Consider the following 72,089-nt stretch of genomic DNA (forward strand, 5'->3'; position numbering starts at 1 on the left):
TATCACATTGTTACTACAGCCGTTAAGTTGAATTATAAACAACTTTTCTTTTAAACTGTGTATGCAATTGTGTAATTCCGTGTTCCATTGTTCATGGGTGTGATCTGAAATACGATCTTATGGTGTCTTTACAAAACTGTATTTTGACACAATAACAAACTGGTAAACTACTGGTTAGTCGATGATACAGAACGATTCCATTTGTTGTACTTATATGTGCAAAAATCTTGTAAGAAATTACACCACGAAAATCGTGATTATTATGAATATATTTAAACAGCAGTAATCTTTGACATCACACTGTGTTAACTTTCTTCGCAATTTGACATACTTACGTTACTTCGAAATTGTTACGTAGAAAACGTAGCGAAAAGTGAACCTTCACGGCAGGGTACGGCCTTCTCAATGATTGACATCTCTGCTCACAAATGGAAGCTGCACATTTTGAATGGCGGACCAATCATTCTTTTCTAGGGATGAGTCGGCGGAGTTCCGGAAATGGCGGTCGGGTCTAATGTGGGGCTTCTCCGCAGAAAATCAATGGAGTCAAGCAGTTAACGAAAAGAACACGGAAGGTACGTTGACAGGGAAGCTGTGTTTTAGAAATGTTAGTTTTTACTTATGCTTAAGTTTTGAAATTCCATATTCATTCACCGTGCCTATAAAACAGAACTGTTTAATGATTTTTAGATTTTTTGCATGTGCGTGAAAGGATGGCAACTGACTCGAATCATGTGTACTCTTTGCTGTGTTTTTAGTTAGTTTTTTCTTTTTAATTAGCAACGTTAAAAGTGAATTTTAAAGTGCAGTGAAAGTATATCCTGATTGCCCATTATATTAAATCCTAGTATTCAAATAGAGGGTCATAAATTCGTTTAGAATGTGTTCAGTGCTGGACAGCACATATTCAATGCACTCATTTTCAGGTCCTGTTGTTCAGGACTCAAGACCGTTTACCAAGACTATTTCAGTTGTTTCATCTACAATATTTTAGGTCATTTTTATTATAATGCGTATGTTAGGGACTTTATTATTATTCTTCGTTTTCATATTCTATGGAATGAAGGTGCCATTTATGAAAATCTGAAAGTCGTGCAGCAGAGTTCTCAGTTCGTTGCCATTATTACTGTGCCTTGGGCAGGATAACTGGCATTTCCGTTTATTTTTGTGTGGTACTCTTCGTGGAGTGCAGGTGCCGAGAACTGTGACAAGTACTCCGTTAAATGGCATTGTACAGACTACTAAATAAAGAATTCATTCACATGAAGGCACAGATTTATTAAAGCACACAGAAAACAAAGTGGAAACTGATTAACATACATGGAAACCAGAAATATCCGGCTTTACTTATTTGTCTAGCTATGCCAGTTGACAGTGAAGAAGAGGAAAAAGTCATCATCAGTCAGCAGCATTGATGGAGAAAACAAATACCTGGGGGTCTACGGTCAGTCGTAAGTGAGAAAATCAAAGGAAAAAGTCTGAAACAGACTTGTCCAGTCCTGTAGACCTCAGCAAACTAGCTCATAACTTTATTTTTAACAGTAAAATATGAGCCCATAAAATGGCTAGCATCAGCTTTTTATTATTCCCTTCATCAGTGTAAATGCTTCTCTTATGTCTTCTCTAAGCCTTGCTTGCTAAGACTGAAAATATGTACCTTGGTCAGTCTATCCGCAGTCCCAGAATAAGACTACCACCTCTCCTGTGGATTTTATGTCTTCCTTATAATCAAACGGGTCCCGGTATTCAGCATATGACCTCATAATTACATCACACAGCTTTAAGTACAAACGGATTCATTTTGTATTCCACAGATTAGGGATGCTCAGATTTCCACCAAAAGAAGACTCGGTCAGCACAAAGGCCGATCACAAAAAATGATATTTTTCTCTCCCAACTTTTCTAAGCTTTACGGTAATTTAGCTGTTGTGCTCCTTCATGCAAGGTATTACGGTAGTTGAGCCATAATTGAGCTTATGGATTGAATCTAATTTCTTAAAAAATGATTTGTTTATATATATGAGAATGATTTGAAAGAGAAAAAGAAGCTTGGGAAGGATAGTCATCTTAACAATGTTGATCTTAACTGCTAATGTGAGAAGGAGGGTGTTTAGTTTTCTCCATGCAGACAGCAAAATTTTGTTGGAAATGAGCTTTATATTTACTTGTGATATTTACCCCATGATATTTAAACTGATCTGTTATGATAGATGGGAAGGTGTCCAGTCTAGCATTGTGTGCTAAAGAGTTCACTGAAACTCACTGGCACCATTTTATTCAAATTAATTTTGAGTCCAGATATCTTCCGAAAATCTGTTAGTGCTGTTAGGACTGCAGGCACAGTATTTTGTGGGTCAGATATATACAGTAACATATCATCTGCATATAGTGATATTTTTCTGTTCAAGTTCTTCTCTGAAAATCCTCGTCATCTCTGATGTATTTTGAAAATAAACAGTGAATGGCTCAATGGCAATTGCAAAAGCAGTGGTGACAAGGGGTATCCTTGTCGAGTACCGTGTTCTTGTTTGAAGTAGTCTGAAAAAGTGTAAATACAAACTTGAGAGTGTTGGACTAGTGTACAGTAGTTTGATCCATGCAGAAATGTTCATTCCGAACCCAAATTTGTGCAATATGGTGAATAGGTAGACCCATTCATCCATATCAAATGTTTTTTATTCATCTAAAGATAATAAGATCTCTGGGATATTAGATTTAATGGGTGTATATATTATATTAAGCAAATGTCGAAGATTAGAAGTTAAGTGTCTGCCTTTAATAAATCCGGTTACGTCTTGTGATATTACAGAAGGCAGTACTTTCTCAATCCTTCTAGCTAGAACTTCGGAGAGTCCCTTAACATCATTATTCAAAAGTGAGATTGGTCTGTATGATGTACTAAGTCTTTATTTGTCTTAGGAAAGATGGAAATTAAAGCCTGGCACAAAGTTTGAGGTAGAACTTTGTTGTCTTTAGCTTCTGTAAATGTTGCTAATAATAATGGAGGTATCTTATGTGGAATTTTTTTTTAGACACTTCCACTGGGTAGCTATCAGGGCTGACTGCTTTCCCACTTTGAAGTGAGTTTATAGCGTCTAGTAATTCTGAGAGTGTCCGAGGTTTAACCAGGTCCACGGCACAAAGAGTATCTAGCTGTGGTATCTGCAATGAGTCCAAGAACTCATTAAATTGAGCCTTCTCATCTTTAGACTAAATAGAATAGAAGGACTTATAGTACTCTCTAAATGTGTGGGTTATGATTTTTATGATCAATGATTTTATCTTCGTCTGTGTCGGTCATTACTGTTATTGCATTGTGGACTCCCTGCTTGTGGATTTGTTGGACTAAAATCTTATTGGCCTTCTACCGGTGCTCATAATAATGAAGTTGTGATTTAAAGATGAGCTGTTCCATTTTAGTAGCCAACAGGTTAAATGTTATGTGCAATAACTGTCTTTTCCTATAAAGTGCCTCATTTGGAGACCTGGCATATTCTAGATCTGTTCTGGTAATTTCATTCATTAACTCAGATGCCTTCTTGGTTTCCATTTTATTTTTGTGAGAAAGTTATGAAATAATCTGCCCTCTTAAACATACCTTCAGAGTTTCCCGGAGTATTCCTGCAGAGACCCCTGGGGATGCATTTCTCTCCAGAAAATAATCAGTTTGCTTGGAGATGAATTCTGTACAATGCTTATCGGCCAACAAGAGGGGGTTAAGGCGCCAGCTACAAGATGAGAGTGTAAGGCACTGCGCTCCAAGATCAGAGGGGCATGGTCAGAGATAACAATAGTATCGTACTTACAAGATTTGATAGTAAGCAACAGATTATTGTCTATGAAGAAATAATTAATTCTTGAGTAACAACGACGAACTTGTGAGAAGGAGGAGTATGCTCTTAGGTTAGGATTTAAAAACCTCTGTGCGTCTGACAAACTGTAATTATTTTTGCAGGATTAGATGTTATCACTGGCAAGAAAGACTACTACACGAAATTCAGACCTTTATTTTGTCCTTTAAATTAAAATGGACACCACTTGAGTTTGGACGGGGAGTTTGTTTAAAATTCAGGAGCTTGCACTTTTAATTGGGGGAAAAAAGATAGATTTGAAATTGCTGCTTAGTAAACAAAAAAAAAAAAAAAAACTTATAAGATTTGTACTTTGTTTATTTTTTGTTCCTGTGTGTCATACAACATTTTGGTAAGAACCAAGTACTACATAATTAAAGTGGTAATCCATATTTTATAAAGTGCCCGAATGAGGCATCTTGTCTGCATTGTGTCAGAGTGTCAGTTACGGCACTACGGCCAAGTGATGTGATTCCCCGAGGGTGATCCGGCTCACAGGGTTCTCATTGTTGGGGGACCAGACCAAGGGGACTCCTGCGTAACACCTGGCTGCAGCAGATAGAGGGTCTTTTCCAGAGGGTGGGACTGGACTGTGTGTCTGTCTGGGGGGTCGCCAACCGGGATCTTGAGCTGTTTCGTTGTGAGGTGGGTGCGGCAACACGCTGTACCAGTGCATGATCCCTGACCTGACCTGACCATATTTTATAATTACACCTCAAGAATTGTGAATGTCTAGTTGATACACTGAAGGAAAAAAAACACACCTGTGTAAATATAGAAAATGTGTATTTTAGTGCAATTAATGATTTAAAACAATGAAAACATATAAGTGCATGTATATTTACATTTAACCAGCGTTTAATTGGCAGTATCAATTAATTGATTGTGTCAGAAAAAAAAAAATTTTTATTTATTGTAGTATTTTATGCTCATTGAACAATTAGCCTATAGAATTTCATTTTGTTAATAAAAAAATGAACATTTAACACCTGTGGTCTCAATTATATCAATGCACTTTAATTTTCTTCTTTCGGCTGCTCCCGTTAGGGGTTGCCACAGCGGATCATCTTCTTCCATATCTTTCTGTCCTCTGCATCTTGCTCTGTTACACACTTCACCTGCATGTCCTCTCTCACCACATCCATAAACCTTCACTTAGGCCTTCCTCTTTTCCTCTTCCCTGGCAGCTCTATCCTTAGCATCCTTCTCCCAATATACCCAGCATCTCTCCTCTGCGCATGTCCAAACCAACACAATCTCGCCTCTCTGACTTTGTCTCCCAACCGTCCAACTTGCGGATACCCTTTAATATAGGACATAAAACTTCTATATGACTGATTATGCAGGAGATTAGCAAAACTTTTTTTTTAAAGGTGTAAAGTTAAAAAAACGGAATCGGTATCGGAATCAGCTGATGAAGTAACATGAAATCCGTATCGGCCTTAAAAAAATCCAGATCAGAGCATCCCTACCACAGATCATGCAGTGCTGACGAAGCCTAATTTTTCATCCACCTTTTTAATTTAATTTATTATAAAATATCATTCAGGTGTTTAACTGTGTCTTTGTCTGTCTTAAGCAGTTTGGTCAAAGGTTATAAGTTGAATATCCAGATGGGCCAATGTTAACTCTGCTTTCCATTACTGCAGCATCTGAAGTGTTTCAATTCCCCATAACTGCAGTTAAATGTAGTAATTTATCATTCTTTGTCTCACACAACAGGATATTTAATGAATTCTGAAAGCATTGTTACGTATCCATGCGTTTATTATTAGTAGTCTAATCACTGCTTATGACTTCTTAACAGTGCACTCCCCAAACATTTTATTGGCTGCTAATTAATGAATAGTACATTTTTATATGTAAAGTATACAGTCTTTATTTTTTTTTTATAATGCCCTTTAAGAGTAATGATAGCTTTCTGAAACTCTTTTCCATTATATCTGTTTCTTGTACTTATTCCAGTTGAGAATTCTCAAATCTTCTATGCCGAAGCTGTGGTTTGCTTTTTGTTAGACTTTAGACTGGAATGCAGAGAGCATTTCACTCACTTTCCTCTCCCTGTGTCTTATTTTTTATCAGTTGTGTTGTATTTTTTTTAACCTTCAATAATATAAATAAGTCCCGTTTTGAGAGATTAGGTTTTTTTACAGTGTGAGTCACTGTCATGTCCCATTGAACTTTATCTCTGATTTGTCAGTAACAAATTGCTAAACCCTACAAGTTGTAATAGAGATTAAAAAAAAAAAAAAACAACTTTTGAAATGTAATAAAAAAAAATTCTTTTCCTTGGCAGATCTTACTTGCTTTGTGCCATTACCAAGATGGCAGACCGTGAGGAACGCAAGTTTGCTGAGTTACCCAGAGATTCCATCAAGGTAATGGCAGAGGCCATTGGGGTGGATCTGAGTGATGATATTGCAGCTGTGCTGGCAGAAGATGTTTGCTATCGACTAAGGGAAGCCACCCAGGTAAGATATAAGATATACAGTGGAACATCTTGGTACACGTACAAATCGGTTTACGACCAAAAAGTTCTCCAAATTTTTGCCTCGGTTCACGACCACACACTCAGTATACGAACAAGCCAGTTTCCCTTTCGGTTTGTGCGTGCCGATGATTTCCGCATGTGTTGCATTGTTCTCGGTCAGGCGTGCGTGCTTTCGCTGTGAACTCTTTGTGCTCTATTTCATTTCTCTTCCGGTTCGTACGCGCCGATTACTGTATTTAAGCACGTGTTCAGCCTCTCCCTGTTCATTGTTCTCAGTCAGACGTGCGTGCTTTACCTGTGAACTCTTTGTGCTGCACAGTATTTTGTGTGCTTTTGCAGTTAACCATGGCTTCTAAGCACTGTAACCTCCTCTCCACCCAGTTCCTCCTCACTTCATGCCAGAACTCGACTCATGCAAGGTTAGTTTTCTTGGTGGTTTATGGTTAGTTTTTGTATTACGAATTTTTCAAATGTTCATTTTTCAGTTCGGAGCGTAAATTGTTGCAATGTTACTTTTCTTGGTTGTTTATTAAGTTATGGATTTTTCAAATGTTCATTTTTTTTCCCCTGCGATCGGATTGTAAGGCTATTAGCGCGAACTGCTGCAATGTTAGTTTTCTCTGTTGTTCAAGGTTTTCTCAGTGTTATTCAGTGTTTTTACATTTAGTTTACCATTACGATGTGCATTCTATGGTGTAATTAACTATATTTGTGCTTAAAAATCTTTAAAAAAATATATTTACATACAGTTCGTACCATCTGGAATGGATTAATTGTATTTACATACAATCCTGTGGGGGAAATTGCTTCGGTTTACGCCCAGAGTTTTGGAACGAATTATGGTCATGAACCGAGGTTCCACTGTGTGTGTGTGTAATATATATATATACTGTATATACAGTAGAGTCTCGCTTATCCAACCTTCGCTTATTCAACATTCTGTATTATCCGACGTCCCACTGCAAAAAAAAAAAAACAAAAAAAAAATGCATCAATCGGCAACAAGAACTGCAAGTTGCGAGCGTGAGCATAGTCTATTTTTTGTTGCTAAGTTCATTTTTTCAGTTAAATTTTTCTGTTGTTTTGTTGTAAAACATGATTACAGTGGATTATGTGGCTGGCCCTCTCTGGCGTGCGTGTCTCGTGTGTGTGTGTGTGTGTGTGTGTGTGTGTCTCTCTCTCTTTCTGTTGTGTGTGTGTCTGTCTCTCTCTCGTGCATGTGCCTCTCTCGCGTGTGTGTGTGTGTGCATGTGTCTCTCTCTCTCTCTTGCGCGTGCATGTGTCTGTCTGTGTCTCTCTCTCACGCTCTCTCTCTAATACTGCACAGGGAGAGACTGAACACGTGCGGAAATCATCGGCGCACACAAACCGAAAGGGAAACTGGCTTGTTCCTATACCAAGTGTGTGGTCGTACACAGAGGCAAAAGTTTGGCGAACTTTTTGGTCATAACCTGATTTGTACGTGTTCAGAGATGTTTGTGAACTGAGGTTCCACTGTATTAGGCTTGTAATGTGTAAAATTATAACATAGTTTGATGTTTAATAGGCTTTTTCTTAGCACCTCCCATTATCCGACATATTCGCTTATCCGACGTTCTGCTGGCCCGTTTATGTCGGATAAGTGAGACTCTACTGTGTGTGTGTATATATAATATATATATATATAATATATATATATATATATATATATATATATATATATATATATAATCGCACACACACTAGGGGGCTGTGCCCCCTACTTGCTTCGCTCGCCCATCCCACAACCCCCACCCCCGGGGGCACAATTCACGCTAGCCACTTTGCGTCTCTACTGCTCGTGTTGTGAAGGTGGGAGCTGAAGGCACACTAAGGAGATGTGGATGGATCAGCTGCTGGCTAGCTGCTACCGAGCTGCATGATCTGCATGTCGTGCTGTGCGTCGATCATTTAAAAGCCTGTACAGCAGCTGTCCTTTTGTCTCACTTCCTTGTCTCGTGGGATGTTAGTGTCTCCAAGAAATTGTTTGTAAGTAGGGCGTGACGTGCAAGAAGTCTTGCGGGACTTCAAAGGGTCTCTCTGAGATGATCACGTCTCGACCCAAGATTTTTTTATATAATAGATATATATCTTCAGCATGCATCATTATCATACATACTGGAAAAGTATAACTTTAGTATTACTTGTACACAGATTCTAAATTTTATTGACACATGGACCCTTTGCAGTTTGCATCTTTTTTCCAGATATGATAATTCGGTAAAATAAGATCATTCCTGTAGAATTACTGCAGGGAAATACAAATGATTTTTGCTCCAAACATGAAAATGATACATTATAAAGCCACATAACATTGAATCTGCTAACTCAGACCTTCAGTTTATTTTGAGATACCCTGACGTCTGTGGGCTGTTGTGTTTTGTGCCGTAGGTACTGTAGATATTGATAGTGCACCAGTAACATACAGGATGGTTCAGAAGTGACATTCTGTGTTATAGAAATGTGCTACCCCGGTATGCCTAATGGTTTTTATTACTAATGACCCTTCAGATTTGCCTTTTCCAACAATTACTCAATAGTCAAAGATAGCTCATTGCTAATACATTTTAGATGTTATACGGCTAAACCTGCACTGGTAGACAGGTAAGTATCTCACTGCAGCGACCCCTACCTTTATTTATGTACAATCTAACTTACTGGCCTTTATGTATTTATTTATTTATTTTGATAGCAAAATTTGAACATTGCATTGATAAAATATGATGAGCAGGTATATAAAGAATGCATGTTTAACCCCGTACACCCCTCACATGGACTTTCCACACTTCTGCCATCAAAGAGAAGATACTGCAGCATCAAAGCCAGATCTGCCAGGCTGCAGGATAGTTTTTACCCCCAAGTTGTCAGACTCCTTAACACCATGCTGCCCTCTGGGATCTTCCACACTGCCTCAACCACCTCTAAAAACAGAACTTTTATACATGCAAGCCGCTTTCCTGTAAAGATGAGTGTGCATGTAGAAAAGAACTGAAAATCTCATACTGACCTTTAAGGAATTTGCACACTGCACTTTGACATTCTTTGATATCCTTCTGTTGTGAAACATTCTGACCTGTCATTGTTTACACATGTCTTAAACAACTATTATCATACCCTGATAATTCTGTGTATTATCTATATCTATCATTTATTTATTATATTACATATTTATTGACTATGTATGTACAGTAGATTGCATAATACCATACATTACATCAATGTTCATATTGTTTACTACACGTCAATATTGCTGCTACTTTGTCTTGTCTTTGCACAATATCTTGTCTTATTTGTGTTTAAATTTTCAATTTTAATTCTATTTTTAATTTAATTAAATTTTTTTATTTGCACTTCATGTTGTTACACTGTGGACCCTGAGCTTCACAATTTCATCTGTCTGTATACCTGTATATGGTTGAGATGCCATTAAAGGTCACTTTGACTTTAATGAGCAATACAACAACAAGCAGCTCGTAGGCCTCACCAGTCAGGACCAATGAAGTTGTGCCTGTGCCTCACACACTTTCTAAAAGTCCAGAAATTTCTGAAAGATGACTGGACAAATTCTGCTCTTTCTTATAGTTACTCTGTTTTTGGCACAGTATTAAAACGCAGTGACACTGACGATAAATATCATTTTAAAGGCAAATATAAGTTCTGCAGTTTGGATTCACTTTGGTTTCAAACCAAACTATAAAGGAGAGCTAGAAATGTTAACGATAGCTGCTTGCTTCAAATAGTAGTTGATAATTAGTAAATACGAGCAATTTACAGACACACTTAAAACACAAGCTGCTCAATGCTTTTGCTCAGTTGATGCCCTCAGCTTCTTTGTGATGTTGTCGGGGAAATTTTTAAAATATCTAATTGTACTTTTGTTATGTTTTATTTTTATAAGTAGATGTAGCTTGTAGCTTTTTTATTTATTGATTATTTATAGACCACCATTTGCGAAGAAGTGTTTGTTTAAACTTGCACAGTTCGTTTAAATATAAAAATCCCATCCTTTGTTTAAATGGAAATTTCTGAAACTACTGTGGGTAATGAAGTAATTTACAATGTTTAAGTAAAATCACTGTTCCTTCTAATAAAAATATATTTGTACTGTTTGTATAAATGAAAAATGGTAGCATAACCATCTACTGTTGGTATTTTTTTGTTCGTTTTTTGTATAAGATAAATGAGTTACTGGTGTACCACTCTATACAGTACATCCTACTGACCTCTAAATTCAGATTTTTTTATCCATTTAAACTGCACTACATTTAATTAATAAATCTAATAAATTATATTTTGAGGTTTAATATTACTATTGTTATTCAAAGAGTGAGAATTGTCATTATTGACCATTGTTAACAGTTGTTTCAGAATTTACTAAGCTTTGCCAGAACATTATTTTTAACAACATAACCATTCCTTATTGTAATAAATCCTTGATGTTTTGACTGAGTTTCAAAGGAAGTTATGCTCTATGCTCAATAAAAAAATAGTTATAAACACTATCTAGTCAGTCACAGGTGATAATGCAGAGGGCCTCTCTTCCTTTATGTTCCTAAGTAATTGTTTTGAATACTATATTATAAAAAGTCTTTTTTTCACCAAAAATGATCTGTCAAATTGAAAGAACCTCATTTTATAAGCAAATTGAAATATGCAAGTCTGTAGAAGCCAAATATTTCATTGATGTCCAGATATATATTTGTTCAAGTCTGGTTGCAGACAGTTACTTTGAATGAAACTGTGAGTGACTAAAGTACTGTAATAGATGTAAGAGCTACAGCCCAAACAATAACGAAAAAGCACCAATTAGAAGTACAGTTTTCATCCATCCATCCATCCATCCATCCTCTTCCGCTTATCCGAGATCAGGTCGCAGGGGCAGCAGCTTGAGCAGAGATGCCCAGACTTCCCTCTCCCTGGCCACTACTTCTAGCTGTTCCGGGGGAATTCCGAGGCGTTCCCAGGCCAGCTGAGAGACATAGTTCCTCCAACGTGTCCTTGGTCTTCCCCGGGGCCTCCTCCTGGTTAGACATGCCCGGAACACCTCACCAGGGAGGCGTCCAGGAGGCATCCTGATCAGATGCCCGAGCCACCTCATCTGACTCCTCTCGATGCGGGGGAGTTATTACAGTTTTAAACTTTATATTCCATGACATGTTGTGTTCCAATAAAGTGTGTGTGCATTAGGTATTGATTTATTGTGTCTGGTTGTTCAGTTATTAGTGTATGTTTTAGAGCTAATCTGACCGCATGATTTTGGTTGATTATTGATATAAAATGCTAGAAGTGAAACAATAGTAAAATTATGCCATTGTTTTTTAAATCCAATTTTACCAGACTCGGGGCTATCAAAATACTAAAACAGAAAATCAAAGTGGTAGAATGCTTGTCATGCATCAGTATTTTATTTGTTTAATATATTTTTTATTATTATCATTTGGTTTTAAATCTGAACCATTTCTATTTTCTTTTTCTACAGAACAGCTCGCAGTTCATGAGACATGCCAAGCGTCGCAAGTTAACAGTGGAGGATTTCAATAGAGCCTTACGTTGGAGTAATGTTGAGGTGAACTGCTTTTTCCAAACATTTGTTGTAACGATTGGTAAGCTGTCTTTCAGCTTTATAGAGACAACTCTCTAGAAAACTTTCTTTGTTAAATCCATTCAGCCACAGCATTGAAATCCTCACCGATTCTAAAGCATAGCATTATTTGATTTATGAAATTTACTGCACTAATTGTAATTTGTTTTTTGTGAATTTAAAATTGTGTTAATTTCCTCCTGCCAGGTGGTTTGTGGGTATGGTTCCCAGGACAATCTCCCTTTCCGTTCCTTCAAGGATGGAGAGCTGTTTTTTGTCGAAGATCGAGAGATTAATCTTGTTGATCTTGCGCTAGCCACAAATATTCCCAAAGGCTGCGCTGAGACTATGGTTCGAGGTAACTTTACTTTGTCTCCTGACATCGATTTGTTTCTTAAATTTTACGTCATGCTGTAACTGAAGTAGTGCACTTAGTTGTAATAGTTTTCAAATTGTCATTGAAATCTAAAATATATGATATATATACACAGTGTGTATGTATGTATATATATATATATATATATATAAAAAATTTTTATTTTTATTTATTTATTTTTTTTTTCCAAATAGAAAATTATTTTGTATTTAAGAAAATTTTCCTTGTAAAATTGCTTGTGTATGCTTTTTACTTTGCAGTTCAGATTTCATACTTGGATGGAAAAGGAAATCTGGAACCTCAAGGCACAGGTATTGGAACTACTGCACTGCGTTATTTTATATATTAGTGTGGACCGGAGAGAAAAAATTTGTTGTGTAGGCAGGAAGTTCCATGATGTGGAAAAATAAGTTAGAATGAATTTGACATGCTTGGGGAGAAATGATCAATGACTGATAAAAAGGAAAGGAAAGAGGCTGAAAAAGATGTGAATAGTAGTGATGGGAGACATGAGGAAAATGAATCTTAACTCGAATGATAACCAAGATCAATTGTTGTGTTTCTTCTTGTATATACACTAGCATTTTAACTTAACATAGAGCCACAAGCTTCCAGAAAGTATTTAAAAATTCTACTACAGCTAAGAGACTAATTTTGTGTCTTTTTTTTAAAGTAAGATTTAAGAAGCTGTTTTCTAGTCATTTGGTAATCGTGTACAACTTAGTTGGTGTTCACTGTTTGAACTGTAATGATTTTCAGGAGTAATGAAATCAGAGGTTCACTTGCTATGGCACATGATGTCATTTATATTTACTTGTACAGTTAGAATCAATATATGGAACACTGTGAACAAGGTCAGTGGGTAAGCAGTTTATTCCATTTTCAGCATCAAAAAAGAAAGATCTCTACAGTCATCATTCTGCAAAATGCTCCTACAAGTAGATCAAAGCTGATATCTGAAGTGTAAGAACTGTGGCAGTGAAAGAGGATCTGTAATAAAAAATGTTAATTAACTTTAACAGAGGCGCCCAAAGGACTTGAACTTACTTGGATGAACAGAATGTAAATGGCGAAAAATGCATATTTTTACTGTGTAAAATTTGGATACATAAGCACATAGAATGGAAATGTGTCAGCTCAAGAATCATGTCAGCCTTGTCTAAAAAAAATTTGAGGGAAAAAATGATTCCACATAGACACAGACATAACAAGCACGCAGCGCCTCCACAGAAAGCAGCAGGCACTCCAGATTCTTGAGGCAGCACTGCAACAACATTGTCTCTGTGATGGCTAGCAGAACAAAACAAAAGAATTCAAAAAACCTGGAAATGTCCGAGGTGCTGATTTCACTGGTACTTGTTACTTAGTTTTGCAGCCCATTATTTTTTTTTTTACTGTAGCAGGTGTATTTTTGTGAAAGAAAACAACTATTTTACTAATTCCATTTTGTTTTGTTAACTTGTAGTTCCGGCAGCTGTCCAGTCCCTGACTGAAGACCTCCTCAAGTATTACCAGCAGGTTACAAGGGCTATTCTAGGAGAGGACCAGCATCTTATGAAGGTGCATATAAATATAATTTCATAGCTCCAAAAATATATATTTAATTTAATATTGAATAGATGACTTTTCTAAGTAAACAGGTATTTTTAAAATCTTTTTTTTGTGTTGATTTTTTTTAAAACTCCTATTTTCAGCTTGCTCAGATTTACTGGGCTGTGTCTTTCCAAAGTACGTATGAAACAAAAGCTGTACAGTAAATAGTTCACAAATAGCTTAGCTTTTTCTATGCCATTAGTTATAGTGATGCAACTATAATATTTTTATGTAATCTTTTTCTTTCATGTTTCACATGATAAAGTGTCACTTCTTTTTCAGGTTGCATTACAAGATCTTCAGACTAATTCAAAGATAGCAGCGTTGCTCCCTTATTTTGTATATGTTGTCAGTGGGGTATGTTGGATTCAATTATTTTTCTATAAAAATGTAGTTTTATATTTGGCATTACTAAAATATTACTAATGATTTATGTCATTTTCAGGAGTTTAAATTCTATTTTGGTAACAACTTTAATCTGGTAATAAACTTACTGACAATTACATTTCATTGACATGTACTATTTGATTTTCAATTTTTGTTAAATGTTGTATAGCACTGTAATACAGGTAACTTATTTGGATAATAATTGTGGTTATAAGTTTAGTTAATAATTTAAATCCAGAAAGTTTGCAAATTAAATTCATTGTTAATAAACCAAAAATAAAAGATGAGATTGTGTCTCCTATTGAAAAGTTGATGATAGTTGAGAGAATGTTATGTGCTGGTGACTGACGAATGATAAGTTTTGCGTATTTTGTACAACTGTAGTAGCATTAGTTGTAATTCTAAAGGAGCGTATAGTATATGTGACGGACTGTGCGTAACCATTTAGTGTTTAAATATTAGATGATATGACAAAGTAGAGGGAGAGAGAATAAGAATGCATAATATGTTGAAGCAATAAACCGTCCAGCACTTACTGAAGATCATCTACAACGGGTTTCTTTAAGTGTCCACTAATAAGTAGCAATACCTTATCACAGTTGTGAAACCAGTGCCACAATAAATTTCTGTTGCAATTTAATTCACCATGTGTTTGGTTCATTGGATCTCAAAATTTATGAGTCTGGTACATTGGATGCCAAAATATTTTCATCTAAATTTACCAAAACGTTTGAGAATGACATATTTTTTCTGACAAGTGCAAAATTTTTACTACCCTGTAGAGATGCAGTTACCTACTGTACAGATGTTCTGTTTAACATTTTAACAAAAATTAACTTCTTTCTTTTTCATCTGTCCTGATTTTTTAATTTCAGTGTTTATGAGAAAATTAAGAAAAAATCTATTCTTTTTTTGTCAGATTAACAGGGTTAATTGCTGTCTTAACCTAAATATAATTATAGAGGATCTTTGAGAAAATTACTATATTGGAAAATAAGTGGTTCACGTGGGTGTACCTTCTTAAAGCATTTGCTATGTGAATGCAACAAAATAGTATATTGTACGTTGATGCAAAGCGCAATCTTGTTAACAGATGTGAATGCGATCCTGATACGTTTACTTTAAAGGACCCATAGTATTAATTTAAGCAGATATGAAACTGTGCTGATGCTTCAGGTACAGCACTAGAGACAGTCTGCTGTTTTCTGAGATACTAATGTAAGGTTGAAATCTACTAAGTTTTATAATGTGAACATTTTATAAACAGTGGTACTGTCGTTTCATAGAGATGTTGTATGTTTGTTCTAGGTGAAATCTGTGAGCCATGACCTGGAGCAGCTAAACCGCCTATTGCATATCGTGAAAAGCTTGATTCAGAATCCTTACCTTTACCTGGGGTCCTACATTAAGAGTCTGGTGTCCAGTGTCATGTATTGCATCCTGGAGCCCCTTGCAGCCTCTATCAACCCTTTTAATGATCACTGGACCCTGCGGGATTATGCTGCCATGCTACTCAGTGACATACTCTGGTAAAGAGAAAACAATTACAACCAATGTCTTGAGAATGGATTTACACCTTTCCTTTTTCTCCTAGATCATTTTAGAACAGAACCCATGTTTTCTGCAGTTTTTAAGAGCTTTTTAAGATGTCTGAATGCACATTCTTAAGTTGTTAATACAGTTTTTACACTGCTCGGAGACTTGTATGTATGTAGTACTAGGGTGTTGTACCATGTTAGCCATTATGAGTGTAGTGAGAAGTCAAGTAAAATGATGGACATCTTAGCTGAAGGACAGGCCTGAGTTTTCTCAAAAGCTTGCATTTTGTGATCTGTTCAGTTAGCCAATCAAAGGTGTCATTTTGCTTAACTTCTGACTTCTAGGAGAGAAATGTAAACCTGAATTGCATTTATTAAGTGCATGAAATATACTTTCAGAGACCTTGATTTCATTTTTTTATTATAACAAACCGTTAAAAGAGAATATAACAGCCCACTTTTCCTCTTTATTAACAATATATCTGTTTTTTTCTGTTGAATGTATGGGCAACTAGATAGGACGAAGTTGGAGAATGCTACAGTTTTTATAGGTTTAATCTTTTTTTACCCTCAGTTTATACTTTTTTCCTTTTTTAATTCTGCCTTTTATGTATACACTAGCTGTACCCCGTGGCTGCGCCCACATAGTAATGAGACAGGACAAACTTTTAAAATCAATAGACGTTCACACTATATCTGATCGTATTCAGCTTTGACAGGAGAGCGTTCCCCGTCTTGGGAGAAAAGCACATGGCTGTGATATCTCCGGCAATCAGCAGCTATCCTCTAAAACACATGGAGCTCTGATCTCTCTCTCAAAAACATCAAACGTTACTCCTTAACAATCTCTAGATGATAATGTCTGTTGAACAAACAGGTATCGCTAGCTAAGCGGAGGTAAGGTGCACTCCAACACGTGGCGAGATGTAGACCAACTCGAACAGAGGCTGGCGAGTGAATGAGGAAGGCCCCGCACCCCCTGCTGTCGGCCCACAGCCACTCTGTTGGATTTGCATAAATACATCAGTACCGCAAGCGAACTATGGGTCTTACTGCGATGAGAGAAGTCGCAAAATCAATTGGAAAGTTCAAGCAGATTATAGAAAACAATTGGATCTAAATCCGTTAAGTAATTCTCTCGTGAAAGCAGACAGACATACAGACAGAACACGCTTGAATCACAAAATTTTTTAAACCGTTTCTTAGCAAACACCTATGGGTCAAGGGTAAATACATTTCAGATTTCAAGTCCCAAGTCCTCATGGTTTGGGAGATTTCGTGATGAGTGAGTCCGTGGTATTTGGCTTTTATTTATGGAATAAGGTGATTTTAAATAGCATTACCATAAAACATGAAGTATACCAAGAAACAAAGACACTTTGAGCAGCAATGCTAAAAACTAAATATAAAGCAGTTTCATGATTTAAAAAAAAAAAAAAATACCAACTCATGGTGCCATAATAGCTTGACATTATCAAATGCTGCATTAATGCAGTCACTTAGTGCCGTGGAGTTCACCTGTTCTCCCCATGTTTTTGTGGGGGTTTCTCCACATTCTTTGGTTTCCTTCTCATATCCCAATGACAAGTGAGTGTTTTATCTTAAACTTTGGCTCTTTTCACTTGACTGATGGATTTGGAGGGCTCAGTAAATGGGGACATGGCCGTATATACTTTCATAATCGGAAGACAGTTAAAAAGGTTAAATCAAGAAGTGATGAAATTAAATGCAAAATGCATATTATAAATGGCAGATCAGCCTTTGGCACTTTGAACCAAAGTTGCACATGGATGTATTTGTTTGAAATTCAGGGAACTGGTCATAGGCCATCATTCTTTGAACATCTGCAGTCACTGCAAATCTTTGAGATCCTACTAGCATTTATCTACTTGTTCTAAAAGCTCAGATAAATGTGCAAAGTGCTTTCTGATATGTCATATTTCTTTTTTGTTGTGTTTATAGGGCTCATGGAGACTTGGTGAGTGGTCTTTACCATCAGATATTGCTGTCACTCCAGAAGGTTCTGGCCGACCCAGTTCGTCCTCTTTGTTCACATTATGGAGCTGTAGTGGGACTGCATGCTCTTGGATGGAAGGTAATATGCACCTGTAAAGTAAGTGAAGCAGTGATAGAGACCTTCACTTTCAATGCATGTGTTTTAAATGTCACTTGATATGATGCCATTTTGTACACTTTCTGTCCGCATTTTGTAGTTTATTGTTGGAAGGAGGAGAGGAGTCTTATCACTTGTTTGTTAATCCAATGGAATATTCAAATGTAACTGACATATTTGCCTGTAGCTAGTTGAGGTGCACTGAGGCACAATGTTTCTGTTTGACTTCAATTATTTATTTCTGATGTTGTTGGAAACCGGCATAAGACTACAAGCACCATTCATCCAGTTCTAGAAACTGGTAAGTGCAGATTACATGTGATTATCAATTTATTTAAAATGTCTCATTTTTTTTCTTTTTTGTGTATTTCACTGCAGGCAGTTGAACGGATATTGTATCCTCACCTCTCTGCCTATTGGTCCAATTTGCAAGCTGTTCTTGATGACTATTCTGTTTCCAACGCTCAAGTCAAAGCTGATGGACACAAAGTATATGGAGCTATCCTGGTAGGTGTGGTGGAGAAGCCGTAGTTTAAACAGTTCTACCGTTAGTACCGTATATTACTGCTTTGCCAGTTGATTATATTTACCGTACAGGTAAGGAGTGTAAAAAGGAAGATCATTTGAAACTTTGGAGATACTCAGAAGGTAACTTGAGTTGAAAATATTAAGAGAGCTGTGTGAAATTCTTAATTTACAGTAGTCTGTAGATACCTCAGTTAACTCCATACATTACTGAAGGGAACATGCCATCCTACTGCTCAGTTTGTTATGTAAATTAACTCGGAAACATTAAGTGTATAACATAACATGTCATAACCACATTGTCCTGAATTGTTTTTTCTGCCTTCTGTCTTTTGTTCTTTTTTGGTGTCCTCATATTATTACTATTCTTTCATGTTATATTAGGAACCTAAAATGAAAACACACAAATTTAGGGTTAGTTATGGTTCCTTAATAGGGTTAGCCCATTCAGCCTAGCATTTTTATTTTACCATGTTGAGTGCAAATTGTTTTTTATAGATTACACCAGTAATGGCGCATTCCACAATAATGTGCAGTGAATACACGTGACTTGAGCATTCCTAGTTTTCATCCTCTTTCTCTGTACATTTAGCATTTGTTTCCTCAGAGGTTGATGCGCTTGCTGCTTCCTGGGCAGCTCTTCTTTTCTCCACCCTAGCGGCCCACGTCTTCTCAAGTCAGAGTTTGTGTTGCAATTACTTAGTATGTTTTCCTTAATTTTTCACTTAAGCTGGCACTTAAGTCTTCAATCTGCCTCATGAATATGAAGAGGTAGGGGAAGTGATGGTAAAGGTGGTAGGGATGAGAAAGGCACCCGTACACATGGCCACATTGTTGGCCGCTGCCGAAAGTTGATTCTACAATAAAAATAATATAAAAAGAGGAATGACCTTGGAGGTCAATCATCACCCCGAAAGCAGATAGTAGACGTCATATAGTATATGTGTACCAAATTTCAGGTCAAATGGTTTGCGAGCTACAGGTGATTTAAAATCCTGGACAGACAAACGGACAGCCACGGTAGTGTATTATATAAAAAAAATCATTGCCTGCTCACTCCATGTTACATTTATTGCAATACAAAGGTATTGTTGATTTGTCATGTTACAAAAATTATTATATTGCTGTATCTTGAGGGACTCCTGACCCTTGGGTTAGTTGCATGGAGGGCTCCGCTAATTGAGGTCCTTGTCCCCTTTGTGTGACATGCCCTGTTTAGACAAGTGTCTTGTTTTCTGGAACAAATAACTTGTTCGTAATATGTATTTTTCTAATAAGTGAGAGCAATCAGTCATTGTTGTCCTGTCATTGGAAAAACATTCAACTATAACTTGAGAAAGTCGTCTCAAAACAACAAAAAAAGTTCACTTTAGTAGCTGTTATCTCACTTAATTTTGTTTTCCTGGATTCTCCCATATTTCTATCTTTTGATTGTTATCAATGCATTTTTGGACAGATTTCATCATGGCTTGTGTTTTTTTCCCTCTCTTTATGTATCAATCTTGTTCTGCCAGTCTTTGTTAAGAATCAGTAAACCTTGGACATCTCACAGAAGTAATGTTTTGTTTTATATAATATATATATATGCATTTGCAGCTGGAGAAAATGAATCACGTATCATAAAGTAGTTTTTATTCCTGAGCTTTTAGCCCCTGCTAGGGGCCTTCATCAGAGGATAATGCTTAGACTTACAAGAATCAAAAGCAATATATAGCAAAACATTACGTGGAGGGGGGGGGGGTTTAGGTCCGTGTGTATGGGTTGGGTGGGATTGGGGTATTGGTTGTAAAGTTTTATTTATTATGAACATGTTCTTCTTAAGTTTGCATATGCTGGGTTTAAGTCCAAATGTCTGTTAATGCCATTCTCATTTGATAGCCAAGATTCGGCCAGCTCTCTGGCACTTTTAGTACTCGCCTTAAATCTTACTTGTACATTGTCCCAGTTAAATGTATGTCCTGTTGATTTTGTATGCATATAGATCAGTGATCGTGAGTCCTTCCTTGACCTAGCCCCCCCAACCCCCACCTAATTATTGCTATATATTGCTTTTGATTCTTGCAAGTCTAAGCATTATCCTCTGATGAAGGCCCCTGCCAGGGGCTAAAAGCTCAGGAATAAAAACTACTTTACGATACGTGATTCATTTTCTCCAGCTGCAAATAAATAAATTATTTATATATATATAAAACATTATTTCTGTGAGATGTCCAAGGTTTACTGATTCTTAACAAAGAGACTGGCAGAACAGGATTGATACATAAAACTTTATTTTCAAGGTAAATGACCATGAGTGTTTTGGATTTATTCTTTAGTTTTAGAAGATTATTATTTTTGTTTTTTAATTTTAAATGTGCCATACTGCCATCTTACAATCAGCATTTTGTTAATGAGTTACTAGAATGCATTTCACCGCTAAGGAAAGCCTCCCAAGAAGCACTAGGCATCATATCACTCAGCTGTCTGTCTAAGATTACAGATTTAAAACTTGAGCAGTGTTAGTCTTGAGCTGATAGTGTCAAGTATTCTAGCTTCCCACCTCTCAGTCTGGTTCATTGCTATCCTGTGCTCCTATTCTTCTTGGAAGCTGTTGATTCAGCTTTCACAGACAGATCAGCTTTCTATGCCGTTTAGATGACCTGACACCCAGGAAACCCCTGGGTGCTCTCTTCCTTGGCACTTGCTGTATGATGGTTCATGGGAGTTTCTGCTTTTGGACAGTTCTTCTATTATCAGTATTGACTCCTGATATTTTAGGCCATTCCCTTGCCTTTTTCATTTGGGATCAGTACATGAACCACCTGGAAGCATATGTTGTTCCAAAAAATTTTACTCTCTTTTATTAGGTCATGGCTTACACTGAGTTATTTAAAATCCCATAATTTAGTAGTAAAATGTTAATGAATCAAAGAGCTGTCACTGGAAATAAAGGTGGTTTATTATTCTTATCTGTTGCAGGTAGCAGTGGAGAAACTCCTGAAGATGAAAGCACAGTCCCATGCTCTGCCAGCCGAGTGCAGTGCTAGTGAAGGCAGAGCTGAAAGGGAGGTCTCACCTGGGCTAAGCCCATTACAGGAGCCTCTGTCAGAACTTGGTTTTGGGTTTGCCAGTCACATACTACAGGGGGGGCCAGGAGTGCCCTCTGAGAAGCCAGTGCCTGTCCCTTTGCCAACAATGTACAATGAATTATATGACTTCTTTGGGGACAGCCTTGCAGTGCGCTTTAGCACTGGACCTGGCATCAGACATCCAGATGGCAGAGTGACCATCAGTGATCGATTTTTCCATCCTTCAGATATTAAGAAAGAAGGCTGTGGAGCTGGGAGTGGAAATAGTAATGTAGAGACAACTCGCAAAATGCCTCAATTGACTGCTAGCTTGTCCATTAGCCCCCGGGATGATGGTAGTCCTAAACTAGATCCGACACCACAATCCTGCTCTTCTAATTCCATCTCTGCGAGGTAATTTAATTAAATTTATAATGCCTAAATGAAATATAATTATCACTACCATAGCAATAAGACATAACATGCTGAATGTGAAACATTTATTTATTTATAGTGATATCTGCCACCTATAAAAAAGTAAATATTGTTTCATTTGTATTGTGCTACATGCAAGAGTTTTATTATGTTGCTGTAATATTTTTAATCTGACAGTTTAATTTTTTTATGTTAAGGATGATTGTTGATGGTTCTCTCTCATATATGTTACATTAATTGTAACATAATTCTTCTTTCTTTAGCAGCTAGTGGTTCAGCATCAATACTTCTATTGAAATATATGCAGTCATGTGCCGACTTGGCACCGGTATGCCAGTCAAACAGTGTTACAGGTCTTTTCAGTTGAGGCCTTGTGGATGTGGTATGCGTCACCGGTATGCATACTTAGACTGCTGGTTAGCACAAACCGATATCTGAGCCTCTGCAGCATATTTTCCGGGTGTGGCACAGCACTTTTGAACTGCCACTCAGCTATTATCATGACGTTCACTTCACCCCGGTTTGAAAGTGTGGCTCAGCTGTGCTTCTGAAACTCCACAGGGGACCACTCTCATCATTCATATGTCGGTGCTTCAAAGCAATCACTCAATACTTCATGGGGGACCTGCAACCTGCTTGTTGTTCATGTGTTGGTGCTTTGTGGTGTTGGTTACTTCATGGGGAAAATGTCTTCATTTGTTTGTGCTTCAGGGCGATCGATTAATATTACATGGGGGAAACATAGTGTGGTGGGATTGAAGAAATCGGTCATAAAATTAAAGTACCAAGTCATCTAATATTCACACCCGCTCCTCAGTAAAATAATTAGTGGGAACATTGGCTGTAAATCATCTCATGACTGTATTAATTTGTTCCAGTGTTTGCATGTACAGTCATGGCCAAAATTTTTGAGAATGACACAAATATTAATTTTCGCAAAGTTTGCTGCCTCAGTTTTTATGATGGCAATTTTCATATACTCCAGAATGTCATGAAGAGTGATCAGATGAATTGCAATTAATTGCAAAGTCCCTCTTTGCCATGAAAATTAACTTAAACCCCAAAAAAACATTTCCACTGCATTTCAGCCCTGCCATAAAAGGACCATCATTGCTTTGCACAAAAAGGGCTTCACAGGCAAAGATATTGCTGCTAGTAAGACTGCACCTAAATCAACTATTTATCGAATCATTTAGAACTTCAAGGAGAGAGGTTCAATTGTTGTGAAGAAGGCTTCAGGGCACCCAAGAAGGCCCAGCAAGCAACAGGACTGTCTCCTAAAGTTGATTCAGCTGCAGGATCAGGGTACCACCAGTGCTGAGCTTGTTCAGGAAGGGCAGCAGGCAGGTGTGAGTGCATCTGCACGCATAGTGAATCAAACAATTTTGGAGGATGGTTTGGTGTCAAGAAGGGGCAGCAAAGAAACCACTTCTCTCCAAGAAAAACATCAGGGACAGGCTGATATTCTGTAAAAGGTACAGGGATTGGACTGCAGAGTACTGGGGTAAAATCCATCCCCTTTCCGATTGTTTGGGCCATCTGGAAAAAAGATTGTCCAGAGAAGAAAAAGTGAGCGCTACCATCAGTCCTGTGTCAAGCCGACAGTAAAGCATCCTGAAACCATTCATGGGTGGGGTTGCTTCTCAGTGGGAGTGGGCTCACACAATTTTGCCTAAGAACACAGCCATAAATAAAGAATTGTACCAAAACATCCTCCGAGAGCAACTTCTTCCAACCATTCAAGAACAGTTTGGTGATGAACAGTGCCTTTTCCAGCATGATGGAGCACCGTGCCATAAGACAAAAGTGATAACTAAGTGGCACAGCGAACAAAACATCGAACTTTTGGGTCCATGGCCAGGAAACTCCCCAGAACTTGTGGTCAATGCTCAAGAGGCGGGTGGACAAACAAAAATCCACAAATTCTGACAAACTCCAAGCATTGATTATGCAAGAATGGGCTTCCATCAGTCAGGATTTGGCCCAGAAGTTGATTGACAGCATGCCAGGGCGAATTGCAGAAGTCTTGAAAAAGAAGGGCCAACACTGCAAATATTGATTCTTTGCATAAACTTAATGTAATTGTCAATAAAAGCCTTTAAAAGAAATGAAATGCTTGTAATTATACTTCAGTATACCATAGAAACATCTGACAAAAAGATCTAAAAACACTGAAGCAGCAGACTTTGTGAAAACCAATACTTGTGTCATTCTCAAAACATTTGGCCACGACTGTAATGTTAGTACACCTTAGTATGTGAATCAGGTTATATTTGAATTTAGTCAGATATATAAATGGTAGATTTCCCCCAACATTTCAACCAGAAAGTTAAAAATTGCAGTGATGGCTTTAAACATCTTAAACGTTTTGCTTCATGCTTGGCACTTACAAAGTATTTACCAAAAGTAAAAGTGAAGTCTTTTAGAATGTGTTTATTAATCTGTTCTTTTTTTTTCCTCCCCTACTAACTTGTTTAATAAAAATCTTAGCCACAAAGGAGATCCCTGTTGGGCTGATTGTACTGTGCTTTCAGTACATACTTGGGGGGCTGACGTCAATGTAAGCTGGCTATGTAAATAGTCTTTTCGGCTTTATACATTTAAAAATATTTCACAGAAAGTATGTGTGAATACATAAACAGGGACTTACAGTCAATTGAAAAGAGGCAGGTAGCAGTAGTGTGGGGGCTTCACATGCTGTTACATTTACGTTTTCAAAATGAAAAATATCACTTATTATATCCAAGTCCATTACACACGTATATCTGCAATACTGATACTTAACTCTGTCATTTTAAGAGAGGTGAAAACCTGGCTTGTGCTCAGATTAACTTCTCCTTTACTCACGTGTGTGAGATAATGAAGTCTAAGTAAAAAGCTAATGAGTTAATTGGTGACTCGAAACTGTGAGTCCTGTCCTGTCCTGGAGTCCTAATCTTCTGCTAGGGCCTGGCTTGAGCCTACAGGAGCATAAAGTGGATTAAGCAGGTATGACTGGATGGTCACTGTTTGTCTTTAGTAGGGCCATCGTCTGAAGAGACAAACTGGAGATACACCCTCCACTGTCCCAAAGAGATTGTGACAGCTGTTCATGAAAAGCGGTCAATGCTAACAGTACGCAGTGAAAATGACAACATTTAGCTTGTGTCGCTCTGTGTCGCAGCAGATCATTTACTATTATCAGCTACACTTTTGTGATGCATGTGAATTAAAGTTATTTTTAATTTTTTGATTTCTGGGGTACAACATTGCTAATGTTAATAATTTTATAGATTTTTGTCTGCTTGGAATAAGTTAACGCTTGCATTTTGAAGGTGAATGGATAGAGAGTTGTAGTGTGTGTGTGACTTGTTTCTGAGGACAGCGCCATTAAAAGTTAGAAGTCTGAGGAGGCTAAATCTTTACACATGAACACTGTGGCTGTATTGTAGTTGGTAGCCACCTCTTTATTCTTGTAGGTGCATTCTGTATCGTCCTATGGCCTCTGAGCCTGTTGTGTGTAAAAGAAAAAAGTGCTTGTCCTAACAATTTTAAATCATTGTTCTGAAAGTATTAATAAGTAGTTTGAACGTGAGACTTGTTGCAAATATTGTATCAAATAACACTTTTACCCAGAGAGTGTCAAAAGGAAGAGTTTTACATGATATTGTTTTAATTATAAATGGTAATCTGTGTGGATAGCGCTTTGAGTACTGAGAAAAGCGCTATATAAATGTAATGAATTATTAAGTTTGAATAATTGTTCTGCATTGTAAGTGTGTTCTTTGGGTAAGATGCTATATAAGAATAAATGCTAATTAATTGAATATGTATATAAAAATATGTAATTTTTGGCTGCAGGTCTGCTTCATTCCATTGCTCTTCCTCTCTTCCAAGATCTAAGTCCTCATCTTCTTCAAGACAAGGCCAGCGATCAGCACCGAGAGATGTCTTTCAGAAGAGCCGGTTCACACACTCTCAGGCAACAGTCCCCCACCTCTCATTTCTGATCTCTGGCAGACAGATGGGTCGGAGATGCCAAGGCCGCCGTTTTCAGACCAGTTTCCCTCGGCTTCATTCTGCCAGCTCTTCCCAGGCTGCCCGTGGCTATGCGCACAAGCTCCCTGTAATTGGGCGCATGGTTAAACCAATAAAGAGGTGGGTGTGTTCTGAATACTCCCTGCATCTGCCATTGTGAAACTGGAGCTCTGTGGCCTTTTATCGTTAGGCGCATCGCAGTATTCAGCAGCAAAAAAATGTTGATTTTTGAAAGGAAGTGCTGGTGATGAAAAAGCTATAGCAGGGGCTATGAGGTATTTGTCATAAATGCCCAGGAAGTGCCAAGGAAGAGCGCTGCATTTTCTCTTAGACGTGTCGTCTTTGTTGGACAAGCAGAGGCTTATGAGTAGACTCGGCATGTAAACGCTTGCAGGCCGCTATCTGTGATATCCTTTGTGCAGGTGCTCCCTGTTGATTCTGCTACTCCGCTTTGTAGTGTTCCTTTTCACTTACAGCTGCCATGCTTGTCTACGTGGCGTTAGAATGCCTATTTAAATAATAAGCAAAGTTGGAGAGTGTATTTGTATTATTTGGGGTTTAAAAACGAGCTGTTGATTGTATTAAAAAAAATGCTTTAGCGTTTATGGGAGAAAAGACTCAATAGAGGGCATTTAATATTTAGGGACACGCTTGGAGTGTGTTAGGTCCTTTTGCAGTTTTACGCCTGCTGCACTCTTGTTGACCGACCGACACTTTAAGAAATTCACACTATTGTTAAGTCGGAGGCTGTCTTCATAGAAAAATAAGCCGCTTAATCATAGCTATGTCCAAATATTTTTGTGCCATTTGATTAGATTTTGTGTTCTCGTTGATGTATATTTTGACATTCTTTCACACTACCTTAAATAAAATGACACACTTAATGTTTTTTATCCATTATTATTGTTTCGGAATTTTCTTTTAAACATCAGGGAGAAAAAGCAGAGCTCTACTTTTTAAAAATTTCAACAAGGGAGTATTTATTACTGTACAGTTTATGTTAAATGTGCACCTCAAATGTCCTTAAATTGGACAAGGAGTGCATCATGAACAGTTTCAAGTGTTTTGTATATTGTGATGTGCCATATGTCTTTATGAAGCTGTGGACTTTTTCAGCAAAATAACAGACAATTAAATTGTGGAGATCCAAGCATTAAAATTGAATTGAAGCTGCTACAAACATCTCAAGCACTGCAGATGGGGTGTTATTCAGTCGCAAATGGTAAGAGTTTTGCTACTTTCGTAAAAAGCTTTGATAATAAAAAGATGCAGCCAGGCTCAGGTTTAACTGAAGAGGTACACATTTTGGCTTCCTATTCCTAAAACAAAAACCAGTGTAGGAACTTAAGCATTTACAATTTTTCAGTTTTATTTTGAGTGTTTTTTATTTATGTATCTGTTTTTTGGATGCCAGATTTTTTGTAAAACAGTTGAGTTTTCTATCAGAATAACCTTCCTATTTTTGTTAAATAAAATGTTTTATACTAAGTATTGTCATGTTTGTTGCTCATTTGTATACTACATAACAATCTTTGTTTCAGAACATTTATAAAACAACTCCCATCGAGCCTTCTGTTTCTTGTGATGCCAGAGACCTGGTGACAATGAACAAAAGGCAAGGAGCCACCATGGTTGGTGTTTTATACCAAAGGATAGCGGGATCAAATATAAACACGACCCCAGTTCCAAAAATGGTGGGACACTGTGTAAAATGTTAATAAAAACAGAATGCAACCCATATTTTATTCCCAATGGAACACAGAAAACACATCACATGTTTAAACTGAGAAAATGTACCATTTTAAGAAAGGAATAAGGTAATTTTGAATTTGATGGCAGCAACACATCTCATAAAAGTTGGGACAGGGCCATGTTTACCGCTGTGTAGCATCCCCTCTTCTTTAACAACAGTCTGTCAACATCTGGGAATTGAGGACAGTTGCTGGACTTTTGGGAGAGGAATGTTGTCTCATTCTTGTCTGATATAGGATTCTAACTGATCAACAGTCCTGGATCTTCTTTGTTGTATTTTTCGTTTCCTGATACGCCAAAGATTTTCAATTTGTGAAAGGTTTAGACAGTAGGCAAGCCGGTTCAGCACCCGGGCTCTTCTACTGTGAAGCCATACTGTTGTAATAGATGCAGTATGCGGTTTAGCATTATCTTGCTGAAATATGCAAGGCCTTCCCTGAAAAAAACGTCATCTTGAAGGGAGCATATGTTACTCTAAAACCTTTCAGCATTGATGGTGCCTTACCAAATGTGCAAGCTGCCAATTCCATAGGCGCTAATGCACCATCACACCATCAGAGATGTAAGATTTTGAACTGAGTGCTGATAACAAGCTGGATTGTCCCTCTTCTCTTTAGTACAGAGGATGCAGCTTCCATGTTTTCCAAAAAGAATTTCAAATTTCGATTTGTCTGACCACTGATCAGTCCATTTTAAATGAGCTTTGGCTCAGAGAAGATGGCAGCTTTTCTGGATCTTGTTCACATATGGCTTCTTCTTTGCATGACAGAGCTTTAACCTGCATTTGTGGATGGCACAGTGCGCTGTGTTTAGAAACAATGATTTCTGGAAGGGTTCCTGAGCCCATGCAGTGATTCCCGTGATACAATCAGGCCAGTTCTTATTGCAGTTGCCTCATGATTACCTGAAGATCATGGGCGTCCAACATTGATTTTCAGCCTTGTCCCTTGTGCTCCGTGATTCCTTCAGATTCTCGGAATGTTTTGATGATATTATGTTCTGTAGATGATGAGAATTGGGATTGTAAATAAAGCCAAATGTAGTTTGAATTGAAATCGTACTCATTTTAAAATCTGTATTCACTTGTTGAAGGATTCCTACTGTTTAGATGCAGTAGTTGTACTTGCACTCCAAGTATCCTGTCCCAAGACATTTTTTTCAATACCAAATAAAATAATTGATGAATAGATGGATAAAATAAACATCTGTGTAGTACTGCGTGTATTACGATTGATTTTTATTTGCATACTAGTAAAATGAAGTTGCAGTGTGGGCATCACAGTCCGTGTGGTCACTGCACACTTGACATGTTTAGTTCCATCAGCAGGACGTGCTCTTCACTTGAGTTTGCCTTTGCCCCTGTAAGTGGATACTTTGTGCTGCTATCCTTACCCAGAATGCCTGCAGGCCCTGTGCCGTGGCCAGGTGTGTTAGACTGGCACATACCTAGATAGCATACTGTACATGGTGAAGTCGTGCCAAACTGTGTTAACAGAGATCTGTAACAGTGGGATGGAATTCCTGATAACCTTCCGGGCTTTTTGGATTTTTTTTTTTCTTTTTCAAACAAATGAGAAAAGACAGCTCGGCACCTTAAAACCAGTGGAGCGTTATAGTGTAAGCCTCACATCATCTTCAGGCCACATGTGGCCCATTTCTGTGTTTGAAATCAGTAAAAAGCCCTCTAAATTTCGCAGGTCACCTACAAAGGGGTCTCCGAATCGGGCCAAAAAACCAGGAAGGCACAGCATTGGGTTAGCACTTGAAGATGTTGTGAGGCCTAAAAACATCTTTTTCTTAAGAGTTGCTGCCTTTGTTATAATTGAATTTAAAAGGCATGCAGTCATGAGTCAGTGCAGGATGACGTGAAGGTTTTTTTTTTTTTTTTAACTTTCACTTTTTAAATGCGGGATGTTTGTTCTTTCTTTCATATTATTACCAAATGGACAACCGGCTTCTCCTGCAGTTGTCTTTCAGATGGGCTTGGTGTCTCGGTTAGTTGGGAATGTCATTTGTCATTCTCTCTTCTAGATCGGTGAGGATGCGGTCAGTGACAGATGGACTTTCTCTTCTGTGTCGTATTTCGTGTATGCATCGCTGATAAAGTCGAGGTGCGGCTGTGCAATGCCTTTTGAAGGTAAACATTTATTACCAAAGTTATGTTTAAAATAAAATTACAGTAAACACTCTCTTCAAAATAAATTCCAGTTTGCACATTTTTAAGGAGTGCATTCTCTTTACTTGAGAGAACACAGGTTCATAGGTTTGCTTTATTCTGTTGAACACTTTTTTTAAAATAATAAAAGTACATCTGGTATCTTTTTTAGTCTTATTTTTGTGTAGTGTTCTTCACCGAGTGCAGCCTGGGTGAACTTGCACAAGTTTCCAGCAATAAGACAATTTTAAAAGTGATTGCTTATATACACTCATCTAAGTACAGTGCGACAGAGCAGTTTCCAGTTTGATTAACATAAATCATGGCAGGTTTTGTCCATTAATATTATGATTTTGATATGGCCAGTGGATAGGTTTATAAACATTTATAGCAACAACATTTAAACATATAAAGTTGGATCTAAAGTATAATTCGGGGTGCTTTACAAGTGTAGTGAACGGGAACAAAGAAAACAAAAATTGGTGAAACACGTTGATTATACTTAAGGTCACGTGGTCAGTGGGGACAGGAAAAATAAAAACACCAGTGGAGAAAAACCTTTGGGTTCCGCAGCCAAAAGCCCACTCAGGACCTGCTCAGGACCCTCTGAGCATTCTACTGTGTATCGTAGATACAAAAAATAAAAATAAAAGAGAGCACCAACCTGTGCAGACGTCATCAGGGAAAGGACCTCAGTGTTGTTCTTCCTTTCACCATCTTCAGGGAGTTTTGTCCAGAAGGTGGTGACACAGGTCTACCACTAGGCATCAAGAAGAGAAAACGGACAACTTGATTAATGGCAAATTTAACAAAAAGCCAGATTTTAAAAAGGTAAGTTTTCAGATGTGATTTAGACAACTCTGCTGTGCTGGTTTGATGTGTCTCTATAGAGAGATTATTATATAGTTATGGAGCATGGAAACTAAAGGCAGTTTCACAACACCTTGTATATTTTACTGTAAACAGCAAGCAAAGCAGAACTTTAGGATCTAAGGTTTTGATTGGGAATGAAGGGGATAAACACTCCCAAGAATGAAGGTTTGGGATTAGTCAAAGCCCTTGTAAGATAAGCAGACCAGACAAAGTAAAAGGTTTGGGGTAGCCACCCCGTATACTTGAGAAAAGTGGTCTTCACCGATGTGAGTCCAAAATGGAACTGAGGTACACAGGCAAACGTGGCGGTTATAAAGCAGGCCGTCATTAGGAGGCAGGGTTAGCTGGAGTGGAAGTCATTTTTTAATCTGTTGGTCTGCAGAGGGAAAGAGGAGAAGGATTTAGAGTACAGCGCCAACCCCTGGCCTGCCAGAGAATTACAGTTATTTGAGTCCCATTCACACGTGTGTGACACCTTATAAACAGTTAGCAGTATTTTAAAATTGATTCTAAAAGGCACTAATACCAGTGTAATATAGTTAGACGACTTCTTTTTAGTTTGGATTCTTATAGCTGCATTCTAAATCACTTGTAAACATCTGAAATCTGCCCCAATGTTCTTGTATGCATGCCTGACGACGTTGGGGCATGCTGCTAATGAGATGACAGATGGTGTCCTGGGGGATCTTCTTCCAGATCTGGACCAGGGCATCACTGAGCTCCTGGACAGTCTGAGGTGCAACCTGGCAGCGACAGATGGACCGAAACATAATGTCCCAGTGGTGTTCTATTGGATTTAGGTCAGGCGAGAGTGGGGGCCAGTCAATGGTATTAATTCCTTCATCCTCCAGGAACTGCCTGCACACTCTCGCCACATGAGGCCAGGCATTGTCGTGCACCAGGAGGAACCCAGGACCCACTGCACCAGCATAGGGTCTGATTGGTCCAAGGATTTCATTCCGATACCTAATGGCAGTCAAGGTGCTGTTGTCTAGCCTGTAGAGGTCTGTGCTTCCCTCCATGGATATGCCTCCCCAGGCCATCACTGACCCACCACCAAACCAGTCATGTTGAACAATGTTACAGGCAGCGTAACATTCTCCACGGCTTCTCCAGACCCCTTCACGTCTGTCACATGCTCAGGGCAAATCTGCTCTCGTCTGTGAATAGCACGAGGCGCCAGTGGTGGACCTGCCAATTCTGGTATTGTATGGCAAATGCCAATCGAGCTCCATGGTGCTGGACAGTGAGGCCACTAGAGGACGTCAGACACTCGGGCTACCCTCATGAAGTCTGTTTCTGATTGTTTGTTTGGTCAGAGACATTCACACCAGTGGCCTGCTGGAGGTCATTTTGTAGGGCTCTGGCAGTGCTCATCCGGTTTCTCTTTGCCCAAAGGAGCAGATACTGGTCCTGCTGATGGGTTAAGGACCTTCTACGGCCCTGTCCTGCTCCCCTAGAGTAACTGCCTGTCTCCTGGAATCTCCTACATGTCCTTGAGACAGCAAACCTTCTGGCAATGACATGTATTGATATGCCATCCTGGAGAAGTTGGACTACCTGCGCCACCTCTGTAGGGTCCAGGTATCGCCTCATGCTACCAATAGTGACACTGAAAGTAGCCAAATGCAAAACTAGTGAAAAAACAGACAGAAAAAATGAGGAGGGAAAAATGTCAGTGGCCTCCACCTGTTAAACCATTCCTGTTTTGGGGGGCGTCTCATTGTTACCCCTCTAGTGTACCTGTTGTTTATTTCATTAACACCAAAGCAGCTGAAACTGATTAACAACCCCTTCTGCTACTTAACTGACCAGATCAATAGCCCAGAAGTTTCACTGACTTGATGCTGTACTCTGATTAAAAAGTGTTCCTTTAATTTTTTTCAGCAGTATATTTTGATGGACCATAAATTGCTACTAATTGAGGTGTCAACTTAGCTTCAAAAAATAAAGTCAGATATTCAAAATCAGTAAAAAAAAAAAATACCCAAATTGATTTATTTACAACCTAAACAGTTTCAGCAAATGTTAGCCGTACTCAGGCTGACTGTGAAAAGTTAAAGTTTGGTGGGGCCATTTTAGCTAACACTGGGGCTCCATTAGCATCAAGCCAGGTCTCACAAAGAGTGAAAAACAGTCAGTTTACTTATTGGTAATAAGATCATTCAAGAAGAACATATTAACTCATTTATTATCGTTCACTTATTTGGAAACTCGCCTTTATGCAAGGCAACTTACAACATCTGAGATGCAATTGGTTACAGTTGGAGCCCAAGCAGCTGAAGTGACTTGCTCGTGGTCACACAGTGTCAGTAATAGCATTTCAAGCCACATCTGCAGGGTTTGATTCCAAATTGTTCACCCAACAATTAGTGACGGGGATATCGATTAAACTGTGGACACTGATCTCTGGTTGTGTAGTTTTCTTAATGCATCTATTACTACGAGGGACGTTCAAAACGTTTCCGCACTTTTATATTATCATTGGAAGTGGTAAAGGCCGGAGGAGTAGTGATTGGTCGTGTCTGAGAGTGTCATGTGACTAGTTCTGTCTGGCAAGCCCGCTGCCCTTGCAGTTTAGTGTAAGAGTTGTCACCCTGTAGTGAAACTTCTAAATTGCACCAAAGAGGAACAGCGTTCAGTCGTATGCTTTTTGTGGACAGAAGGTGTGCAGATTGCACAAATTGCTCTTTATAAGCTCACGACTGGCACAGTGAGCAGCTAATCTGTATTGAGCACTTTCTGGTGCCATGATTAGTGATATGTAATGAGCTGCTTGGAAACTTCAGGCTTCCTTTCCTTGAATACAGTTTTTGACAACAGAGGACAATAAGCTCCAGTCAGCGTCTCTCTTGGATATATTGGGGGGGGGAGGTCAGTTTTAATAAAAACAGGCAACATCATTGTTTTGGTGACCTTGGTCAACTGGTTGCCTCTCCAGGCCTGAAAATTCTCCAACATTATCAGTAGGTGGTGATAAGAAGATGAAAACTTTAATCTTTGGATTCCAAGGCTTTCAAACATCTCTGGTATAACCTCTCATGGGTAAGAGTAGCAACTTGGCAATGTAGCAGAGGCACAAAGTGTTACAGCAGGATACGAAAGAAGAGGAATGAGGAAGCTCATCCTGAGTGTCACACGTCTGTGTTTGAGCAGGTAACAAACCAAAGTGCAATACAAACCGCTAATCGGCAGCTCTAATCATGGTGTACTGGACTAAAGAAGTGAGTCATCAGGATGGATTTAAATGCAGAGACCAATGGAGCATCTCCTGAAAAAGAACACACAGCTGTCTGCATTTTCTTGTTCAATTTCTACGACGTGGATGTTCTTGTTGGCCACAATGGCAGAATGATTGGTTTTAACATTTGTTTCTGTTCTCCGTAACCTCTTTTTGCAGTTTAGTCCTTTTGGAATGCACTGCATCTTGGATTGAAAGGTCACCCAGTGTCAGTGTCAGCAAGTGGTCAACTGCATGGTTGGTTCCTTTCCCTTTTTATTTGAAGTCGTCTTTGGGGGTGTTTCTGTGGATATGTCATATTGAGCCATTTTCCTCTGTGTTTCATTAGATATGTTTGTTATTTCATTGTCTATATTAAAAAAAAAAAAAAGAGAGAGAAAGTTAGAACTTCCTATAGAAAAAAACCTTGACCTCCCACGATTTGCTTTCTTAATCCTTGGGCTCTTTAGTAGACTGGTATCTTTTGTGTGAGAGAATTGACAAAGTCAGGCATGTAATTGGGCCTGTAAGTCATTTAAAGCTGTTTTTATAAGGAGAAGGATTTTGAACAGAACTGGGGAGCAAAGACCTGAGAGCAGGAGTAACGTGATGACACCGTCAGATTCTGAAAGCTGCAAATGGACTCATTTAAATTGTGAGTAGAAAACAAAGAAAAGCACAAATGAACTTTGTTTTGCCTTCAATTCTTAAAAAAAAAACCATAATTATTCAATATTTTTTACTCGGAAATCCATGTTTTTAAATAGCATTGTAATGTTTTTGGCAAAAGATTTTGTCTAAGTTGCCTGTTGATTCGATAAAAATAATATTTTGAGCTTCTGAGTAAAAGGTGCTGTCTGCATCATTATTACCAATTATTAACAGTTTTTCCTTGTAGTGAAAGATGTGTAAATTATTGTTGCCTGCACATATTGCTGTTTCTTTAGTGTAAATAATTCAGTATGGGGTGACACAGACAGTCGCCCTTTTGCTCTCGGTCTTCACAATATGATTTCTGAGTCTGTGCTGACATAAGTGTATGATATTTCTTTGGTAAAGTGCCAGCTTGAGGTGTTAATTAGAATCATTGACTGTGAATAGCATTTAGAAAACCATTAGGTGACTGCTGTATAGTGCGTGCACAACTGCTACTGACCAGCAGGTGGCAGGTGATGTTCACAAATATCCGAGTATGCGGCATCTTCAGAATTCAAGGATAGTACCTGGGTGGGGAAGCCATTTGATTGGTTCATTCAGGTTCAGGGTTTTATTGACAAATCTTCAAGGGCCTGGAATTTTCATACAGCATGTTAAACCAGTAGAAGTCAAAAGATGCATTTAAAGACTCAGCAATGTTTCATGTGTTTAAAATGTATTTAAAAACTGTGTATGTGTATGTATATGTGTGTGTATTTTATATATATAATATATATACTCAGTATGTACGTATGTGTGTATATACAGTATAGATGTGTGTATACAGTATATATATGTGTGTGTGTGTGTGTGTATATATATATATATATATATATATATATATATATTATATATTATATATGTATAATGTGTATATATGTATTCATCTGAAGTTCATAAGACTTACTGCCTCTGGATAGATGCTGTTGTGCTGGACTTTTCTGTGTTCCATATTTTTTTCCCAGATAGCAGGTTATCAAAAAGAGAGCAGACTTCGTGAAGGGTATTAAAGAAGACACACAGCTTGTTCTTCCCTGATTTGTCTTTTTTTTTGCCATACTTTTTCTCATGGCTGTTAAACCTTCATCTTGTCCAAGTGTCCATCTCAACACAGGTTTGCACTGCCAGGCCAGCGTAACAGGGACATGACCGATGCTGAAGTCCTGTTGTTTTGCTTTTCCTCCTTTGATGTGTCTCGTCAGTGTGTGCCTGAAAATTATGTGAAAATTCAGGAAAGCTGATGACACCATTTGATTCCATATCTGGAGCACATTTGCCTTAATCACACTCCTACCATCGGGCAGGTTCTGTTGATGTTATCTTTCAGCCAGCGTTCCCCTTGGCTTGGGTTCTCTAGATGTTAGTTGTGTTCATTTTTTTATGATAATTTTGTGGCTCTTTAAGTTCCTTTATGTCAAAGCATCTTCTTTTAGATACCATATGTTTTGTGAGTGGTTCCCAAGAGGAAAAGCCACCTTCCCATCAAAACCCACAGTCCCTTGCGGTTCATTGACTGCGCTGGCTTTGGTGAGTTTTGTTGGATTTGTGATATTCGTGTGCATTTGTGATTACTGGATTTTGGACCCCTTTTTCTTTTTTTCTCTGAACACCCCCTCACTGCTTTGAATTGTTCATTGGGACTTTGCTTGCTATTGAATTGCCTTTTTCAGGCAACTCCTTTTGCCTTTTGTGCGTTTTGAAATTTGGATTACTATAGAGCATTTTCATAAAATAAATCATTTCATTTATAAAAAGATTCTTTGTTTGCCCCTTTTCTGTTTTCCCCTTTCTATTGGACAGTTTTTGTAATTTTTGGGACTTTCATGCTTGGGGACTCTTTAGTTCAGAACAGTAAGAGTGTGAAATGTGGGTCCATAAGACTACAGACCAGTTTTCTGTCCACAGGCAGTTAGACTTGGGAATGATTCCTGTCCATTACCTCTCTACTTCACAACATCTGATTTTGTTTGCACTTAAGTCCAACTTGAAAATTACCATCTGTATTCACCTTTTGAATCATGATATCTGTCTTACATATACACAGTTTGTTTTTTGATTTTACGTTTCACTCTAACAGTTGTCCCAAAAGCCACAAAGAGCCATAGCAAGGTTTGAGGCAGCCACCCATATAATTGGTATCCTGGCTGCAAAGTCGTGAGTAAGTTACATAGCACTGATGTGCACAAAACGGAACTGAGGAAATAACGAAAAGGTGGAGGCTTTTAATGGGGAAGACAGGAATTGAGATCAAAGGGTTCGGGCTCATGAAGGTCTCCAGCTATAGGTTTAAGCCCGGACGTGACATCACAGGGGCTGGAGCCGGCAAGGTCTTCTTCCATAGGCTTGGTCCCGGAAGTGATGTCAAGAGGGCCAGGTGGAATCTCCTGTGAATGGTCTGCAGGAAAGGGAGAAAAAGAGTCAGTGCACTCTGCCACATCCCGGTATGACTCGGAACTGCCCTTACTCAAGCCCTTTAGCTGCCTCCCATGCGCACGTGTGTGACAAGGCCCCTCCCACCATCCCAGACCCGTCGGGTTGTGAACCCGAGAAAGAGCCTCAGCGTTGATGTGAAGAGTGCTCCGATGATGAATGAGCGAAAACCTGTACGGCTGGAGGTCAAGAAACCACCTGGTGACCCGCGGATTCGACTCCTTGTACAGGGCCATCCACTGTAAAGGTGCATGGTCCATGACAAGGGTGAATTCCTGGCCCAGCAGGTAGTACCTCAGCTGAGTAATCGTCCATTTAATCGCCAAAGCCTCTCTCTCCACCGCTGCATACCTGGTCTCCCGGTCTAACAGTTTCCGGCTCAAGAACATGATGGGGTGTTCCACACCATTGACGCTTTGGCTCAGCACGACCCCCAGGCCTGTGTCTGAAGCGTCTGTCTGGAGATGAAAGGTAAAGAAAAGTAGGTGCTTTCAAAATAGGTGCGGACGTAAGGGCATGCTTCAAGTCACTAAATGTAGCGCCGGTCTTTTCAGTCCATACCACAATGTTTGGGGCCCTCTTCTTTGTCAAATCAGTCAAGGGCACAGCTCTCTCCGAGAACCAGGGCACAAACCACCGGTAGTACCCTGCTAACCCGAGAAAGGCTTGGACCTGCCACTTGGTTCGCGGATGGGGCCATTTCAAAATGGCATCTACTTTGGAGCACTGTGGCTTCATGGTACCCCGACCCACCAGGTAGCCTCAATACTTGGCTTCGCTCAATCCAAAGCCTGGATCCAGAGCCTGTCCAAGCCTCTCGAGGAGGTCGTCCACTCGTGGCATTGGATAATCATCAAATTGGGTGACTTGATTAAGTTGACGAAAGTCGTTGCAAAACCTCCAACTCCCATCAGGCTTAGCGACCAATACAATGGGACTGGACCAGGGTCTATGACTTTCCTCGATTACTCCTAGTTCCAGCATGTGCTTGATCTCAAGCTCCACTTCAGCTCTTTTTGCCTCGGGAAAACGATACGGACGTTCTCAGACTACAACCCCGGCTGTCACAATGTCGTACTCAATCAGAGACGTCCTTTCGGGGTTTTCACTCACTACCTCCAGGGCAGACAGGATAACTGTTTCCAGCTCCCGTCGTTGTCTGGGACTTAAATCTGCACCAAAGTTAAGGCTAGCCGTGTGAGCAAAGAGCGAGCGGGGCTGACCGGAGGAGGGATCGGGATCCCTATCCTTCCATGGTTTCAGCAGATTTACATGATAAACCCGCTCCCTCGGCCAATGACTGGGTTGACTCACCAAATCGTCGCTGAGTCGTTTCCTCTCCTTTACTTCGTAGGGACCTTGCCAATGGGCAAGCAAATTCGAGTGGGAAGTAGGTACTAGGACCATGACCCAATCTCCCGGGCGGAACTCCCGGAGAGACGTGCCACGGTCGTAATATCGGACCAGTGCTGCGTGTGCCTCTTCCATGTGACTTTTAAGGAGAGGTTGAATCTTACCAAATCTATCGCGTAATTGCACAATATACTCCAGTATGTTTGTAGAGGGAAGAGCCTCTTCTTCCCATCCTTCTTTTAGGATATCTAATATGCCCCGGGGCTGTCGTCCATACAATAATTCAAAAGGGGAGGACCCCGTGGTGACTTGTGGGAATTCCCAGTAGGCATTTTTGAACTTGCTCTGCGTGTGTATCGCACCAAGGTTTCTTTTGAGCCTTTTGAATTCCACTGCTTATACTGTATAATCTGTAACCTGCTCTGCATGTGTATTGTGCCAACATTTTTGAACGCCTGTATGAAGTTCTTCTGTGTCTTTTACTCTGTCTTTTATTTCTGACCCCGTTTGGACCCACAGGGTTTTCAATTCCACTTGATCCGGGCTGATTATTACTTTCCTTGCCATGTCACCATCTCATGTGAACATGCTTCTAATGGATGTCAGAATGACGTGACTTGACCATGTTACGGGAAGTGAAAGTGTCTCTGTCTCTCTTTGGAAGATCACGTCTTGTTGCAAGATTTTTTTTATAATAGACAAAAACATGATCAAAAGAGCAAAAATGAGGTATATAACATTACCTTACTGACGCCATTTTGTTTTGTTTACAGATGTGGCCTCCAGTGGTTAGGGGCATAGCTTCATTGTGCCATCTGATGTCATTGAGGTTAGTTTGGAATTTTTTAAGTCAAAGCTAATTCTTCACATTCATGGTATGTATTCATTTGTAAAGCAAGATTTTGTTCTAAAGTGGTGTTTTTTTTTTTCACATTTTTTTAATGCCTGAATTTTCTTGCATCGTACAATTGGGTTATAGGGTACTAGGTTCCAAGCACGGGAAAAAGGTTTACTTATACCAAATATAAATATGTCAATCCCTATATTGAGATTGCACAAATATTGTATCCAGCTTGGTTTAGAAAGGAATTGATCACAGTATTCTTAGAAAACGCCTTAGTCAGTGGGTGGGCCTCTCTGGCAGTGCCTTAAGTTGGTTTGAGTCTTACTTGACAGGTAGAAAATTCTTTGTTAGTTGTGGTAATTATACTTCAAAGACACATGATATTCTATATGGTGCTCCACAAGGCTCTATCTTTGGTCCACTGCTCTTTTCGATCTATACGCTTCCATTAGGTCAGATAATCGCAAGGCATAACGTGAGCTACCACAGCTATGCTGATGACACATAACTGTATTTGTCAATAGCGCCTGATGACCCCGACTCTCTTGTCTCACTAACACAATGTCTTACTTGTGTTTCTGAATGAATGAGTAGTAATTTTCTCAAACTAAATAAGGAGAAATCGGAAATCTTAATGATTGGCAAAAATGGATATAATGAGGTTATTAGAAATAAACTTGATGCATTAGGATTAAAAGTCAAGACAATTTTGGGGTAATTATTGACTCTGACCTAAATTTTAAATCACATATTAATCAGATTACTAGGACAGCATTTTTTCACTTAAGAAATATATGAAAAGTTAGACCTCTTATATCACTGCAAAATGCTGAAAAATTAGTTCACGCTTTTGTTTTCAGTCGACTAGATTACTGCAATGCTCTCCTCTCAGGACTACCCAAAAACGACATAAATCGATTGCAACGAGTGCAGAATGCAGCTGCTAAAATCTTAACTAGGAAAAGAAAATCCGAGCACATCTCTCCAGTTTTGATGTCACTACACTGGTTACCTGAGCCATTTAGAATTGACTTTAAAATACTGCTTATGGTTTACAAAGCCTTAAATAATCTCGCACGATCCTATATTTCAGAATGTCTTACACCTTACACTCCAAATCGTAACTTTAGATCTTCAAATGAGTGTCTGCTTATAATTCCAAGAGCTAAATTTAAAAGAAGTAGTGAGCCAGCCTTCTGCTGTTATGCACCTAAATCTGGAATAGTTTACCGATGGAAATTCGCCAGGCTAATACGGTGGAGCCCTTTAAAAAACTGCTAAAAACACATTACTTTAACATGGCTTTCTCATAACTTCATTTTAATTTAATCCTGATGCTCTGTATATTCAATTAATTATCATTATCATTAAGGTGGCTCCGAATTCCGTATTAATCCCTACTTTCTCTGCTGTTCTTTTTCGGGTTTTCTGTGGCAGAGATCTGTGCCATCACCACCACCTCATCGAGGCACCATGCAGTCCCTACATTGATGGATTAAAGGCCAGAGGTCCACACGAAGCCTGTAAACCATGAGGACTGGTTGAGATCATTTATGTTAGGTAGAATGCCTACTTGGGAGCTGGGTGGTCTCTTGGCTTTGGAGCCCCTGCAGATTTTGTTTTTTTTCCTCCAGCCCTCTGGAGTTTTTTTTTTCTGTCCTCCCTCACCATCGGACCTTACATTTATTCTACGTTAATTAGTATTGCCTAATTTTATTTTTATATTTTCTGTTTTTTCTCTTCCTTCATCCTGTAAAGCACTTTGAGATGCATCATCTGTATGAAAATGTGCTATATAAGTAAATATTGTTGTTGCTGCTAAAAAAGTAAATCAAGTATTTGTGAGATTCAGCCATACAAAAATAAAACTGGCTGTGCACCTCATCTCACCTCAGCACTGTGTGAAAGGCAAGAAACGGGGGCTCCAGCCCATCACAAGAACAACTGACACACACACACACACACACAGCCATGCACAATCCCATTCACACTAAACTGGAATCACTATTTCAAATTAACTTCAAATTAACTTTATGGCTTTGTATATATGGCCGAGAGGCCACTACACTAAGTCTGGTGAGAACGTGCCATCTCCACATTGACCACAACACAAGATCTGTAAAGCAGCTCCAGTAACTTCATAAAAGCCACTCACATACACAGTATGAAGTTTGCTAGTACTGTAAATGACATTTCCATTGTTGATATTCCATGGCTCTACATTTCAGCCCACTTTACTTGCAGCTAAATAAATACGTTTGGAACTGTAGTTCGCTTCAATAATTGGTGATCAGGAACACAATTTCCTTTTTTTTTTGTCTGTAGGTAGTCATCTATGGAGAAATTAGCACTAGAAACTCACAGGCAGGTCCTCTTCCGGTTGGTCTTCAATTTAAGTGTTTACATCCAATCGCAGTGCTAAAAACCATAACTTTAATGAATTGTGACTACCACAAGGAAATCGGTAGAAACTGGAAATGCTTTGTTTCTGAAGTTTTTGTTTACGTCTTTAGTATGTGCATTTTGAAACCATTTTCTTGAAAGACACAATTCGTCTGCACCAACATGTGTTTGGTTTTAGGCTGATCAACTTATTTACGTTTAAACTTCACTCATGATGGTGGCTGTTAGTAGAAAGGCGAACAGGAAATGTATTCTTACCTCAAAGAAAAACACTTCCAAGAGTACAATATATGATAAAATAATTATTTATAGTTTTCTTTCATTATCACAAAGGTATCTGATAAACGTGGAAGGCGTGTTTTCTTAGATTGAAACCTTTTCTGCTTCAAACTGGACGTATTTAGTAAGTTTTACGGCTTTTTTAGTCACTTATGTACCCTTCTGCCCCACTGTAAGCTGTAAGAACAGACTGGATATGTTTAAAATATATTAAAAAAAGCTTAACTTTAGAATGCAATTTTATGTGGTAAATTACTATATACAATGATTGTGAAGAAATAACTTGGACTTGAAATGGTCTTCTTGTAGTGATGACCTTTCCTCATCTGAGATTACACATAGAAACAACGTTTTTTGCTAGCAAAATTCAGCCTAATAGCTTCTTTTGGTTTATGGTCTTTTTCCTCTGAAACTCTGACTGTGATTCTTGTTTCACTTTTCAGTTTTGATGAAAGTATTTTTTGACTCCCCCAACTACAACTTAACTGCTGTTTTCATACATCCATTCTCCAGGTCCAACTCCTGCTAAAACTGCTAGCGATGTGTCTCTAGTGTAACAGTATTACTTTGTAAGTTTTGCCATTTTTCTAAATTCAAGCTACAGCAGTAACATAAAAGTACGGCCAGTAATGAACTTTGTATGATCCTCTCTATCCAGCGATGCCACAGATGTTTGCAGTGTGTTTAAAAACAAACGGGCCAGTCATTAGGGGAGTCCTTAAGAGTGGAGCACTACTGGAGTACTCTGAGCCCTGTTTGATTCTGACTTACAAGTTCTAGTTAAACAGGAATCTGACTGATGCTATTGAATGAAGTGACTCGCCAGAACATCATTTTCTTAGAATGAAAGAAGGTTTACTAGAACCATTTTGCAGGACCATAGCCTGCCCCGGGCCTCTCATCTATTGACATTCCCTGCATGTGTGCACATTCATCATCAGCACCATAACTTGCCTACTTCTCTTTATTACTGTAAGTGATAGTGGGTTTAGCAATAAAGGCCTGCCATGGTTTTTCTTTGGAAGTAATCTGTGATGATGATCATCACAACCTGCTACAAATCTAACTGCATGAACTAAAGAACTGTGGATACCAGAGCAGTGCACTGATGATACGCAGGCTAAGAACTGAGCTGAAACCCAACTCCTACAGCTATTGTAACCAAGAGCATGGGAAAGGCACTATTTAAATAAAATGTATTGTTATTTTTATTATTATTAAGATGACGTTTACCCTTAGGCTCACAAACAGAACTCTCTTGCATGTACTTTTCATTCTTCCCTTGGGTGTCACACCAGAGACAGCTTATGTGAATGGGCCACTAGACGGTAAACCCACGTGAAAAATGGGATTTAGCTGAGGTTACTGTCTAATCAATATGTGAATGAGAAAAGATCTGCATTTGGTAAGTTATGTTTACACTCTGCTAGATTTGGAAGTTGCATTTACACTCTGGTGGGTTTCTACCCCACCATGCTGCCCTTATTCATAGCCATCATGTTCTTTTTATATGTGCACCCCACTTTATCAAACACCCATTCACCTTCTGCATTATGGCCACATCATATTCCAGCAAATGAGCTCTTGACTTTAACTCTTTGAGGGCTGAATATTATTTTTCAAAAAAACACAAAACAATGATTTCACACATAAATCAACATAACACATCTATTGCTTCATGCGGAGGCCGCCAGTTCGCCGTCTCTTGTGCCTTGAGCCGCTCACAGGTAGCAGGCTGGCTGCCAGGCTGTCTTCACATGGCGGAGGTTTTAGCAGCAGCAGTCGCAGTGCAACGCAGTCTGGTTTGACCCCTTATCATTGTAAGTGGTGGTCCTCCCAGGCGAACATTGCCGTAGGCGCGTCAGCTACACAAACCTGCCCAGCACCACAATCAGCTGGAGATTGATCAGCTGATGCCAGTACCTCACATTCGCTTTCAAACTCTGGTGTCAACATCTGAGTCCGACAAGTCAGAGTCCGATTCAGCGATGATGTGCAAAACATTGTCCATGGAGTATTTTTGTTTGCACATTCACTTCAATCTCTCGCCAGATGTTGATACCATTTTTGCTGTTGTTTACTCCTCACTACTTACGCAAGTGCAGGGAAATGTCGGTCAAACCATCACAGCTAATGTTCCTTCTACCAAACAGAGTGGAACAAAAACATAACATCGAGGTTTGTCACCGTTAACAGTTGATTACCTCCATCAGCCCCTCCTGTTAACAAAAGTCGACATCCGCCCTCAAAGAGTTAAGATAATGTGGTCCTGGTTAGGGAGGCCAGGTATACCTCTTGTGCCTTTCGGGTAGTATCTATTGGGTTTAATGTATCTGGTAATGCCTCTCCCAACAAATGTATTAATTATTCCAAATATAATATGAAGTTTGATTCCTGTCTTGAACCCAAACCTTGTGTACTGGGTTTTGCTTTCCTACAACCATAGGAGAAATTAGAAAATGAGTGATTGATTTTTTTTTTCTTTAAAGCACAGGTAAAAATAACCAACTGCCATTTCTCCTGCTTATTCAATTCAGGGTTATAACAAGAAAGAGCAAATCCCATCGACAATGGGAGCATAATGGACCCTCACTGGATGGGTCACATGGGTCACCTGTGAAAGTGACGTGTGCTTGACATGCTGACACAGACAAGGTGTGTGTGGGGGGGGGGACGGACGGACGGACATATGCAGACATCCTTCTGGGGATTAAACGGTGTTCAAAATGCAGAGACCACGGAGCAGGAGGGAAAGGAAGAGAATTTTGGAATGTGAAACAAAATGCTCTCTTCAGTGTAAGGCGAAGAGAAGAGTTGCAAAGATTATTGAAAGAGTCCTCAGTAGCTTTCTCTTTAAAGGAGGGAGTCTGACATGTTTACTGAGGTTTAGCACACTTTTTAAAGCATAACAAAAGTCTGCATCTCAATTCCTGCAGGAATCTTAAAATAAAGATAAATGGATGAATATATGAAACAGACCAAAATGTATTTCAAGTGATTCCAGAAAAAACAAAATTGAGTAACACAGGGCTGGGTAAATAAATACGCAGCCAGTGTTCCCACTGCTTTGAAATAGGATGGCTTCCCAGAATTGTCTGAGAAACAATGATGCCCGGTAATCACAGCAACGCAGAGCCCTTTCTGGAGCTTGCATCTCAACAAAGAGAAGGATAACAATGAACTGTTTCCAGGGAAACACCACACCAGTCAATCTGACCAGACGGCTTAAGGCCAAAGAGCAAACGAGGACTCTGGGACTGTGTGTGCTACTTGTGCATCACGAGCCAAACTTAATGGAACCACCATTGTGTCCAAAGGTGCAGGTGGTGTGGCTCAGAGGTTAAACGACTGGACTGTAAACCACAAGGATGCCTGTTTAAATCTCCATCTCTGACTTGCTCCATGGAAACACCTGGGCTAGGGTTACACACTTGTAAATCTCGGTGTGATGGCATTCTACACTGCGTGGTTTTAATTACAATAAACGGCATGCACAGAGTGCAACTTTGTGTATGTTGTGACAGATGGCCGAGGTTTTTTTCCAGGCAGGATGCCTCCATAGTGGAAGGAACAGGGGAGAGAACACGCACAGGGCACTACCTTCACTAGAGCAACCTCCCTGGGTTGCAGTGGTGCCTCGGATTCCAATAGGGATCCATGAGAGTTTGGCACAACCCTGTTAGGTTCCGTGGGTGCAACCGGGGGGTGCTGAAGGGACTGCGAAGCCCTACTTTTTTGGGCTTCCACCTCACCTGGAAGTGCTGCTGGACCACACTAATGGCTACCAAAAGTACTCCCGGGTGCAGCATAAATTAAGCCCATTGTCTTAATTTCAGAAGCCAGAGTCAGAAGGGAGAGGATGCTAGCTGGGAGGAGTGCAGCCAGAAGACAAAGAAACTCAGAGAGAGAGAAGACAAAGGGTTGCAGAGTGTGCTGCTTTGTGCTTCTATTACTGTGTTTATTGTGTTGTACTGTGCTGTGGGAAACAAAGGAAAGAGTTTTCCATAGCACGAATAAAAAGCCTGTGTATCTAAATGAACTTGTGTTGGGTTTGAAGAGCTGGTGTGCTCACTGCAGGCCACAGTGTATATCATCTGGCAAACATTCATCCCTCCTTCCTTTTTTATTCATATTGAAGAGACTGGGATTTTAATGCGGACAGGCTGACCAGACAACTCATTCATTCAGCAAGTGTGCTAGTCGAAAACATTAAATTGAAGAGATGGGCAGGTTTGTCTAATGTGCAGTTTCATGTCCCTTGAAAAAACGTAAAGGAAAGTGAATGGGAGGAGTCTATCTTTATTAAATTTGGGGCACGATGCAAAAGTACAGGACTTTTTTGGAAAAAAATGGACATCTGGTCAGCCTACTTAAATAGGAGTTGCACGTTCTTCTGCACTTAACCCCTCCTAAGAAGAAAGAAAATGGTCACCCATATAAAAAAATCAAACTGAAGTGGCTCCATTCTTTAGGTATTCATGCTATTGAGGAAGTACTTTATGGAATCCCCACTGGTAACTACATCACACTTTTGAGAATATTCACCCCTTCTGGATTGCAAAATTTCTCTTACTCTGTAAAATTATTTGGGGAGAGCAGATTTCAGATTTTCTATGGAATTAAAGTCTGGGGCGGCACGGTGGCGCAGTGGGTAGCGCTGCTGCCTCGCAGTTGGGAGATCTGGAGACCTGGGTTCGATTCCCGGGTCCTCCCTGCGTGGAGTTTGCATGTTCTCCCCGTGTCTGCGTGGGTTTCCTCCAGGGGCTCCGGTTTCCTCCCACAGTCCAAAGACATGCAGGTTAGGTGGATTGGCGATTCTAAATTGGCCCTAGTGTGTGCTTGGTGTGTGGGTGTGTTTGTGTGTGTCCTGTGGTGGGTTGGCACCCTGCCCAGGGTTGTTTCCTGCCTTGTGCCCTGTGTTGGCTGGGATTGGCTCCAGCAGACCCCCGTGACCCTGTTCGGATTCAGCGGGTTGGAAAATGGATGGATGGATTAAAGTCTGGAGTCCACTTTCCACTCTGTGATATCCGTTGTGGTCAAGGAAAGCACTATAAGCTTCACGGATAAATGTAGTAGTAATCCTTCCATGAAGTACTTCGTCAATGTGATGGGAGTTTTTTCAGTTGTGTATTTTGAGCTGTACTCGGTTCTAAGATATGTTGAAACGTTTGATCTGCTACTCTGACACTCTTTTCTCTTCAGTTGTACTCAGAACTTTGTGAAGAGACAGGCATTTAAAGCAGACTATCCATTAAACTGCCACAGTGAATTGTGAAACATGTTCAGCTAACAACTACTATCCATGCAAGATCTGCAGTTTCAGTTACAAAGATGTGGCAGTCCATCTTTGAAAATAACAACTTTGTGCAAGTTGTCACTTCTCCTCTAAGTTTGTTGATCTTGCTGTCCGACTCAGTGCTATGATGAAGCTATGATAGAAACGAGTGTAAATAGTTTACCTTCAATTTGGGAATGTACATAGTTATGTACATAGTGATTTTATATGGTTCTGATTATAATTTAAGGATTTTGGTCGAGTGAGGTACGGCATGAATCCCAAAATAAATGCTAGGGTGCCAGCTGGGTCACCCTGTTTAATAGCAGTGTCAGGCACAACAGAAATAACACTTGGTGTTTCAAACAACAAACATGAAACAGTAGGCTGCAGTGCCTTTCTTGAGCAGTCAGGCCTGGGGTAGAAATCAATCCTGTACGGAGACTACGGCCAAATGAGGCGCCACCTTCTGGGAGTCCCTTGAATTTATAGTCACCTGACTGAAAGGGGCAGAATCAGTTGCCCTCACTGAGCATGTTCTTGGAGCTGTGGGGTAGAGAAAGAGACGATACTGTTAATGACAGCGCCCCCTCTTGTCCCAGGGTGGTATTGCTTACCTTAGATGAGCCTGGACGGTGACCCTCTGATGCACGTGTGTCACAGGATGTATGGCAAGGGAATCAAAAATAGTGTTGGTTGTTCTTCTTCTCCTCCACTCATAAACGGTATGAGTAGCCTTTCAGAAGCAGAAACTGTAGACAGAATGTAGAGAGGCTGCCTTTTCTATTGTGCTGTCCAAAGTAACATAACACCATTTTAATATTTCAGTATTGCAGTTGGTTTAATAAGATATTCCCAGGACACTGACCAACCCTAGAAGTTATGTGCTGAACCCTCTGAATGGAACAAAGCAGACACCATGCAGCAGGCAGCCCCCTGACCCCACTGTTTATGGCGTGCGTGTCCAGCTTTGTGATCAGAGCCCCAGTAGACTCATCACCCCAATGAGAATTCAGTTTATGTATGCGCATGTAGGCACAGGACCGGTCATAAAGTCAGTGATATACACCGAAAACTTCTGAAGGGCCATAACTGATAAACTGAAGGATCTCATTGAAGAAAGAATGCATCTGGGGTGGAAAGACTGACATTTATTAACATGTAATAATTTTTACAAGAAAATTTCTTTAGGATCAATCTCATTCATTTCACGAAGGACCTTGCGATTGTCTACATATATAAGATATAGTAAACACTGGATTCTTTATTTGATTTGAACAGCAACAATGGAGACATCCACATGGCCCTTTACCAACACCAACCAAGCAGCAGTGGTGTCTGTGATAGCCAACCAGTAATGCAGTAAGTGAATGATAAGCAAGTCTTAAAATGATAAAAACAACTTGTAGTGCGTTGTAGGCAGGGCCGGATTTATATGAAAAGAGGCCCTAGGCTATTCCACTTATGAGGCCCCTTCACCTTCCATTTTTAAGTTTGTAAATTACATGAGAGATAATAAAATACGTAATACGCGTTGATCTTAACCAATACATTTTTATGTTTGTTTATTAGTCATATGCGTAGAATTTCTCCTTATTTTCGGTTCAGTGTTTTAGTGTTCACTGTTTTTAGAATAGTGTAATTTTAATTTTGCTAACAATTTGAATGTAGGCCCCTCTTGATCTTGAGGCCCTATGCTGAAGCCTAGTTAGCCTATAGGAAAATCCGGCCCTGGTTGTAGGGGATATTCACTCAGAGACGGACATTGATTTCCTTCTGCTCTGCCTGCACTGCCAAGTCTAGTGAGGATTTCCGGTCTACAGGGTACGCTCTCCGTTTAAAGTACATTTCCTTTATAGTTTTTGCCTACCTGCAGTGGAACAAAGTTTTTGATTGTTTCATTCAATGTATTTTAGACTATGCCAGGCAGCCATCATTTTTACTTTACTGTAAGGAAACGTTCTTCTCTTTTCAGAGAAAGAAAATAAATGTGTTTGGCAATTAAAAAAAGTCAATAGCATTTCTTTTAATCCTTTTTTATGTTCACATATTTTTGAGCAGTGCTAAATAAACATCAAATCTCCTACGGTTTCTAGGGTCTTTATTGGCACATGCACAGAGTATATTAAAATTCTTTCTTGCATGTGCTAATCAACATGGAACATGTCACCTTTCTCTGATGCCTCGATTAGTCAGTAGAAAAAGTTTATGTTGAAATTTTGTCTTCCTTACCTGAAAAATCGGGGAACACATTTGTTACTGCCAGTGCACATTAAACCCATAATGCCTTGGTGGATGGACAGACAAGCCACAATGTAATAAACAGATAGATAGGTAAGGCGCTGTATGATAGAAATGCTTAAAGCCTTCTTCTGCTGTCACTTACTGCCACTTACTCACCTGAGGTTCTTTGCTTTTCTTTCTTTTTCATTTTCTCCCCTTTATTTCATTATTATTTCCCCCCTGTTCTTCTTTAGGACCACACTCAAGTCGACGGATATAATGCGAGAGACTTTGGAATCTTGTAAGAGAAGCTGCCTTATTACGTATTCTAAACATTTTAAAGTTTTGTTTATTGATATTTTTTAAATTATTTGGTCACTAGTGAGAAACCTTGAACAATACCCTTTCAGGGGCGGCACGGTGGCGCAGTGGTAGCGCTGCTGCCTCGCAGTTAGGAGACCCGGGTTCGCTTCCCAGGTCCACCCTGCGTGGAGTTTGCATGTTCTCCCTGTGTCTGCGTGGGTTTCCTCCGGGCACTCCGGTTTCCTCCCACAGTCCAAAGACATGCAGGTTAGGTGGATTGGTGATTCTAAATTGGCCCTAGTGTGTGCTTGGTGTGTGGGTGTGTCCTGTGGTGGGTTGGCACCCTGCCCGGGATTGGTTCCCTGCCTTGTGCCCTGTGTTGGCTGGGATTGGCTCCAGCAGACCCCCGTGACCCTGTGTTTGGATTCAGCGGGTTGGAAAATGGATGGATGGATGGATACCCCTTCATCTTCAGGCACCAGCGCCACATAGAAGTTTTGTTGTGTTTAGTTCTGTCTAAGTGTGCATTGATGCTGGTTTTATTCCTTATAAATGTGGCCCATGGAGCATAGATGTGCAGATGACAAACTTAATCACAGTACAGAGAACGCTGAGTGACCTCCTGCTCACCGTCTCTAAAACGTGGCTTTGCAGAGAACAGGCCAAGGAGCAACAAACCAAGCAAATCTGAAATTTGAAAAGATTTTTCTCACAAAAATCCATGAATATGATAGTGCCACTTGGGCACTAAACGGACAATGAAAGGCTCTTGAATTTCATATTTTCATCTTCTTTGCCAACAATTACAAGCCTCAGTTTGGCCTTAGACAAAAGGGTCACATAAGCGCTGTTGGTTCTCCATTTTTGGTGCTTTTTCATGGTCAGATTATAATTTCATGACAACATTTCAGTCCCAGTTCTATTTTTACTGCAGCCAAACATTCTCATATGAGTTCCCTAAACAGGAAAAGCCGTGATTGTGTTATTAAGTAATCATCTCTTCTGGCCACCCAGAAGAAGGTTTAATCTCTGTGTTCATCATGCAGGCGATAATTGGTTAAGATAACAAATTAAAAAAATGTAAATTATTTAGTTACTACCCCTTTTTAAGCAAATCAGAGGGACGCTAAACTTGATTTATTCAAGAATACATTTTTTAAAAAGCTAATATTTACGGGAAAGCTTCGCACCTTACTTACTGAGAAGCGCTGCCTCTGGAAACCGTCTGCTTCTGTGGTGTATATTAATGTATGTGTATCAAGAATTTTTAACATAACATGGCAGCGTGTGAAATGAGGACAAAAAATGTCGTCCTCCTAGAGTGAACCTCCACTCCAATGTATGTAAACCACATGAAAGAGAAAGAACGCTACAAATACACACGGTGTGTCCGACTTCATCTTTAGGAATAACCTGGAGAGTTCATCACATTATGTTTTAATGAATATTTAATTACATTTTTTAAGCTGTGCGGCCTGTTCATTTTATTTCAAATTTATACCAAGAAGATATTCGAAAGGACATGTGTCCGAATAGTGCAAACCAAAAACATTAGCAGTAAGACGACCCGTTTAGATTTTGACACCATGCAATACAATGCAGCAAGAATTTCAACTGGCAACTAGAGGGAAAAAAAAATAATCCGGCTGATCTAGACTTATTTATTTTTAATTACAAGGCCTGACTTTGCATTGATGTAATATTTGCTATAAACTATTCTTTCTAATAAAATTTTGTACTCCTGCTTTAGAGTTTTGCATGAATCCTGAGTCCAGCGGCATCAGAAGCAAAGCAAGAACCCTAAATAGAATGGCAGTTGGTCACAGAATGCAATTATTCATATAGCGCCAATTAAACAACGGTCACTTTACTCTTTAGCGCAATTCGTTTCAGACTACTCTTCTCCCTCTCCCTTCAAAGCTGAACTGATAGCTTTTCTTGTCCTATAATTATTTTCCTCCCAAGTTAATTATCTGTAATTTTTTGTGTTTTGTACATTCTTGTAGTTTGCCATCATTTGTGTTTTTTGATTCTGTTAATTGTTACGTCACTGTTGACCTCTTATTTCATTGTTTTCTTGTTAATGCTTGGGAAGCAAGAAAGGTGCTATACAAATAAAACATTATTAGTATTACACCTTTAGGATGTTGTGGACGACAAAGGCACACTGAAAAGCAGACAGATAATATTTTCTCAATTCACTTTATTTATTCATTCGGAGTCACAGTAAGTAGAGATTCAAAAGAGTATAACTTATTGCCGCAAAGCTCAATTGAACCCTGATCAAAAGCCAGGAGGGGTTTTTATACTTCAGCATCTCATGATTAATAAGACAGAAAGAACATCCTTATCAAAACAGTAAAGTTAAACAATATGTCTGTTGAGCTAAGCATTATCTGTGTTTTGGAAGCTGAGAACAGGAGAGACGCCTTTGCATAAACCACATGTACTTTCTGCAGCCTTGTGACCTTGTCCCTGAAACATTCACTCTGAGAAAGGGAAAAACAAGAAACAGCTTAGATTTTTATTCATGTGGACACTATTTCTCCTGAACCCTGGAATAACATATTTTTGTTAGTTCATAAGCCAAAGCGTCTCTCACTGGCAAGTTACAAAATAGTTATTATAAAAATTCTAATTTACTAAACACACAAAATACATGGTGCTGAGGAGAACATTCTTCTTCTACAATGTTAAAGTAAATGTGGAAAAACACGTGAAGATACAGACAGCAGTGCCAACTCCACACAAGCCAATCGATATCATAAACCCAGAGTGCTGAGATATGCGGCCACACCAGTAACTGCTCCGTGTCACCCTCAAAATGTACAATGGAATTATACTGAATAGGAGTGAAAAACTGGCATAAAAGATTTTATAAATGATAATGCACTTCAGCAAGTTAAGATTATTATCTCATCTATTATACTGTACATAGTGTAGCTAACTAACTCCAAAGAATTACACTCAGAAACAGTAAACTGTTTTGTTTAGATAGGTCATAATTTTTTAAATTTCTTATTTTCTTTATTCTGTTTTCATGTTTTTTTTAAATCTTTTTGCATATTTTTCAATGGACTTCGGTTTAGCCTTTAAATAACAGGGGCAGGTTTTATGAGGCTGATCAGAAGATAACATGTGGTTGAAATGTAGCAAAAAGTCAAAAACCATGAGATCATCAGCACTGCCGACCAAAGCCGAGATGTGAGCCAAAAGTGAAAGTCAAAAAGATCACAAAACGAGAGCGATACCAGGAATTTCGGGGGGAATTTTTAAATCCTTGAGCATAGGAAAGGTGCTATATAAGTGAAATGTATTATCTGTATATATAAAATCCCTATGTGCGTCCAGGTGTCCGTGTGTGGGTGTCTTCTGGTGAAGTGCGCATGCGCGGGGCACGGTGCGATGTGCGATATTACTGTCAGAGAAAGTTAGAGGCGTTTTACAGAAGTACAAACTAGTATTACTGCGAGAGGAAATTAAAGGTACACAATACAGTGACGCATATTACAGCCACATACAAGCCAGTATTACTGTCAGAGGAGATTAAAGGCATATTACCGACGCGCACGCCTGTATTACTGCCAGAGAAAATTAAAGGTATATTACGGACGTACAAGACGGCATCCTTCAATAAGGGCGCGCGCAAAAAGGCGAGCCTCAAAAGGGCGACCTCAATTGGGCGCAGCAAATAAAGGGGCGCGTAAATAAAGATCTGCACCTTTGTTGCTCTTCACATATTCCAGAGCCATTTGAACTAAATTATCTACGAACGCCTTTATTCGCCGCGCTCAATTGAGGTCGCCCTTTTTAAGCTCGCCTTTTTGTGCGCACCCTTATTGAATAGAGCCGTACAAGACAGTATTACTGTCACAAAAAATTAAAGACACACAATACACTGCGGCAGCCCACGAAGAACGGTCAGCTCAGCAAGTAAACAAAAGAAAGGCTGAAAGAAAAATACGACCAACAAAAAGAATGAGGTCAAAGTCCCTTGCCATTTAATATTAACTGTTCCTACTAATGTTTATGCACTACTGTTCTAGCGCCCGTTATTGTAACGGGCTAAATGACTAGTTATTATTAAACTAGCTGTGCAAGCCTGTGCTGTAAAAAACACGGGGTTGTAGAAACTATTGAAATCGTTAAAAAAAAAATTGAAATGTAGAGATGTCAGTGAATTGAAAGGAACTACTCTGGGCGTCTCTCTCCTAGGAGGATTCGTTTTGCTGATGTGCTCGCCTCGCTTGTGCATTAGCGGCTAAGCGACTTTGTCTTTCTTCAGAGGTTTCGTTATGTCGGTGTGCTCGCCTTGCTTCTCTATTAGTGGCCTAGTGAGTGTCCCTTTCTTCAGATGTTTCGTTTTGCTGACGTCTGGCCTCGTTTGTGTTATTAGCGGCTAAGCGAGTTTCTGTTTCCTCGGAGGTGGAGCCCTTACCCCGACTCCACCTCTCACTTCTGGGCCGGACAGACAGATATGCACACTTCCATGTGTAGATGTTTATATATAAGAAAGCAAAATTAAGACTTTTCCACAAACTTGGATATGGAGGCGTTTAAAAGGGTGACCTTTAAACCCATCGTAAATTAACTCAAGAGTCACAAATTACGTAACCAAACCTCCAGCAACTGTGATGGCATCCCACACAATGGGATCACAGAATAGCAACTCCCATAGAAGACAAAATAGCTGTGAAAATGGTTCAAAATAAAAATATAAAATTCAACAGAAACATTGAAACACTATTTTGATAAGAGAAATAAATTCCTTGGACAAAAAAAAACTAAATTAAAAAAAGAGTTTAATTAAATATTAATATCAATAAACAGTGGAGCAAAAAATAATTTTGTGGGTTCAGACATGGCATGTTGTTGGACAACTTAGCATGCATCTGTGTGGCACACAGTGTCCATATGATTGAACTTTAAACTTTGACTTACAAATAAAATAACTTTGTGGGAGATGTAGTGTTGAAACACCAAGCATTAAGAAAGGAAAAATAATTATAGAAAGAATGAACTTTTTTGACTTGTGTTTCATTTTGTGGTTGTGAATCTGGTGTAGGGTCTCCAGTTTAGTAACACTTCCTATGACGTGACTTAGCTAATTGTCCCAACTGTTTAAAAGGCACCTTTCTGCCCCTCAGTATAACACTCGCTCAATGAGACCGTCTGTTTAGCCTTCCGAACATGAGGTAGCACACATGCCCATCGTCCTGCCTTTTCCATACGACTGCTTCCCATGCTGGTTATTGTGAAGCACATTAGCTATGAAGCCATCACAATATATGTTGAGGTTCTCTTTTTATTTTAATGCCAGCTTCATTAAGATCTAGCGCCAGTTTGGTAACATGAATCCATAAATTAAAATGAGCCCCAGCAGCATTTCTTATCTTTCTGCATAAGGTCCTTTAACATTTTCTTTATCGGTTCTTTCAGGCTGCTGATAATACCAAGTTTATTTTACAAGATAAAGATGCAGGAGGTTTAGTAGTTAATTGCTGTTGCTTGAAATTTGTATAAATAAAACATGATAAATAAATGTAGTTTTCCTAAAGCAGTGGAAAAGCTGTTTACCTGCTAGTGTGCTTTTACAGCTTAGCAGGGTTGATGCTCAGTAGACCAAGAAACTAATATTACGCTCAATGTGATGCATAGGAAAAGTCAATTTAGTAAAAACTCAATAGTAAGCTAAAATGTACCTGTGTGGAGCAAACCAAAGCACGGGGTAACGCACAGCCTGCAATTTGTGATCACGGAGCTGATGACTGCCTTGTGCTCTTAGTAATTAGCTGAGCAGTTGCCTTTTTTAGTGGGAAATAAAGGATTCAGTCAGATAGAACTGAGGTGGAAAACATCTTTATCTTCACAGGCAGGACATTCCCAGAAAGCAGCCACTTGTTCATACAGCCTATAGTTCTGACCACCAGTTGTAAGAATTCAACCTACTATAGCCTATATTTCCTCTATATAAATAATGATTTAAAAGGTTTGTTTTTTGAGTAAATGTGGAAATTCTAATTAATGTTGAGTTGTGTAAATGTACTGTTTATTGTTTATAAGTTTGGCGAGGCTATCTTTGTTATCAGATACACTGTACGCTGGGAAGTATTTTATTTGGGCTGCTGGCTTTTCAAAGGCAGGAATTTTGGTAAGTTTTAAAAATTAAAAATCAGCAGAATTCTTTTTTTTTGGTTTTTGAATACTAAATACTTAATCTAGGAGTGGACTGTTGACCGAGATGCCAGGAGTGCAGCTTTCGATTTCTTAAACTGTATGACTTTACTCCTGTAATTGAATTGGTGCTGCTGGTGATTTTGACCAATGGCCTACAATGATATACTCGTTTTCAATTGTTCTTTCTCCATACTTAAATATTCTACTTACTCATATAAATGAAATTTAAATGCATTACTATGTAATATGGGAAATTGTAAAGAAAGGAACTTGTTAGTCTTTAGTATCACAGGTTTTCTTGTGTTGTGTTGTGCTATATTAGATGGTTATTACATCAAAATTATAAAGTATAACATTTTATTCAGCTTTATTCACATATGCCTCTATGCCTGGATTGAAGAACAACCTTAAAATGTTTATAGCTATGTTGTATCGTATAATCTGTAAAGCAGCTGGTGTAATCACATTAGTATGGAGACAATGATTTTATCGATTATTGCCTATTTATCCCCCCAGTACTGGACTGTTACATAAAATTGTTCTAAGTAACACTTTCTGCTTGCAGAAAGAAAAATGTTCATCTGCAAATAGGATATTGGAATCATATTTGATATATTTGGTATTTTATTATATCAGTTGAAGCTGGAGAACGTAAACTTACCTGTTTTGACTTGCTAGGTGAACAGAGTTTGATGGAAGATTAAATAATTGTATAATGTAACTGTCAAATGCTTTGCAAAGCAAATGATCACAACTGATGTGATTCTTCTACTTAAAGTTAATTTGATACATTTTAAGTGTTTAAATTTGTTGTACAATACAGTATGCTGGATAGAGTACAAGGCTAGAGACTCAGTGCTGAAGATATATAACTGAATTGTGTTGTGAAAAAATCTATGGAAAATCTACTAATAACATAATAAACAGCATGACCTAAATTCACCTAAATCTGATTTCTTGAAATCTTCCTAAATTATTATGATATCTGGCCCATTTCATAAGTTGCATGCGTTTTATTCAGTATGGTGGTCTTCTGAATTCTTCTTCTTTTGTTTCTGTGTTCCTCATGACCCAGACTTGTAGTAGGTTAGAAAATGGGCGGATGCTTTTCAGCAGGTTCCGGTGTGCCATATTAGCAAGCTTCTCTGTTTCTCACTCTTTCTTTCAGTTCTGTACAGTGAGCCCTGTTCTCCATCAGTCATTCCAGTGTTGTTCAAGTTGTTGTTTTGTTTTGTTTTTTACATTTCCCTCAGTGTGGGGCTTCAGTAAAGTTTTATAAAATCTTGATGGAGAATATATGCAGTCTAGTTTTCCTGCTTCTTTCTCACTTATCCATAAGTAAGCACTTTGAAAATCTCCAGTGTATCCTTATTCACAATATGCAATGTACCATCTAGTTGATATTCTCCTTTCTTTGTTCTCCTACATTTAAAATGCTTCTAATTGTTTAATGGCTTCTTTTCTAATAATGTATTTTTTAATGCATAACACAATCTACTCAATGCTAGCACCTTCAATATCCTCTTCATCAGATTTTAATGTGTTTTTTTTCTTCATTAGATATGTTTGCATATAACATGGAAAGTAGCTGTGGTTGCCATATCTTTTGGTTCGTGCACTTCGAACATCTTGACTTCCAGTGGACCAATTTTGTTAAAATTTAGCACACTTATTCTTCAAGGAAAGTCAAGGAATTTCAATTTTTGTTGCGATATCCCAAATAGAGTGTGTTCTACCAATTTTTCAAACTTCAAAACCTTCAATGGAAAGCATTAGTGAATTTTTGCAGTATCTGTCTCAAACAGGGAGTTTTCTGTTTGACTTCAATTATGGATTACATAGTTCACTATTTCAAATTTCCCCTGAGAAATGTCACTTCAACTTGTATGTTTTGTATAATTTTCTCTTTTACTTGTCCGACAGCTGATCATCATGGCAGAGTGGAATCCCAATGCAAGTTAGTCAAACTCCAGGAGAGACGTGAACACTTGAGTGACGGTGCACTAGCTCAGTTCTTTTAACTGTAAAAGTACAAAAAATAAAAATATAATTAGAGAGTCACGTAACAATTCTGTGTTTCTGTGACACTACAAGGGCAGCACGATGGCCCTAAGGAGACCTGGGTTTGCTTACCGGATCCTCCCTGCGTGGGTTTCCTCCCACAGTCCAAAGACATGCAGGTTAGGTACACTGGCGATCCTAAATTGTCCCTAGTGTGTGTGTGTGTGTGTGTGTGTGTGTGTGTGTGTGTGTGTGTGTCCTGCAGTGGGCTGGCGCCCTGCCCGGGATTTGTTCCTGCCTTATGCCCTGTGTTGGCTGGGATTGGCTCCAGCAGACCCCCATGACCCTGTGTTAGGATATAGCGGGTTAGACAATGACTGACACTACAATTTATTTGTGAAACTCCAGACCTGCTGTCCATCATGATTTAAAGCTGTAAACAATTTTTACCTTGAGACTTCAACAGAGATTTCAAATCTTTATTGGGTGCTTCTTTCAAAAATGTTACTGTATGTTTCAGAAATCTGAACTGCAATTAGTCACAGAACCTCCACAACCAGCAATTAACAATGAGACGTCAATCGATGGCAGTTTTTCATTGTTTGCATTGGACTCTTCTGCCGATAAACGCTATTAAGCCACAACACACCTATTTGGGATATGTTTTTAACTACATGACGTTACAAAGTCCTGTTACAAAGCACATATTTAATGTACCCTGCTAATGCACATAAGTGCATTGGATTATTGCTGTTATTTTTGAATATGACTCATTGTTACAAAATGATTTAATAAATAAAAATGTAGTACAGTAATCCCTCGCTACTTCGCGGTTCACTTTTCGCGGACTCACGACTTCGCGGATTTTATATGTAAGCATATCTAAATATATAACGCAGATTTTTCACTGCTTCGCGGGTTTCTGCGGACAATGGGTCTTTTTACTTCTGGTACTTGCTTCCTCAGTTGGTTTGCCCAGTTGATTTCATACAAGAGATGCTATTGGCGGATGGCTGAGAAGCTACCCAATCAGAGCACGCAGTTAAGTTCCTGTGTGCTGCTGATTGGCTCAGCGACAGAGTGTTGCATTAACCAGGAAGTCTCATCTCACTCATTCGGCATTAACGTGCTACTGCACAGAAGATGCAAATGATTGCAGAAAAGGTAAAAGTTTTGGATATGTTGAAGGAAGGGAACAGCTACACCGCTGGAGGACACCATTACAGCATCAATGAGTCCACGATTCTTTTTATTTAAAAAGGAGGAAAAGCATATAAGATCTACGGCCGCAGTGTCCTTTAGGCAGGGCGCAAAACGAGTTGCAAGTGGACGTGATAAGGCAGTAGTCTGGATGGAATCTGTTGTAGGAATCTTTGCAACAAGGTCGACGACGTCATGACTGCCTACAAGCTGGTACGTGTACTTCGCTATACAGTAAGTGTAAACTTATCTACCGATTTCATATTGCTTAGCAGTTGTCCCTGTTATTAATAGAGTAAAGGGTGGGTTGTAAACAATACAGAGAGGGTTTAAAAACGTCCAAATACACGTTAAATAATTAAATAAATATGGTGTCTCTACTTCGCGGAAATTCAGTTATCGCGGTCGGCCTTGGAACCTATCTCCCGCGATAAGTGAGGGATTACTGTAACTGATTCTTTGTTGAAGTAACTAAAAATGTAAAATGCTTCAACATTCATGTCCACTGTTTTATAGCTTTTGAAGTGCATTACATCCAATTAGTAAGTACACATGTGCATAAATAGTAACATTATTATGCACAATTTGCACTAAGTTACATATACTGTACTCTTTGTGTTTGGTAAAAGTGTCCGCCCCAACTCCATGACTAAAAAGCCCTCTGTTTCAGTCACACTTTTGCTGTAAAAGTCTCATGCAGTTTTCAAGAAACCTCTGTGATTCCCGCCGTACTTTTTTATTTTCTCTGTGTCTTTAGGTAATTATGCTTTATTTCATGAAAAAAGATAAGTGTATTTAGTATACAGAAATACAGTTATGCAAGCAGATCACAGTGATGTATTGTAATTTTTTTTTCTGGATGCGCTAAAGGATACTCTGCACAGTATGAAATCTGGAGGTTTTGGAGTTGTAAGCTACCAAGTCCTGGTATTGTTCACCTATCTGGACATCACTGGACAAGGGCTGGAACCAACCCTAGTCCATCAACAAGAGCAGAGAGTCCACACACAACTGTAATGGCCGTTTCATACATTCAGAGTTCTTTAGCTCTTTCAGGGCTGCTGTCGACTTTTGTTGAAATTCAGAGGATGGTAATCGGCTATAAACTGCGAACAAAACTCGCCTTTACGTTTTAGTTCAACTCTCTTTGCTTGAAGGAAAGTTACATAGCTTTGTTGATTTGACCTCGATTCCCTGCACGTGCAGGAGTAGTGAAGAGCAAACAGCCTCTAAAAGGGCAGCGACGTCTGGCGAGACTAAAGCTAATGTGCAAAGCAAAATTCTCCATGGACGTGTTACGTATTATCGCTGAATCAGACTCTGACTTTTCGAACTCAGAGTTTGAAGCAAGGGATCTGGAGATGGATATCGAAAATGAAAGTGAGGTACCAGCATCAGCCTATCAGTCCCCAGCTGATCGTGGTGCTGAACACGTTCATGTAGCTGATAGGCCTACAGCAGCCCACCACTTATGATGACAAGAGGTACAAATCATATTGCGTCACACCGCGACTGCTGTGCGAAGACGGAGAGGTAGCCAGCCTACCATGCATTCCTGCTGGCCATCGAGCCACCCCTGTGCAACCACTGCTTCCAGAGATGCCAAACAGGCGTCAACAGCAGCCATAGCACGTAGCAACAGATATTTCATGTTGATTTATGTGTGAAACCAGTGCATTGTGTGCTTTTCAGAAAACTGAGTTTTTTGGAAAACATATTCAGCCCACAAATAGTTAACAACTGTTTTATGATTTCACTTTTTGTGAAGAGCTGCAGCGTCAAAGAAATGTGTATTTTGTTGTACTCCCAATCTTTCTGAAAGACATAAAGAAATGAAAAGCTTTTCAGCAATTTATCTTCTTCTGTTGTGACTTTAATTAGACAACAACTTAGGATGTCTCATTTTTTTATAAGATCTGTCCAAATCATTTGGAACTACCAGCACTGTATCTCACTAAAGCAGCATTTGACAGAGAAACAAAATACAAAATAGGATATCAGAGAAGATTTCAAGAATACACCCATGGTTTTGGCCTTTCTCAAAAATGTTTCATGTTCTTTTAACATACAGCCACCCTCTCTTATAGTAATGGCCCTAACACATTGTTTAATGAAAGTCCAAGCAGGAATCTAAAGTAAAACAAACAAAAAAAAAATGACATGTGAATTGTTTTAGGTGTACAACATAATTCCTGAAATGGAAGCCTCAAAGTTGCTGGAATAGTCAGTTTCTAGTTGACAAATCAAATTAAAGGTTTGAACATGCCCAGATCTTGGAGTTTTCAGTCATCGAAAATGAAGACTTTTGAAAATGCTCTCATGAGCCATACACTTCTCAGCATCTTGGTGAATGGGTGACAATGCAGACTCTAACTGTGCTCTGATTTGTTTGTGCTTATTGCATAACCCTTCCCTGGTTGGATCCTGCTCATCACAATGTCTCACTCCCTGACTGGTTGCCCTTCACGGAAGAAAAAACATTTTCCAAATAGTGGACATATAAGAGTCACTTTCAATGGCTCTTGTTGTGTTACTTACCTGTATTCATGTAAACTGCTCAAAAAAATTGAAGGAACACTTTGAAAACACATCAGCTCTCAATGGGGAAAAAAGTCATACTGGATATCTATACTGATATGGACTGGGTATTGTGTTAGGAACGAAAGGATGCCACATCATTTGATGGAAATGAAAATTATCAGCCCACAGAGGGCTGAATTCAAAGACACCCGGAAATCAAAGTGAAAAAATGATGCAGAAGAATAGTCAATTTTGATGAAATTTCATTGCAGCAACTCAAAATCGTACTGTTTGTATGGCCCCCATGTGCTTGTATGCATGCCTGATAACGTTGGAGCATGCTCCTAATGAGACAATGGATGGGGTCCTGGGGAATCTCCTCTCAGATGTGGATCAGGGCATTACTGAGCACCTGGACAGTCTGAGGTGCAACCTGGCGGCATTGGATGGACTAAAACATAATGTCCCAGAGGTGTTCTATTGGATTTAGGTCAGGCAAGCATGAGGGACAGTCAATGGTATCGGTTCCTTCATCCTTCAGGAACTACCTGCATACTCTCACCACATGAGGAATGGCATTGTTGTGCACCAGGAGGAACCCAGGACCCACAGCACCAGCATAGGGTCTGACAATGGGTCCAAGGATTTCATCGCAATACCTAATGGCAGTCAAGGTGCCGTTGTCTAGCCTGCAGTAGTCTGTGCGTCCCTCTATGGATATGCCTTCCCAGACCATTACTGACCCACCACCAAACTAGTCGTGCTGAACGATGTTACAGGCAGCGTAACATTCTTCATGGCTTCTCCGGACCCTTTCACGTCTGTCACATGTGCTCAGGGTGAAACTGCTCTCATCTGTGAAAACCACAGGGCACCAGTGGTGGACCTGCCAATTCTGGTATTCTATGGTAAATGCCAGTCGAGCTCCACGGTTCCAGGCAGTGAGCACAGGCCCCACTAGAGGATGTTGGGCCCTCAGGCCACCTTCATGAAGTCTGTTTCTGATTGTTTGGTCAGAGACATTCACACCAGTGGCCTGCTGGAGGTCATTTTGTAGGTTCTGGCAGTGGTCATCCTGTTCCTCCTTGCCCAAAGGAGCAGATACTGGTCCTGCTGATTGGTTAAGGACCTTCTACGCCCCTGTCCTGCTCTCCTAGAGTAACTGCCTGTCTCCTAGAATCTCCTCCATGTCCTTGAGACTGTGCTGGGAGACATGGCAAACCTTCTGGCAATGGCATGTATTGATGTGCCATCCTGGAGAAGTTGGACTACCTGTGTAACCTCTGTAGGGTCCAGGTATTGCCTCATGCAACCAGTAGTGACACTGACTGTAGCCAAATGCAAAACTAGTGAAAAAACAGTCAGAAAAGATGAGGAGGGAAAAATGTCAGTGGCCTCCACCTGTTAAACCATTCCTGTTTTGGGGGTCGTCTCATTGTTGCCCCTCTAGTGCACCTGTTGTTAATTTCACTAACACTAAAGCAGCTGAAATTGATTAACAACACTCTCTGCAACTTAACTGACCAGATCAATATCCCAGAAGTTTCATTGACTTGATGCTATACTCTGATTAAAAAGTGTTCCCTTAATTTTCAAAAATAGTCTTTTAACACAATTTTACTTTTAGTTTAGTTTTTACTTTTTGTTAGACATGATTATATGTTGTATTCTCCAAAATTGATAATTTTAACAAAATCACTAACTTCAAAAGTGAATTTCTTAAAAAAAATAGCATGGTGATAATGTACTCCTTTTTATCTTTTTTATTTTCTTAACCTACATCCTTAAAAATGTGTATATTGGGTTAATCGGAGAGTCCAGATTCAGCCAGTTTAGGTCTGTGCATAAGTGAGCCTTCTAATGGACTGGTGTCTCACCCAGGGCCGCCTCACCTCAGTTCTGCCGAGATCAACTCTGCCTTTCCTTGACCAATGGGATTAAACAGGTTGGGAATGTTATCTTGTAATATTGTGCTCCTTTCACAAGTGCTCTTCTTTATCATAATACAGTATATGTAGTTAGTTTGGTAGGATATAAAGTGAGGTTTCTTTATGCATCAGTTCAACTCAGGCCACTGTGTACTTACAAGGCTTTGTTTCTAAAACTTGCTGATAATAGAGTACTCATACTTTGGGAGACTGTTGTTTTAATATTACTTAGGCTTTGTTTGCATTTTGCAATCATTCCTACTCCACCCTTACATTTAAAAAAGAAAACAGTTGACAGATTTATTTAGTTTGTATTTTCCATTAAATGTACATTCCAGAAGAATTTTTTTAAATTGCTGTATGTTGTGCTGCCTGGCTAACACACAGACATTTTATAGAAGCAATGTCTTGTTTGGGTTTAGGGTTGGAAATGAGGAAACGATTAGAGCCATCAATAAGCCGGTAATGGCCTGGGATTCAGCCTGGAGAGGGTTTGGCAGGGGGAGTTTAGTCTGATAAGGCAGAAATTAATCACAATGACATTGTTGCCTTGAAGAGACCAGCCAAGAATCATAAATCATCTGCTGTCACATCACAATTAGAATATGCACCCTGGCGGCAAACATGTTTGGCTTCTTCTGTCATTTTGAGATTTTTAAGAATAATAAAATCAAAGAACAAACATTTCACTTTCTGCAAGTGCAGCCCTAGCATGAAAAATGAACTGCAGATGATGTTGATCCTCAGGTTCTCACTTTTTCACTCAAACACACACTGCTAATTAAATATAAAAAGATCTAACAGGTTCAATTTTTCTATTTTATGCTATTTTACATATAGCAAAATCTATGTGTTTCTGTACATATTCATTTATTCACAAACATACTCCGTGTATGCTTGTCTTGATGAGGTCTGCAGTGTCAGCAACATGGCAAGTTGAAAGGACTAGGCCCAGGTCCCTAGCATTGGCCTCCAAATCGTCCTGGACAAATTTCCTGGCCTTACCTCGCCAGCTGACAGATATAATCTCTGGATCTTCTCCGAGACGTTTATACCTGGAACAACCCTAATTTCAAGCCGAAATCACCTCAACTGTCTCATAAGGATTTGGAGAAGGAGCAGCCCTAATCTGAGGTTGTCCTTTATCACTGTATTACTTTGTCTATCGCAGAGACTGAGTGCAGTGAACCTGCACAGGAAATGTATTTTAGCCACTTACATTCACAATCTCATTCTTTCAGTTAGTACTCCCATCCAGGGTCATAGGTGGGGACAAGAATGTAGATTATCCGGAAAATCAAGATCTTTGTCTCAGTGGTAAGCATCTGTTTCACCACCATCTGGTTCAGTGTTCACAGATTTGCTAGTGCTGCTTTGATTAACTTGGCCAGTCTTTCAGTTACTTCTGCCCTCCCTCTTGAACAAGACCCTGAGGTGCTCAATACTTCTCAGACTGATACAGACACTCAACTCTTGCTAGCACCTTCAGGCCATTCAGAGATAACACCCTGAAGAGGTACAGAGAAGAAAAACATCCAATATCGTCAGGGGAGCAACAATGAGGTTCATAAGAGGTTTGCTAAGCCTTGGCTGTGCCTTGATTTTCTGTCTATGGAAATTGCAAAAAGGAGAGAAGACGAGACAAGATGCACTCATGCTGGAGTCTCAAACTAGCAATAAACATGAGTTAATGTCAGGTATGCAGACACAACTCTTGCTCCACTAATCCAGGGAGTGAATGGCGTGCAATAGTGGCCCAATAACCCCGTAGCCATAGAGCACCTTTACAAGGTACGTGATCATAAACCACAAATTCAGTTTGACAGAACTGGCAAACTCCTGTGAACCTTCTGATTAATTAATGGAACGCACTCTTTTGTACATCTTTTTAAAAATGGTGGCCACCACTTCACTCTGCCAGTCCCAAGGTAATATATTTACTTTTCGTCCAGCACAAAGCCCTCACATTATTCTGTACTTTTCATAATTTCTAGCTGGATCTAATTTGCTCTCCCAGTCTTGCCACAACGGAACGTTTTAATCGTTGCAGTGATCTTGACCACCAAAAGTGACACACTCAGTGGAAGGCCAATGTAAGTTATTCAAAGTGGTCTTTGCACGTCAACTACATCCCCAGGTGAGTTAAATGATTTACCTTCTTGAGGTGCCAAATGTTTGTCCAGAACCACTTTTAACACCAATGGAAGGACATTCTTGATGGTCTCACAAAACTCTTCACACACTAGCAACAGCTGCGACTGACTCCTTCATGGTCTGCCAGTATGTTTTGGACAAATGAGGAGACTCTTCTGTGAACACTGCATACTTCCACTACTGATGCCTTGAACATTATGTCCCTGGCCTCTCCTGAGATGCAGGAGAATGTTTTCCAGTGGAGAGAGCTGAACTAATTCTAAAAAGAAGCATCTGTTAAGCCTTCCCAGGACACCCTTATTACAAGTGTGCTTGTCCAGGCCTGTTTTGCAGATGCTGCCACCATCTAAGGTAGGTCAGCCATAAGTAGTGATCTATTGACAGCTCAGCACTTCCATTTACCCTAGGCCTAGGGTTTAGACTATGCAGCCTTAGATCAGAAAATGTAAGTCTATCATTGACAACTGGCCCAAGGTATGCTGTTACGAGGGAAGTCTTATAACCATTTTTGTGTTCAACATTACAGTCATTATAGACAATCCAGGACTAGCATAGAAATCTGATAACATTTCACCACTTAGATTCAGATCAGGCCGAGTGTGCCTCCCACTTTACTGATCACTAGTCAACACAATGTAGCTTTTGCCCTGCTGGGACGCCTCCATGCTGGGAGGACCGGAGGAGCAAGCGTGGCCAGAGCGTTACCTCCCCTGGGACGCTAGATGGCAACCCCCCTGCCTTGCACCGGTGCCTCAGACTCCCACAGAGCTTCATGGGAGTTGGGAGTGTGGTGCCGGCCTGTTGTGATCTGCAGGCACCGCCAGTGGGTGCTGCTGAGCCCTTTTGGGCAGTTCTTCCGCCACACCTGGAAGTGCAGCCGGAAACGAGTAGTCAAGCACCTGGAGCGTTATAAAAGGAGTCAGCAGCCACTACTCGGGAAGTCAGAATTGGGAGGAGGAGTGATGAAGGTTGACCCGAGGAGTGAAGGAGGAGAAGGAAAGAGTGTAGAAAGAGACTTGTGGTATTGTGCTGTGCTTGTGCTTGGACTGTGTCATACTTGTGGGGAACGGGGAAGGCGTTTCCCACAAGGGTAAAAGAAAATAAAATGAAGAGTGTGCATTGAACTTGTGTCCCACGCGTGTCTGTGCCAGCCTGGTGGGCCACAACAATCAAGGTCTGACTACATGAGTGGGCTTCAGCAACCATGTTCAGGGCAAAGTTTTGCATGTATTGAGTGCTATTATAGTCCTCTTATTTTTGAATTACTTTATTTTCTTTTACTATTTAATCTGATGATTATCTGATTATGAGCACATGGCTCCTTACAAAGTCCCTCCACAATGTCAAGGTCATAACTATAGGAGGAAACATTATATTTCATGATATATTTTCATTTGTAACGGGAAGGTTGCCAATGCTTAACCCTACTGTTATTTCCTGAAAGCCTTCACAGAAATTTATGGGGATGGTCTTTTCCATCTCCATTCACTTACCCATCCATATTGGCAGAAGTGTCCTTGTATTGTGTTCTTTACAGTGCAACAGAAATGACATACTATTGAAAAGTGATCTCGTAACGCCATGAGTTATGATCCATGATGTTTCTTTTTTATTAATTTTCAAAGGTTAACATGGAACTCTGGCATATAACTATTAACATGATGAAATCACAGTCATTCATCTTTACGATTTGGAGACGGGAGGAAGGCCAAAGCCTTTTAAGAGCAAGTGTAAAGTAAGAAAGTCCAAGTAAGTGACTATGTTCCTTAATAAATGGGTTATTTGGCTTTTCCATGTAAATGGGTTTGCGTTCCCCGTCTGAGGGGGAAAAATGATTACATCACAGGCTTCTCCTGTTTTGCAAACACAATCTTTTACTGAAAGCCCCCTTTTTACGTGGAATGTTTGTGACAAGAACACATAATTCCCATACTTTAAATGAAAAAAACTTTTAAGTGTTCCCTGGCCCCAACAATGACTTCAATTTTTATTTAAACAGCACCAGAATACAAGACATTGGACAGAACTGGTTTAGCAATAAAGAAGCAAAGCAAACCCTAATAAGACCCCATGATTAAATACTGTTTAATACAGCAGGTAGTTCATCTACACATTAGCACTTCAAGTTGCACATTCAGGGGAATGGCCTTCTGATCCTTCTGGGGCTTTTGCAACTGTTTTTACAGACATGATGTTCAAGATAATGCAAGAAAATACGAGCCGCTCGGGGAAGTGCAGCACCAGCTGTGAGAATGACAGAGACGCCACCTCAGCAACATCCAGCCCTTCACGGGCAGCTAGCGAGGCCTACTTGGAATGACTGCAAAGATTATCAGGTTTTAGGCTAGAAAATCATCCCAGACCTGACTTTGAATTCAGCTTCACTGTGATTCACATGATAAAAAGGCTATTAAATAACTTTCTTGGTGTAAACACATTTTCTTAAAGTCGTTTGTAATTCGCGGGCAACCGATATAGTAATTGAAAAAGTATTTGTAATTTACACATTGAAGTTTGTAAGTGAAGTCTAGACTGCCAAAATGTTAGTTAGTATTCCTGGTATTCCTTAGCCCAGTGGTTCTCAGACTCGATTCTGTGGCTGCAGAATTATGTTCAGCAAGTTTCACGATCAGTGGACCATTTCTCTAATTCTCTAATTGATCTCATTTAATTACCTGGATTTTTTTTGTCTGTTCTGTTGATTTCAATTAAAAAGCACAGCAGTTTGATTTCCACATTTGTAAGGCATTTAGAAATATTTTTTCGACAGCTTTGAATACTTAACTCTCTTTAGTTGTTTTCCTATTGAGATGACCTTTTGTTTTTGCAGTTTGCAGTTCCCCTGATTGTTTCCTACTGATGATAATAAAGAGCGAGCAGAGCAGACACCTGAGCACACAACACCAGTAAATGAAAGATTAAATAACCAGGAAAAGCAAATCATATGAAAAAAAGACACAAAATTATCCCCTTGTAACATAGATTAATGCTTAGTAGATTCTAATCAAAATTTACCTTTGTTTTTTAATTCTTTGCATTGAGCCCAAAACATTGAAATCATGAAATAACCGCAGGCTTCAATAGGCTAGGAGGCCAATTAAAAGGTGAAGTTGGTTGGAACAAAAACAGCCACAGGAAGGAGTTTGAGAGCCACTACCTTAGTTAGACAACTGGAAAGTGGGCCGCAGTATACCTTTGTGTTTTTTATTTAAGAAAAACGTATAAGTGTGCTCCTCTTTCTCTTCCCGTTCAGTTCTCTGCATCTGAGGAGATGTGCATGTTGGACTACCATCAATTTATCGATCACCAGACGGAATAAGGGCCTTACTTTATTAAGAACAACCAAGTAGAAAACAGGTAAGGAATGTGTCAAATTTTATGGAAGACTGAAGTAAAAATGAACAAGTTCACAATATGTTTGGTACAACTGCTGGTTGTGCTTCTGTTGATGGTGGCAGTGGAGTGTTGCGTTTGTGAGGTAAATAACTGAATACATTGAGAGGTTGATCTCCACCACTGTAACCAGTAATCATTGTTAATGGGGGGAAAAAAAACATTGTTTCTAGTAACTTTCATAATGTAAATATTTTAGAGCCTGAAATAGAATTAGAATATAGTTTTTGGCTCCATGTTTGTTTACTTTTCACAAATTGTTGGTGAAGTTTCTAAGAATCTCAGATTTGGTCAATTTGATACGTTTCAGCCCTTCTCCTTAAGTAAATCTGGAGGCCGATTTCCTTTTCAGTAAATGTGTTTATTAGATGAATGTTGTTGCTGCTGCAGGGAAGGACAATTTTAGTTCATTTACGTTTAGTCTGTTAGGTTGCACAGCACAGTTACTTGTGCAAATAGTGTGTATTTTAGACATGTTGCATTTATTTGGATTCTCTCAGAGTGTCTGACCGACGTCCCCGGTGTCTGGCAGCTGTTTGCTTTTGTTTCTTGCCGGCTCAGGCTTTGCATGCTGAATTGGGAGTAGGAAGCATAGCTATGGCTCGGTTCAAATCCCCTCTTATGCCTTCCAGTCATCTTATCCCTACCAGGAAGTTATCTGCAGTAATAATCCACCCGGATAGATTTTTACAATAAAGTAAATTTTAAATTTTTCCTATATTAATATTTTTTAAATGTTGAACACTTTCAGCCTGAAACTGAAAATACTTGAACGATCAACTGTGCAATTTCTTGTTAGAGGATAGCAAGCAACCCAAAGCTTAAGTGTACAACAACAATGAAAAATTGAAGTGCCAACTTTAAATGTGTTCTGATCAACTGCTTCATTCAGTTTCTTTCCTTTGAACCTTTTTCAGAAATGTCAAGTGTAGAATAGGGATTTTGGATTCCTTGGGCTTCATTTCTGACATTTTGTTTTTTGTTTCTGATTAGTTTTCATAATGTTACATTCTTTTCACCATTCTCCTGCAACCTTCATTTTATGTTCCCTTGGGCAGCACCATTTTGAGAAATGTTGGTTGACAGCTGTTGTTAGGCAAGGTCAACTAGAAGTTTGCTGCACGTTACATCACAGGGTCAAAGGTAAAAAGAACAGCATCATACATATCCTGGGTGTCTGAAATTACATATACAATTTGAAAAGACTCCTCACTGCACTTTATCTTTAATTGTTTTTCTGGTTAACGCTCAAGCATTTTGGTTTAAAGTTTAGAGTTGGATGTCACGATTTATTTATTCATTTTTATTGCATTGAATTTGGCCAGGCTTCTTTGACAATATTTCATCTCTTGATCTTTCATTCAAAAATTCTGTCTTTAACTTTGTGTGGAAGAACACTAGCATAACTCTTAACAGTTGAATATACTGTGTTGGCCGTGTTCCTCTCTTCAAAAAAATACATTGCTCTCTTTAAAAATTTGAAAGCATTAAATTTAATTTAGGCATGGAAATGATATAAAGTTAACTTTAATCTGTATGGAGTATCTAAGGGGGAAGAAAAGATCTCATGATCATGAAATACCAACTTGCACTTCTAGATCTAGTAATGTCATTTTCACTGAGCATTCCTGTGTAAAGTTAGCATCACAACTCTTAGTCGCTGGGTGTACATAACTAAAAGTCTCTGGCTGTGTCACATTTTCAAGAAAGACTGCTGAACCTTCCAGCGCTGTCATGCTTGCCCTTTTTTCTGATGGCCAATAATGTGCTGCCTGCTGAAGCCCACGTTATAAAAAGGGTTAAGAGATACGGGGAGTTCAGCAGCAGCCTGGCACCTCTTCCATTCTGTCATGGTACATAAAACACAAGAACATCAGACAGATAAGTGCCTCTTCTGTTTCTGAGGGCCAAAACCCCTGCACTCCTTATTCCTCTTCACAGCATTATATTCATTGTACGTCCAGAGGAGTAATCAATCATTGGCTGTCGGCTTTCATGCACACACAGGCTGCCTCCTACGACTAAAGACAATATCAGACCTGCTTGATTTTACTTGAGAGAGTCGCAGATTAGTTGGAGCGAGTGGCTGGACATGTCACATTTTGTGATACCAGATTCATAGACGCGCCCCACTAACTGCCTTTGACTCTCTACAATTACGTAAACAAATGCTTTGAACAGAAATCACGTTTTGTAACATAACCTTAATGGATACAGTTGTTTTTTTTTTTTGTAGTAGTTTAGCATCAGTCGTGACAAACCGGCCTGATGTGTGTTGCCCACTAGAGTGACATTTAATGAAGCCTTTGTCACTCTGTTGTTGATGTACTACATGCTTAAGATCTAAAAGCCAAATGTGTCCTGTTGTGGTTGTGTAGTTGCCATTTTATGACTGTAGTTTATCTCCACCCTTGTGAAGAAGAAAGATGCTGCTTACATACATCTTCACAATTTCAGACAATGCTGTGCTCTGGTTTTCTGTCTGTAATTTCAGATCTATATTTGCTAGTGCTTTATTCAACTGTGTTTTTCTTTTGTCCATCATGTTGCAGGGCTCATTCAGATGTGTCTTAGGGGTACTTTAGGCATAAAGCAATCCAACTAAAGGCACACCGAGGGATCTCCATGTGCCAGCATGACACATTTGAAAGTCAGAATTATCTGAAGGGAGTATGTTATTGGTTGGCTGAAATGCCATATTGCAACACTCTTTCTATAAAAATTAAATTGTTGTAGTGATGAATATAATAACTCATATGATAAATATTTAAGTTACCAGTATTTTGAGTGTCACACTGAATGCAACAACAATCCATCCATCCATCCTCTTCCACTTATCCAAGATCGGGTCACAGGGGCAGCAGCTTGAGCAGAGATGCCCAGACTTCCCTCTCCCCGGCCACTTCTTCTAGCTCTTCTAGGGGAATCCCAAGGCATT

At 39.4% G+C, this 72,089-nt stretch overlaps 1 protein-coding gene across 2 annotated transcripts; it reads left to right on the forward strand.

Moving 5' to 3' along the window:
* The first annotated feature begins 463 nt into the window (after positions 1 to 463).
* On the forward strand, positions 464 to 27,458 carry taf6l (TAF6-like RNA polymerase II, p300/CBP-associated factor (PCAF)-associated factor). Of its 2 annotated transcripts, none has more exons than XM_028803854.2 (12): positions 464 to 575; positions 6,148 to 6,322; positions 11,840 to 11,926; positions 12,149 to 12,299; positions 12,578 to 12,628; positions 13,783 to 13,877; positions 14,193 to 14,267; positions 15,606 to 15,826; positions 17,798 to 17,930; positions 18,327 to 18,455; positions 21,432 to 21,934; positions 25,796 to 27,458. In XM_028803854.2, exons 2-12 carry the CDS (start codon positions 6,176 to 6,178, stop codon positions 26,130 to 26,132), a joined length of 1,929 nt encoding a protein of 642 aa, XP_028659687.1. In that variant the 5' UTR covers positions 464 to 575; positions 6,148 to 6,175; the 3' UTR covers positions 26,133 to 27,458. The 2 variants fall into 2 exon arrangements, with proteins under 2 accessions (XP_028659687.1, XP_028659695.1); XM_028803862.2 differs by having other exon boundaries at positions 25,832 to 27,458.
* Positions 27,459 to 72,089: the final 44,631 nt, after the last annotated feature.

Source organism: Erpetoichthys calabaricus, chromosome 1, assembly GCF_900747795.2.
Source record: "Erpetoichthys calabaricus chromosome 1, fErpCal1.3, whole genome shotgun sequence".
Lineage (NCBI taxonomy): Eukaryota > Metazoa > Chordata > Cladistia > Polypteriformes > Polypteridae > Erpetoichthys > Erpetoichthys calabaricus.

Excerpts from the sequence above, each read along its gene's own strand:
- taf6l (XM_028803854.2), top strand. The coding sequence starts at position 6,176 with ATGGCAGACCGTGAGGAACGCAAGTTTGCTGAGTTACCCAGAGATTCC. Across the intron at positions 12,629-13,782 it reads TCTGGAACCTCAAGGCACAG|TTCCGGCAGCTGTCCAGTCC; the intron begins GTATTGGAACTA and ends GTTAACTTGTAG. Across the intron at positions 13,878-14,192 it reads AGGACCAGCATCTTATGAAG|GTTGCATTACAAGATCTTCA; the intron begins GTGCATATAAAT and ends CTTCTTTTTCAG.